This window comes from Triticum aestivum, chromosome 7A, assembly GCF_018294505.1.
Source record: "Triticum aestivum cultivar Chinese Spring chromosome 7A, IWGSC CS RefSeq v2.1, whole genome shotgun sequence".
In the NCBI taxonomy this organism is placed as follows: domain Eukaryota; kingdom Viridiplantae; phylum Streptophyta; class Magnoliopsida; order Poales; family Poaceae; genus Triticum; species Triticum aestivum.
In genome coordinates this window covers 129,058,631-129,130,719 of record NC_057812.1, presented here as the reverse complement: position 1 = coordinate 129,130,719, position 72,089 = coordinate 129,058,631, and the positions used below count along the sequence as shown (strand labels likewise).

Sequence of the window (72,089 nt, the reverse complement as noted above, 5' to 3'; positions counted from 1 at the left end):
GAAGAAGCGATGGTGAGCCCAGATTCCGCAAAATGGCTTGAAGCCATGAAATCTGAGATGGGATCCATGTATGAAAACAAAGTATGGACTTTGGTTGACTTGCCCGTTGATCAGCAAGCAATTGAAAATAAATGGATCTTCAAGAGGAAGACGGACGCTGATAGTAGTGTTACTATCTACAAAGCTAGAATTGTCGCAAAAAGGTTTTCGACAAGTACACGATGTTGACTACGATGAGAGTTTCTCACTCGTATCTATGCTTAAGTCTATCCAAATCATGTTAGCAATTGCTGCATTTTATGAAATCTGGCAAATGGATAAACAAAGCTGCATTCCTTAATGGATTTCTTAAAGAAGAGTTGTATATGATGCAACCAGAAGGTTTTGTCAATCCTAAAGGTGCTAACAAAATGTGCAAGCTCCAGCGATCCATCTATGGACCGGTGCAAGCATCTCGGAGTTGGAATATGCGCTTTGATGAGATGATCAAAGCATATAGTTTTATACAGACTTGCCGTGAAGGCTATATTTACAAGAAAGTGAGTGGGAGCACTACAACATTTCTGATAAGTATATGTGAATGACATATTGTTGATCGGAAATAATGTAGAATTATTCTGCAAAGCATAAAGGAGTGTTTTGAAAGAAGTTTTTCAAAGAAAGACCTCAGTGAAGCTGCTTACATATAAGCATCAAGATCTATAGAGATAGATCAAGACGCTTGATAAGTTTTTTTCAATGAGTACATACCTTGACAATATTTTCAAGTAGTTCAAAAATTGGAACGGTCAAAGAAAGAGTTCTTGGCTGTGTTACAAGGTGTGAAATTGAGTAAGACTCAAAGCCCGACCACGGCAGAAGATAGAAAGAGAATGAAAGTCATTCCCTATGCCTCAGCCATAGGTTCTATAAAGTATGTCGTGTTGTGTACCAGATCTATTGTATACCCGACACTGTGTTAAGCAAGGGAGTACAATAGTGATCTAAGAGTAGATCACTGGACAGCGGTCAAAATTATCCTTAGTGGAATAAGGAAATATTTTTCAATTATGGAGGTGACAAAAAGGTTCGTCATAAAAAGTTACGTTGATGCAAGTTTTGACACAGATCTGGATGACTCTAAGTCTCAATCTAGATACATATTGAAAGTGGGAGCAATTAGCTAGAGCAGCTCCGTGTAGAGCATTGTAGACATAGAATTCTAAAAATACTTACGGATCTGTATGTGACAGACCCGTTGACTAAAATTATCTCACAAGCAAAACATGATCACACCTTAGTACTCTTTGGGTGTTAATCACATAAACGATGTGAACTAGATTACTGACTCTAGTAAACCCTTTGGGTATAGGTCACATGACAATGTGAACTATGGGTGTTAGTCACATGGTGATGTGAACTATTAGTGTTGAATCACATGGCGATGTGAACTAGATTATTGACTCTAGTGCAAGTGGGAGACTGAAGGAAATATGCCCTAGAGGCAATAATAAAGTTATTATTTATTTCCTTATATCATGATAAATGTTTATTATTCATGCTAGAATTGTATTAACCGGAAACATAATACATGTGTGAATACATAGACAAACAGAGTGTCACTAGTATGCCTCTACTTGACTAGCTCGTTAATTAAAGATGGTTATGTTTCCTAACCACAGACAAAGAGTTGTAATTTGATTAACGGGATCACATCATTAGGAGAATGATGTGATTGACTTGACCCATTCGATTAGCTTAGCACTCGATCGTTTAGTATGTTGCTATTGCTTTCTTCATGACTTATACATGTTCCTATGACTATGAGATTATGCAACTCCCGTTTACCGGAGGAACACTTTGTGTGCTACCAAACGTCACAACGTAACTGGGTGATTATAAAGGAACTCTACAGGTGTCTCCAAAGGTACATGTTGGGTTGGCGTATTTCGAGATTAGGATTTGTCACTCCGATTGTCGGAGAGGTATCTCTGGGCCCTCTCGGTAATGCACATCACCTAAGCCTTGCAAGCAATGCAACTAAATGAGTTAGTTGTGAGATGATGTATTACGGAACGAGTAAAGAGACTTGCCGGTAATGAGATTGAACTAGGTATTGATATACCGACGTTCGAATCTCGGGCAAGTAACATACCGATGACAAAGGGAACAACGTATGTTGTTATGCGGTCTGACCGATAAAGATCTTCGTAGAATATGTGGGAGCCAATATGAGCATCCAGGTTCCGCTATTGGTTATTGACCGGAGACATGTCTCGGTCATGTCTACATTGTTCTCGAACCCCTAGGGTCCGCACGCTTAAGGTTTTGATGACAGTTATATTATGAGTTTATGAGTTTATGAGTTTTGATGTACCGAAGTTGGTTCGGAGTCCCGGATATGATCGCGGACATAACGAGGAGTCTCGAAATGGTCGAGACATAAAGATTGATATATTGGCGGCTATATTCGGACACCGGAAGTGTTCCGGGGAAGTTTTGGATAAAACCGGAGTACCGGGGGGTTACCGGACCCCCCCGGGGGTTTAATGGGCCTCATGGGCCTAAAGTGGAGAAGAGGAGGGGCTGCCAGGGCAGGCCGTGCGCCCCCTCTCCCCCTAGTCCTAATTGGACAAGGAGGGAGGGGCGGCGCCCCCCCTTTCCTTCCTCTCCTCTCTCCCTTCCTCCCCCCTCTCCTACCTGGACAAGGAAAGGGAGGGGAGTCCTACTCCCGGTAGGAGTAGGACTCCTCCTGTGCACCTCCTACTAGGGCCGGCCGCACCCTCCCCTTGGTTCCTTTATATACAGAGGCAGGGGCACCCCTAGACACACAAGTTGATCCACGTGATCGTTTTCTTAGCCGTGTGCGGTGCCCCCTTCCACCATAATCCTCGATAATATTGTAGTGGTGCTTAGGCGAAGCCCTACGACAGTTGAACATCAAGATCGTCACCACGCCGTCGTGCTGACGGAACTCTTCCCCGACACTTTGCTGGATCGGAGTCCGGGGATCATCATCGAGCTGAACGTGTGCTGAAACTCGGAGGTGCCGTAGTTTCGGTGCTTGGATCGGTCGGATCGTGAAGACGTACGACTACATCAACCGCGTTGATATAATGCTTCCACTGTCGGTCTACAAGGGTACGTAGATCATACTCTCCCCTCGTTGCTATGCATCACCATGATCTTGCGTGTGTGTAGGAAAATTTTGAAATTACTACGTTCCCCAGCAGGCCCACCTCCCCGCGCGCGCCGTCTCCCACTTGGATACCGCGCCCGCCGCCGCCGCACGCCGTGGCCAAGTCCACGCGCCCCGCCCCCTTCCCCAAGCCACCACCCCCCTCTTATAAGCCGACCCGGGGCCCCCCTGGAGCCCCAAAGCCGCCGCCCCGCCGCCTGCGCCGCTTGCCGCCTGCCGCTGCTCACCGCCTGCGCCGCACGCCGCTGCCGCACACCATTGCCTCCGCCCCGCTGCCGCACACCGCATCTCGCTGCCCCGCCGCGGAAGCCGCTGGAGGTACACGCCGCCGCCGCCGGTTTTCTCTAGAAAACCGATACGTTTTTTTAGAAACCCTAGTTCATTTTTTGGTTTAAATCGGTTCGGCGTTTTTTCTCGATTTAGTTACTTTGCGGACGTTCGTCCGTATGTTCGTTCTAACGAACTGTGTTCACTCGTTAGCCACAGACAATGAACATTCATTCGTTAGCCTGTTCGTCAATTTTCTTTTTCTCGGATTTTCCACGATTATTTTTCAATCGCTATTTCTGATCCGATTTTCGTTCAGTTTATCTTTTCGCTCGTTTATCGGAATCAGGCGATTCAAGCGCCTAGATCTTCGTCTCGAAACCCTCTTTCCGTTTAACCAACTTGAACATGATTTTGGTACTATAAAATTTGACCTTAGTCCAGATTAGTAAACGAATCTTGTTTCTTTCGCAGTTTGAGTTTCGTTGCTCCGTTTGATTTGATTCTTTTCGCAAATCGGAGTTCTTAAGTTGAACTTTCTGGTTAGATCTTCTTATTTGAGATTTACCCATATTTCTTTGCTTAATTTCTTATGTATGCTATTGTTTGTTTGCGATAGAACACCCGGAGTGCGAAGCGTGCTACTACGAGTCCCTAGGTTTTGCGGATCATCAGCAAGGCAAATAACACTTTGATCATACCCCTTTATCACCCAGTTTTTATGCATTAGTTCCAATCCTCAAACATTGCATGGTTATGATGTGATTAACATGTGGGTTGGGAAGTAGTTGATGAGGTAGAACCTATTGCCCTGTTATATTCAAACCTTGGGAGTTACTTCTACGTGTTGCTTATATTGCTATGTTATGCTCGTAGACGTGGTTTGGGTGAGTGAATCCATGACAGATGTGAGATTGTTAATTAATGGTTCAACTTAAGGTGGCAACTTGAATACACATCTGGGTGGATTGTTTGTTGGGCACCTGGGGAATCCAGTGTTATCCTAGGATATCCCGGAGTACCCGTGTGATAATCCTACGATCCGCCATCCAGGCTCAAAGGGAACTGAGATATTTTCATGCTAGAAACTTCTGTGTGCAGCCACAAGCTATTATGGGCTCTAGCATAGTTGAGTAAGTTGCGTGAAGCTCCCGAAGAGGTGGATCAGCAGGTAGAGGGATGTAGGTTGGTATGGTCTGCCCGTAGTAAGGGGTTAATGCTTCTGAAATATTGTGTCTCGGTCATCCGCTTCTCAAACACAATGAAGTGTGAGAAATCCAACGGAGGAGATCGAGTCTTGTGGGGAAAAGTGCACAAACCTCTGCAGAGTGTATAAACTAATCATGGTTAGCCGTGTCCCCGGTTATGGACATCTTGAGTATCTAGTAGTTGGAGTATCATAAGTATCTCATCACTATTAAATAATATTGTTGGGTTGCTAATTACTTTAATTGGGATTGAGTTGGAGGAACCTTCTCAATGATGTTTCAACTACCATGATAGTTAAATAAAATATATTCCTTTGTTGTAGGAAAAAATTGGCTTTTCGCAAAAACTATAACCGTATAGCTTTCCACCAGCCAAATATGCATGTAGTGATAGCATTATTCTGTCTTGCTCTACTGTGTTATTTTGCCAGCATATTCCATGTGCTGACCCGTTTTTGGGCTGCAGCGTATTATGTTGCAGACTTTTCAGACGAGGAGTAAGGCTCGTTAGGTCGTTACCGTGTAGCTCAGCTATGCCGTTGGAGTTGATGGACTCACTTTATCTTCCAAGCCTTCCGCTGTTATTGTATTAGATGGCCTTAAGCCATATTTATTGTAATAAGTTCTCTCTTGAGACATTTGATGTAATAAGTGTGCGATTGCTACTCTGTTATAAATCCTTCGAGTACTGTGTGTGTCAGCATTACTGATCCAGGGATGGCACTGAAGCACAGAGACTTGACCGTTTGAGGTCGGGTCGCTACAAGATGGTATCAGAGCACACGCTGAGTGTAGGAAACGACCACTAAGCTAAAGCCCTAGATCACTATTCTCTTCTCATTTCTGACTCCTCTCCATTTTCTATTCTTTAGGGTGGCGGACGCAAGGAACAAGTTTGCACACCATAATCCACCTCGATCATATCGTAGCGGTGCTTAGGCGAAGCCTTGCGTCGGTAGCATCATCAACACCGTCATCACTCCGTTGTGCTGATGGAACTCTCCCTCAAAGCTCTGTTGGATCGGAGTTCGTGGGACGTCACTGAGCTGAATGTGTGCTGAACTCATAGGTGCAGTATGTTCGGTACTTGGATCGATCGGATCGTGAAGACGTACGACTACATCAACCGCGTTCTCATAACGCTTCCGCTTACGATCTACGAGGGTACGTGGACGACACTCTCCCCTCTTGTTGCTATGCATCAGCATGATCTTGTGTGTGCGTAGGAAATCTTTTGAAATTACTGTGTTCCCCAACATGTCCAACCGTGCCCTCACATTGTTCTTTCCACTTTGTTTATTATTGTATCTCCAGGCAGTGCCCTTGTAGCCTAGGTCCTGGAGGTTGCAATCACCCAAAACTCTTCTGAAATCTGCCATGTTCTTTTCTGACCTTTTTGCTCTTGAGAAATGCTCACTTTGCCACATAGTCTCATTAAAATCCCCAATCATAAGCCACGATTCAGTTCTATTGTTTCTAATCCTTTTGGTCATTACAGATAAAAGGGGGAGAAGCATATAAGTTGATAGTCTTCAAGCGGGTCATTATGGGTGGTTGCATTGTTTTTTGCTAAGTCTTTACAACTCTCATCTTTTGAACAATTTGGTTTTTGAGTTGTAACACTTAAACTCGATGGTCGTCTGCTACTTTTTTCTGCTATCTTGTGATGCAATGATAAATTCCACATGAAGTCATTCTGGAGACGCCCATTTTTAATTGTGCATGTCATTATGTTTGTTATCTGTTTATATGCACGATGAATTGTCTTCATAAGTTGAAGAGGATCTCCACAAAGTAAAACCTGCCATGTGCGTTTGCATTCAAAAGCAAATTGCTTATATGCACATCTTCAGGGGGGCCTTTTGCTACATATGAAGACAATGTCTTATTCCTTAACTTTCACATACTTTTATCCTCGTTGAAAACTTCAACCAGTTTGTTATCAATCACCAAAAAAGGGGAGATTGTAAGTGCATCTAGTGCCACCCCTAGTTGGTTTTGGAGTATTGACGACAAACTTGGTTGAGGGACTAATGTGTTTGTGAGAATTGCAGGATAACAAAGGTAGTAGTCCCTTATTGATTCGGTTTACCTACTAGAGATGACCCCTAAAAATGTGTGAAGACATTGAAGACAATGGTGGTCTGTGAAGATATTCACTGTGAAGACTATGACATGAGAAGACATTCACATGAAGACTATGGAATGCGAAGACATAATTGTTTCATAGTTTCCTTTTCTTCTTTGTTGAGTCATAGGAACCACCGTACTGTTAAGTGGGTCCAAGTGAACAAAGTTAGAGTGACTGATGTGATGCTCAACCAAATCCTATGTCTTCGAGCGAAGACAATGAAAGCAAATCTTATCCAGAGCTGGATGAGTCAGCTTTGCTTGTAGCCCAAGTCAAGCTGTCGCGTGTGTTTGAAATCCGACCGTTGGACACATGTCAGTTCCTTCGTGACCCAGGGTCATTTCGGACAAATCAGGTCGGGTTGCCTCCTGGCTATAAATAGCTCACCCCCTACACCATAAATTGGTGGCTGCTCAGAGTTAGTGCATGACTTTTGTGAAGGAAATATGCCCTAGAGGCAATAATAAAGTTATTATTTATTTCCTTATATCATGATAAATGTTTATTATTCATGCTAGAATTGTATTAACCGGAAACATAATACATGTGTGAATACATAGACAAATAGAGTGTCACTAGTATGCCTCTACTTGACTAGCTCGTTAATCAAAGATGGTTATGTTTCCTAACCATAGACAAAGAGTTGTTATTTGATTAACGGGATCACATCATTAGGAGAATGATGTGATTGACTTGACCCATTCCGTTAGCTTAGCACTTGATCGTTTAGTATGTTGCTATTGCTTTCTTCATGACTTATACATGTTCCTATGACTATGAGATTATGCAACTCCCGTTTACCGGAGGAACACTTTGTGTGCTACCAAACGTCACAACGTAACTGGGTGATTATAAAGGAGCTCTATAGGTGTCTCCAAAGGTAAATGTTGGGCTGGCGTATTTCGAGATTAGGAATTGTCACTCCGATTGTCGGAGAGGTATCTCTGGGCCCTCTCGGTAATGCACATCACCTAAGCCTTGCAAGCAATGCAACTAAATGAGTTAGTTGTGAGATGATGTATTACGAACGAGTAAAGAGACTTGCCGGTAACGAGATTGAACTAGGTATTGATATACCGACGATCGAATCTCGGGCAAGTAACATACCGATGACAAAGGGAATAACGTATGTTGTTATGCGGTCTGACCGATAAAGATCTTCGTAGAATATGTAGGAGCCAATATGAGCGTCCAGGTTCCGCTATTGCTTATTGACCGGAGACATGTCTCGGTCATGTATACATTGTTCTCGAACCCCTAGGGTCCGCACGCTTAAGGTTTTGATGATAGTTATATTATGAGTTTATGAGTTTTGATGTACCGAAGTTGGTTCGGAGCCCCGGATATGATCGCGGACATAACGAGGAGTCTCGAAATGGTCGAGACATAAAGATTGATATATTGGACGGCTATATTCGGACACCGGAAGTGTTCCAGGGAAGTTTCGGATAAAATCGGAGTCCCGGGGGGTTACCGAAACCCCCTGGGGGGTTAATGGGCCTCATGGGCCTAAAGTGGAGAAGAGGAGGGGCTGCCATGGCAGGCCACGCCCCCCCTCTCCCCCTAGTCCGAATTGGACAAGGAGGGAGGGGCGGCGCCCCCCCTTTCCTTCCTCTCCTCTCTCCCTTCCTTCCCCCTCTCCTACTTGGACAAGGAAAGGGAGGGGAGTCCTACTCCCGGTAGGAGTAGGACTCCTCCTGCGCGCCTCCTACTAGGGCCGGCCACACCCTCCCTTGGCTCCTTTATATACGGAGGCAGGGGCACCCCTAGACACACAAGTTGATCCACGTGATCGTTTTCTTAGCCGTGTGCGGTGCCCCCTTCCACCATAATCCTCGATAATATTGTAGTGGTACTTAGGCGAAGCCCTACGATAGTTGAACATCAAGATCGTCACCACGCTGTCGTGCTGACGGAACTCTTCCCCGACACTTTGCTGGATCGGAGTCCGGGGATCGTCATCGAGCTGAACGTGTGCTGAAACTCGAAGGTGTCGTAGTTTCGGTGCTTGGATCGGTCGGATCGTGAAGACATACGACTACATCAACCGCGTTGATATAACGCTTCCACTGTCGGTCTACAAGGGTACATAGATCACACTCTCCCCTTGTTGCTATGCATCACCATGATCTTGCGTGTGCGTAGGAAAATTTTGAAATTACTACGTTCCCCAACAGTGGTATCAGAGCCCAGGTTTTATGTGTTGATGTTATATGCATGAGTAGAACACAAGTGAGTTGTGGGCGATATAAGTCATACTGCTTACCAGCATGTCATACTTTGGTTCGGCGGTATTGTTGGACGAAGCGGCCCGGACCGACATTACGCGTACACTTACGCGAGACCGGTTCTCCCGACGTGCTTTGCACAAATGTGGCTAGTGGGTGTCAGTTTCTCCAACTTTAGTTGAACCTAGTGTGTCTACGCCCGGTCCTTGCGAAGGTTAAAACAACACCAACTTGACAAACTATCGTTATGGTTTTGATGCGTAGGTAAGATTGGTTCTTGCTTAAGCCCGTAGCAGCCACGTAAAACTTGCAACAACAAAGTAAAGGACGTCTAACTTGTTTTTGCAGGGCATGTTGTGATGTGATATGGTCAAGACATGATACTAAATTTTATTGTATGAGATGATCATGTTTTGTAACCGAGCTATCGGTAACTAGCAGGAGCCATATGGTTGTCGCTTTATTGTATGCAATGCAACTGCGCTGTAATGCTTTACTTTATCACTAAGCGGTAGCGATAGTCGTGGAAGCATAAGATTGGAGAGACGACAATGATGCTACGATGGTGATCAAGGTGTCACGCCGGTGACGATGGTGATCATGACGGTACTTCGGAGATGGAGATCACAAGTACAATAAGATGATGGCCATATCATATCACTTATATTGATTGCATGTGATGTTTATCTTTTATGCATCTTATCTTGGTTTGATTGACGGTAGCATTATAAGATGATCTCTCACTAAATTTCAAGATAAAAGTGTTCTCCCTGAGTATGCACCGTTGCCAAAGTTCGTCGTGCCCAGACACCACGTGATGATCGGGTGTGATAAGCTCTACGTCCATCTACAACGGGTGCAAGCCAATTTTGCACACGCAGAATACTCAGGTTAAACTTGACGAGCCTAGCATATGCAGATATGGCCTCGGAACACTTAGACCGAAAGGTCGAACGTGAATCATATAGTAGATATGATCAACATAGCGATGTTCACCATTGAAAACTACTCCATTTCACGTGATGATCGGTTATGGTTTAGTTGATTTGGATCATGTAATCACTTAGAAGATTAGAGGGATGTCTTTCTAAGTGGGAGTTTTTAAGTAATATGATTAATTGAACTTAAATTTATCATGAACTTAGTCCTGGTAGTATTTTGCAAATCATGTTGTAGATCAATAGCTCGCGTTGTTGCTTCCCTGTGTTTATTTTGATATGTTCCTAGAGAAAATTGTGTTGAAAGATGTTAGTAGCAATGATGCGGATTGGATCCGTGATCTGAGGTTTATCCTCATTGCTGCACAGAAGAATTATGTCCTTGATGCACCGCTAGGTGACAGACCTATTGCAGGAGCAGATGCATATGTTATGAACGTTCGACTAGCTCGATATGATGACTACTTGATAGTTTAGTGCACCATGCTTAACAGCTTAGAATCGGGACTTCAAAGACGTTTTGAACGTCAAGGACCATATGAGATGTTCCAGGAGTTGAAGTTAATATTTCAAGCAAATACCCGAGTTGAGAAATATGAAGTCTCCAAGAAGTTCTATAGCTAAAAGATGAAGGAGAATCGCTCAACCAGTGAGCATGTGCTCAGATTGTCTGGGTACTACAATCGCTTGAATCAAGTGGGAGTTAATCTTCCAGATAAGATAGTGATTGACAGAATTCTCTAGCCACCATCACCAAGTTAGTAGAACTTCGTGATGAACTATAATATGCAAGGCATAACAGAAACGATTCCCAAGCTTTTTCGTGATGCTGAAATCGACGAAGGTAGAAATCAAGAAAAACATCAAAGTGTTGATGGTTGACGAAACCACTAGTTTCATGAAAAGGGCAAAGGGAAGAAGGGGAACTTCAAGAAGAACAGCAAGCAAGTTGTTGCTCAAGTGAAGAAGCCCAAGTCTGCTCCTAAGCCTGAGACTAAGTGCTTCTACTACAAAGGGACTGGTCACTGGAAGCGGAACTACCCCAAGTGATTGGCGGATAAGAAAGGATGGCAAAGTGAACATAAGTATATTTGATATACATGTTATTGATGTGTACTTTACTAGTGTTTATAGCAACCCCTCAGTATTAGATACTAGTTCAGTTGCTAAGATTAGTAACTCAAAACGGGAGTTGCAGAATAAACAGAGACTAGTTAAGGGTTAAGTGACGATGTGTGTTGGAAGTGGTTCCAAAATTGATATGATCATCATCGCACACTCCCTATACTTTCGGGATTGGTGTTGAACCTAAATAAGTGTTATTTGGTGTTTGCGTTGAGCATGAATATGATTTGATCATGTTTATTGTAATATGGCTATTCATTTAAGTAAGAGAATAAATTGTTGTTCTGTTTACATGAATAAAACCTTATATGGTTACACACCCAATGAAAATGGTTCATTGGATCTCGATCGTGGTGATACACATATTCATAATATTGAAGCCAAAAGATGCAAAGTTAATAATGATAGTGCAACTTATTTGTGGCACTGTTGTTTAGGTCATATTGGTGTAAAAGCGCATGAAGAAACTCCATGCTGATGGGATTTTGGAATCACTTGATTATGAATCAGTTGATGCTTGCGAACCATGCCTTATGGGCAAGATGACTAAAGACTCCATTCTTCGGAACAATGGAGCAAGCAACAGATTTGTTGGAAATCATACATACTGATGTATGTGGTCCGATGAATATTAAAGCTCGCGACATGTATCATTATATTCTGACCTTCACAGATGATTTAAGCAGATATGAGTATATCTACTTGATGAAACATAAGTCTGAAAAGTTCAAAGTATTTCATAGTGAAGTGGAAAATCATCGTGACAAGAAAATAAAGTTTCTACGATCTGATCGCAGAGATGAATATTTGAGTTACGAGTTTGGTCTTCAATTAAAACAATGTGGAATAGTTTCACAAACTCATGCCACCTGGAACACCACAACATAGTGGTGTGTCCGAAGGTCATAACCGTACCTTATTGGAAAGTAGTTCATCACAGAAAACGATTTCTGTGACACCTACACCAATTAGTGAGGAAGTTAATGATGATGATCATGAAACTTTAGATCAAGTTATTACTGAACCTCGTACATCAACCAGAGTAAGATCCGCACCAGAGTGGTACGGTAATCCTGTTCTGGAAATCATGCTACTAGATCATGATGAACCTACGAACTATGAAGAAGCGATGGTGAGCCCAGATTCCGCAAAATGGCTTGAAGCCATGAAATCTGAGATGGGATCCATGTATGAACACAAAGTATGGACTTTGGTTGACTTGCCCGTTGATCGGCAAGCAATTGAAAAAAAATGGATCTTCAAGAGGAAGACGGACGCTGATAGTAGTGTTACTATCTACAAAGCTAGAATTGTCGCAAAAAGGTTTTCGACAAGTACAAGATGTTGACTACGATGAGAGTTTCTCACTCGTATCTATGCTTAAGTCTGTCCGAATCATGTTAGCAATTGCCGCATTTTATGAAATCTGGCAAATGGATAAACAAAGCTGTTGGGGAACGTAGTAATTTCAAAAAAATTCCTACGCACACACAAGATCATGGTGATGCATAGCAACGAGAGGGGAGAGTGTGATCTACGTACCCTTGTAGACCAAAAGCGGAAGCGTTATATCAACGCGGTTGATGTAGTCGTATGTCTTCACGATCCGACCGATCCAAGCACCGAAACTACGGCACCTCCGAGTTCTAGCACACGTTTAGCTCGATGATGATCCCCAGACTCCGATCCAGCAAAGTGTTGGGGAAGAGTTCCGTCAGCATGACGGCGTGGTAACGATCTTGATGTTCTACCGTCGCAGGGCTTCGCCTAAGCACCACTACAATATTATCGAGGAGTATGGTGGAAGGGGGCACCGCACACGGCTAAGAAAACGATCACGAGGATCAACTTGTGTGTCTAGAGGTGCCCCCTGCCCCCGTATATAAAGGAGCAAGGGGGAGGAGGCCGGCCCTAGGAGGGGCGCGCCAGGGAGTAGGATTCCTACTCCTAGTTGGAGTAGGTTTCCTCCTTTCCTAGTCCAACTAGGAGAAGGGGGGAAAGGGGGGAAGAGGGGAAGGAAGGGAGAGAGGGGCCGCGCTGAGGGTCATGTACCTAGGGTAGGGTCACAGACCTGATCTAAGTACCCTGCCCAAGGACACCCTTAGAAGAGGTCACCTTCCAGTCGACCAACGAGGAATTCACTCGACTGACTTGAAGGACTCGACCACGAAGACTCACTCGACTACCAGGAGGTCAAAAGGCACTCTGCACTGCAATGGCCTATAGTTAAGTAGACTTTATGATAGTTAAGACACTTTATGTGGGACGTTACCAGTAACGCCCCGGACTAAATACACCTTAAACCCTTCATTACGTGGGCTGGCTGGGGTCCTGGCGCACTCTATATAAGCCTACCCCCTCCACAGGCAGAAGGGTTCGGCACCCTGTAACTCATATACATACAATCCACTCGACCGCCTCCGGGCTCCGAGACGTAGGGCTTTTACTTCCTCCGAGAAGGGCCTGAACTCGTACATCCCTTGTGTTTACAACCTCTCCGTAGCTAGGACCTTGCCTCTCTATACCTACCCCCCACTCTACTGTCAGACTTAGAACCACGACACGCGCCCCAAACCCCTTGTCCAATTCGGACTGGGCTTGGGAGGGGCGCGCGCCACCTCCTGGTCCTTCCCACTAAGGCCCATTAAGGCCCATTGCTTCTTCCTCGTATTCCCGTAACTCCCTGGTACCTCCGAAAATACCCGAATCACTCGGAACCTTTCCGATGTCCAAATATAGTCGTCCAATATATCGATCTTTACGTCTCGACCATTTCGAGACTCCTCGTCATGTCCCCAATCTCATCCGGGACTCCGAACTCCTTCGGTACATCAAAACTCATAAACTCATAATATAACTGTCATCGAAACCTTAAGCGTACGGACCCTATGGGTTCGAGAACAATGTAGACATGACCGAGACACGTCTCCGGTCAATAACCAATAGCGGAACCTGGATGCTCATATTGGCTCCCACATATTTTACGAAGATCTTTATCGGTCAGACCGCATAACAACATACGTTGTTCCCTTTGTCATCGGTATATTACTTGCCCGAGATTCGATCATCGGTATCTCAATACCTAGTTCAATCTCGTTACCGGCAAGTCTCTTTACTCGTTTCGTAATACATCATCTCGCAACTAACTCATTAGTTGCAATGCTTGCAAGGCTTATGTGATGTGCATTACCGAGAGGGCCCAGAGATACCTCTTCGACAATCGAAGTGACAAATCCTAATCTCGAAATACGCCAACCTAACATGTACCTTTGGAGACACCTGTAGAGCTCCTTTATAATCACCCAGTTACGTTGTGACGTTTGGTAGCACACAAAGTGTTCCTCCGGCAAACGGGAGTTGCATAATCTCATAGTCATAGGAACATGTATAAGTAATGAAGAAAGCAATAGCAACATACTAAACGATCGGGTGCTAAGCTAATGGAATGGGTCATGTCAATCACATCATTCTCCTAATGATGTGATCCCGTCAATCAAATGACAACACATGTCTATGGTTAGGAAACATAACCATCTTCGATTAACGAGTTAGTTAAATTGAGGCATACTAGTGACACTCTGTTTGTCTATGTATTCACACATGTATTATGTTTCCGGTTAATACAATTCTAGCATGAATAATAAACATTTATCATGATATAAGGAAATAAATAATAACTTTATTATTGCCTCTAGGGCATATTTCCTTCAAACGCTGCATTCCTTAATGGATTTCTTAAAGAAGAGTTGTATATGATGCAACCAGAAGGTTTTGTCAATCCTAAAGGTGCTAACAAAATGTGCAAGCTCCAGCGATCTATCTATGGACTGGTGCAAGCATCTCGGAGTTGGAATATGCGCTTTGATGAGATGATCAAAGCATATAGTTTTATACAAACTTGCGGTGAAGGCTGTATTTACAAGAAAGTGAGTGGGAGCACTACAACATTTCTGATAAGTATATGTGAATGACATATTGTTGATCGGAAATAATGTAGAATTATTCTGCAAAGCATAAAGGAGTGTTTTGAAAGAAGTTTTTCAAAGAAAGACCTCAGTGAAGCTGCTTACATATTAAGCATCAAGATCTATAGAGATAGATCAAGACGCTTGATAAGTTTTTTTCAATGAGTACATACCTTGACAATATTTTCAAGTAGTTCAAAAATTGGAACGGTCAAAGAAAGAGTTCTTGGCTGTGTTACAAGGTGTGAAATTGAGTAAGACTCAAAGCCCGACCACGGTAGAAGATAGAAAGAGAATGAAAGTCATTCCCTATGCCTCAGTCATAGGTTCTATAAAGTATGCCATGTTGTATACCAGATCTATTGTATACCCGACACTGTGTTAAGCAAGGGAGTACAATAATGATCTAAGAGTAGATCACTGGACAGCGGTCAAAATTATCCTTAGTGGAATAAGGAAATATTTCTCAATTATGGAGGTGACAAAAAGGTTCATTGTAAAAAGTTACGTCAATGCAAGTTTTGACACAGATCTGGATGACTCTAAGTCTCGATCTAGATACATATTGAAAGTGGGAGCAATTAGCTAGAGTAGCTCCGTGCAGAGCATTGTAGACATAGAATTCTAAAAATACTTACGGATCTGTATGTGACAGACCCGTTGACTAAAATTATCTCACAAGCAAAACATGATCACACCTTAGTACTCTTTGGGTGTTAATCACATAAACGATGTGAACTAGATTACTGACTCTAGTAAACCCTTTGGGTATAGGTCACATGACAATGTGAACTATGGGTGTTAGTCACATGGTGATGTGAACTATTAGTGTTGAATCACATGGCGATGTGAACTAGATTATTGACTCTAGTGCAAGTGGGAGACTGAAGGAAATATGCCCTAGAGGCAATAATAAAGTTATTGTTTATTTCCTTATATCATGATAAATGTTTATTATTCATGCTAGAATTGTATTAACCGGAAACATAATACATGTGTGAATACATAGACAAACAGAGTGTCACTAGTATGCCTCTACTTGACTAGCTCATTAATCAAAGATGGTTATGTTTCCTAACCATAGACAAAGAGTTGTTATTTGATTAACGGGATCACATCATTAGGAGAACGATGTAATTGACTTGACCCATTCCGTTAGCTTAGCACTCGATCGTTTAGTATGTTGCCATTGCTTTCTTCATGACTTATACATGTTCCTATGACTATGAGATTATGCAACTCCCGTTTACCGGAGGAACATTTTGTGTGCTACCAAACATCACAACGTAACTGGGTGATTATAAAGGAGCTCTACAGGTGTCTCCAAAGGTACATGTTGGGTTGGCGTATTTCAAGATTAGGATTTGTCACTCCGATTGTCGGAGAGGTATCTCTGGGCCCTCTCGGTAATGCACATCACCTAAGCCTTGCAAACAATGCAACTAAATGAGTTAGTTGCGAGATGATGTATTACGGAACGAGTAAAGAGACTTGCCGGTAACGAGATTGAACTAGGTATTGATATACCGGCGATCGAATCTCGGGCAAGTAACATACCGATGACAAAGGGAACAACGTATGTTGTTATGCGGTCTGACCGATAAAGATCTTCGTAGAATATGTGGGAGCCAATATGAGCATCCAGGTTCCACTATTGGTTATTGACCGGAGACATGTCTCGGTCATGTCTACATTGTTCTCGAACCCGTAGGGTCCGCATGCTTAAGGTTTCGATGACAGTTATATTATGAGTTTATGAGTTTTGATGTATCGAAGTTGGTTCGGAGTCCCGGATATGATCGCGGACATAATGAGGAGTCTCGAAATGGTCGAGACATAAAGATTGATATATTGGACGGCTATATTCGGACACCGAAAGTGTTCCAGGGAAGTTTCGGATAAAACCGGAGTACCGGGGGGTTACCGGAACCCCCCGGGGGGTTAATGGGCCTCATGGGCCTAAAGTGGAGAAGAGGAGGGGCTGCCAGGGTAGGCCACGCGCCCCCTCTCCCCCTAGTCCGAATTGGACAAGGAGGGAGGGGCGGCGCCCCCCTTTCCTTCCCCTCCTCTCTCCCTTCCTTCCCCCTCTCCTACTTGGACAAGGAAAGGGAGGGGAGTCCTACTCCCGGTAGGAGTAGGAGTCCTACTCCCGGTAGGAGTAGGACTCCTCCTGCGCGCCTCCTACCAGGGCCGGCCGCACCCCCCCTTGGCTCCTTTATATACGGAGGCAGGGGGCACCCCTAGACACACAAGTTGATCCACATGATCGTTTTCTTAGTCGTGTGCGGTGCCCCCTTCCACCATAATCCTCGATAATATTGTAGTGGTGCTTAGGCGAAGCCCTACGACAGTTGAACATCAAGATCGTCACCACGCCATCGTGCTGATGGAACTCTTCCCCGACACTTTGCTGGATCGGAGTCCGGGGATCGTCATCGAGCTGAACGTGTGCTGAAACTCGGAGGTGCCGTAGTTTCGGTGCTTGGATCGGTCGGACCGTGAAGACGTACGACTACATCAACCGCGTTGATATAACGCTTCCGCTGTCGGTCTACAAGGGTACGTAGATCACACTCTCCCCTCGTTGCTATGCATCACCATGATCTTGCGTGTGCATAGGAAAATTTTGAAATTACTACGTTCCCCAACATTTTGTCGTTTGAGAGCAACTCACATCCGAAGCGTTTGAGAGAGAGATCCTTGCAAGGACAAAGCCCTAAACACCCAGAGCCAAAGAGTGCTAGGCATCACTGAAGTCTTTTTGTCTACGTGACCTAAAGACTTGTTACACTTGAGGACTATGAATCCTCCAGCCGGTTAGGTGTCGCATTATGAGCATCCAAGAGTCATTGTGGATCGCCGGTGAATGAAGTCTGTGAAGGTTTGGAAGTCTACCTTGAAGACTTTCCAGAGTGATTGGGCGAGGACTGGGTGTCCTCAGCTCAAGGGGAATAAGGTGAAGACACGGTCTTCTGAGTTAAATCTCAGCCTCACTAACCAGACGTACAGTTGTCACAGCAACTAGAAACTGGTATACCAAATCCTTGTCTTCACCAAGCAACTAGTTCTATCCATCCCTTCCCTTTACTTACAGTTTGTCTTCGTGAAGTCATTGCTTGCTTGCATGATCTGAATGTCTTCTCTGCTTGAAGACTGTTTACTGTTTGGCTTCATATTGTCTTCCATCTCGATCCTTCCTACCTAGTTGCTGATAGTCTTTGTGCTTTCACTTCATTGCAATCTTGACTATGGCTTGTCTAGTGTAGTCTACCTTCTGATGCGTATCAATAGGTTCATTTTTATTGTTTGTCTTCAAAGACCTCGTGTTTTGAAGACTTTTTATAAAAATCGCCTATTCACCCCCCTCTAGTCGATAACTAGCACTTTCACTTGGGCTCCCAAGCAGTTAGAGGTTCCTCCGAAACTTCCTTGTTTGTGGTGTGCTCTGAAGAAGTTTGTAAAGATGTGGCGGTCTCCTTCAAGACCACCCAAGAGTGATTTGAGGCTCATCCGTTGGGGGGGACTCAAAAGAGAATACAGTGAGCCTTCGTTGGCGTTCTACAAGCTTTGGCTCCGGCACCACTCTAAACGGAGAGTAGCTCTTCCCCAAGGAAGAGTGAACCTCAGGATAAAATCCGCGCCCTCGTCTCACTTGTGGTTAATCCTTTTCTGCTCTTTACTTTGCTTTGTATGCTCATGGGCTTGTTAATGAGTCTGTTGCCTAGAATATTTAGCTTTAAGCTTGCTTGCCATATAGGTTGTGTTCACCTAGTTGCATATCCAGTGAACCCTATTTATCCACTTAACCTTAAAATTGACAAGTAAGATTAAAATTCGTAATCATCTATTCACCCCCTCTAGTTGAACACATCGATCCTTCTAGATGCCCCCTCCTAGCTTATGTTGAGAGTCTCTTGAGTTAGTTCGGGCCCCGCCCGATCTTGGACCATCTCTACCAGCGGAGCTCGTCGGAGATGTGAATGGGAAGGTGCTCGGTGCACTCATGTATATAGTAGTGGTAAGTTCTGGTTCCCTTAGAGTGGTCTTGGTGTGACTTTTAGGACCGACGAGATGCCAATGAGGAGCATGCCGCTTGCGCGTGCGAGCAGTGTGTGGCGGCTTGTGGTGGTGCTTTGCCTGGCGGTGGTGGCGCGGTGCCATTCGTTGCTGCTTGGTTCATCACCGACGCGGCCTCCAATAAGCTCGATAGGTGCGCTCATTTAGAGGAGGATCCATCCTCTTTCTCTGCTACTTCAAGCTACCATGGATGTGGATGATTTGTTGGCAAAGTTGGGGGGATCTGGCTCCAGGAGATGGGTTTGGAGAAAATCAGCAGCGACAACTGCCCATTGGCTGCCAGTCTTCCACGACGAGCCACTACCCTTTCTAGCCGAATGGTGACAATCAATTGCCTCCCAGCCAAAAGTGCGATAGGGGAGGCAGGTGCATCTTCTACATGGAGTTCGAAGCGCTTGAGAGCTGCTGCAATGGTCTTATCGCCCCAAGTGGTGCGTCCCCGACGACGACGAGGCTTCATCTAGGAAGAAGATGTAATGGACCTGATTGCAATTTTTATTTCTAGTTTAGGGTCCTTCTTGTAAAAGTCAAGGGCTTAGGTGCTATTCACCTTTCATGTGAGTCCTTGTGTGGACTTTGTGTTGTAACCGCCTTACTTTTAATGAAGCTCTAGACCCTTTGTGGCTTTTCCTGTTCAAACAATAATAACACTCAAGCCTTATTATATTTATGAGAAAATTGCAACGCTCTAATAATCCTACAAAGCAAATAGATAACCCAGAAACAAAAATCATACTCCTTCCGTTCCGAATTACTTGTCGCAGGTATGGATGTATCTAAATGTATTTTAGTTCTAGACACATCAATTCTTACGACAAGTAATTTGAAACGGAGGGAGTATTTTTGAATATAAACCCTCTACATTTGTAATTGGTTTGACGAAGCCTTTACGGCCGTTTCGTCTTGTAGGCCGAGGTCCTCCACTTGGGGTGTGTTTGGTAGGGTGTATAAGGGTGCATGAGCCCAAGAGTTCCCTTCTCAACCCACTTTTAGGTGTTTGGTAGAGTGTATGAAGGATGCATGAATCCACACTAGTTTAGCACAAATACACTAGGAGCATGCATGAAAAGAATGTTGGGTTGAGCATGCATAAAGAGGAAACAACTATGCTAAGTTGAGAATGTAACCAAACACACCCTTGATGGGTTGGCGAAATGGGCCAGCCCCATTGTTGGTACTTTGTGCGTATCGAAGTAGAACCGCGCAGTCCAACGGCTCCCATAAAGACGGAGACCCGGGCCCCACCTGCCATCGACCCACATCACGTGAAAGGGAGGCCCCAACCGTTTCCAAATCTGTGGCCGTGCAGGCGTACGTGTGCGCAGTCGCCCGCCCAGCCCACCAAGTGGGCCCGCCTCGAGTCATAGGCAACCACGCGTCCCGTCACCTACCCGCCAACCCGGTAACCGAGCCGAGGATCCGAGGACACGTAACGGCAGCCGGGACCACACGTCAGTCATGCAACTAGAACCGAATCCCCGTGAGGAGACCACGCCAACACAGAGCCGCAGCCGGGTATCCCCTCGACGAAATCGCTCCGGCCACGCAAGCTCCCTCACTGACAACGCGGGACCGCCCCCGCAGCCAGGCTGCCCGCAGCCGCGCGAGTCGCCTCGGGGTGCCCGTGGCATTTACGGCGAGGGCACCTTTCACGAGGCACGAGCACGACGCCCCGAGGCCCAGCCCACTACGACGACACGGTGGGACGCGACAGACAAACGGGCGCCGCGATTTTTTTTTACACAGAGAAGGAAAAGCAACCGTCTCTCTCTCCCCTCTTTCTCCCTCCCTCCCGCTGGCGGATCTGAACTCCCCCCAAAATCGTGACCCGTGAGAAACCCTAGCCCCCAGAGGTTTTCCGCCCCCACGACCGCCGTGGCGCCTCGCCGGAGAGCTCGGCCCGCCGCCGACGCCGGCGCCGGCCCGTCCTCCCCGGACGCCGGCGAAGATGCGCCGCTCGCCGGCGACGACGACGCGGCCGCCGGGGCCTCGCCGGAGGCTTGCGGCGTCGGCACGTCCGAGCAGGCCAGGAAGGCGCTGTCGCTGCGCTCGCCGTTCGACGGCGAGGAGGCGGCCGCCCGGAACTCTCTGCTGCCCGCGCGGGTCGCCAGATGGGCGGTGGTCGGCGACATGCGGAGGAAGCACAAGAAGGCTCAGCCGCCGGACCCGGCAGCTGCTGCGGAGCAGCCCAAATCGAGATCCAATGCTTTCTGGGACAGGATGGAGCCTTATTTCCGGGATATGACGCTGCAGGATTTGGAGATGGCAGAGCCCAAGCCTCTCTCCAGTTCCAACTGGCTCGATCCATGCCTTCTTGTGCCCTTTGTGGGCAGTGGCAAGGAAGTGTTGCGGAGACATGTTGATCCGTCTGATGTGGCCGTGGTCGCCGAAAACTCGGGTTCGAACTCGATAGAGGTGGAGAACGGCATGGTGCATAGCAAACATGATCCACATGAGAGCTCAGATTTTGTTTGGAACAGTGCGGAGCTAGTCAATAGCAATGGGGCCAGCGGAGATCACTGTGAACGGGATATGCAGGAGGTGATTTTGCACCAAGACGAGCAACCGGTGGTAATTGAACTAGATCCAGGCAAGAGAGATGGTGTTGTTTTACCAGGCCTCAGCCAGAATCCGGACTCCTCATTGAGTTGGCTCCTGGGAGCAAGAGGACGGGCTGTGCTCACTTCGGAGCGCCCAAACAAGAAGAGGAAGCTGCTGGGTGCAGATGCTGGGCTTGAGCAGCTTGTGGTCCTGCCACCCTTAGAAGGTGACTCTTGTTCAAAGTGTGATGTATGTTGTTTGGGAGAGAGTGATGCTGCCTCCAATAGGATGCTCCAGTGCAATCGCTGCAAGGTGTCGGTGCACCAGAAGTGTTATGGTGTGCAGGTCGAGCCAGATGGCTATTGGATGTGTGCCTTGTGTGAACGGAGGTTGACACAGAGTGATGCAGGCAGGATTGCGTTTATGCCTTGTGTGCTTTGCTCAACGGAGAAAGGTGCTTTGAAACCTGTAAAATGTGAGCCTGGTGGAATTGCAAATGGGGGCAACCTGAATTTTGCACACTTGTTCTGTAGTCTATGGTCACCGGAGGTTTTTGTAGAGGACATGGACTCAATGGAACCTATCACAAATATCGAAGACATCCCAGAGAAGCGGACAAAAATGGTCTGCACTATTTGCAAGATTATGCGTGGTGCATGTGTTCGATGTAGCCATGGTATGTATTTCTACTCTGTCATGTAGAAGTGTGGTCCTTGTGTATACCAGAAAGCCTCTAATTTATGGGATACATTGCACCTCATGGTATCGCTCTATAGTGAAATTCTACTAAATATTTCACCTAGTTTTCTGTCTTCTTATGCTGCTTTGTCGCACTGAAATGGTACCTTTTTCCCCTAGTCCCTTCCTTGCTTTCTTGTGGTAAGGTCTATCATAAACTTACCACGTGTTGTCTGAAATGATTTATTATAGCTAATAACTGGCAAATTCACAGGGATCGAGCAGAATCAGAATTAGACCAGAGTATTGTTTGATTTGCTGGTTTGTTGCGATTACTTCTTAGGAGACAGAAGTAGAACCGGTTCAGAGACTAACAGCAGAAGCAAATTTATAATTCCTGCAAAATAGCTGTTTCATGTTGAACTATTAATCACTCTAATCTGCTGGCAGAAGGCTTTGCAAGGTTGCATAATACTTGCCAATATTGGTCATAGGCAGGCTTTGCATCTTGAGGATGGTGTTCCAACTAAGAATTTAGCTGCTTGAACTGCGGTATTTGATGATTAGACTTTTACTGCTTTTCGGGACATTGCAATCTGTATCTATACCATTGTTGACGATGGAATGTAACACAACCCTACAAATTTTAATTTAAGAACATATAGATTGTGTAGGACAAGAAACATGATGTTTGATGAGATTAAATTGCCTTCCGTTCAATATTCTTGGAAAATTAGTGACCTGCTTTATTTGACAAGCATACTTAATATGGTACTTTGGTTGTACATGGCCGTAAAAACATTCAGTTTTTCTGGAATGATACAATCATGGAAACTGTTAATGGCAAAAGGCTTACGGGTTCCCCTAGGTTTGTTCTGCTCTTTGTGCATATCTTGTTGCCTAAAATGGCTCTTATCTAGTTGAGGTGATCTGATCTGAATTTTGAAATGTGTGTGTTTTTTTTGGTTGATTCTGTGAAAAGTGTAATGTGTGCTGATATTAACTTCATTAAGCTTAAAAACTCGAAGACTTAAAGCACTTGAGAAATACATGCTTCTAAAATTTCTAATCCCCCCATCCTGGGAGCCAACCTAAGCAACACGCTTCTTCAAAATGATTTTTAGGGAGGGGAGATCCATGCACAGGCATATATGTAAACTAGCCAACAGTTTAAATTGTTTTGCATGGGTGCATGAGTAGTAACACTTGAGTATATGCAATATTTTAGCTGTGATGGTAGTATGCCCTAATAACATCATAAATAACTAGAAATAGCACCAAGCGCTTCGACGGAAGTAACTTGGTGAAAAATCAAGAGCATAAGAAGTACGCAATCAGTTATGGTCTGCTACCCTACTGCCATTATAAGAAGATTCGTTTTCTGATTGAAATCTCAGAAACTTGAGAGCATGCATAGTGAATACTAGCCCTCTGGGATGTCATATGATAGCTATTCCATGATTTAAGTTAGCATGTCAAGTGGATTTTATTTCTTCAGGCTAGTCATTGTTCTCTAACTTTGTCTCATTCCTGTGGTGATAGGAATTGCCAGTGTAAGAGTTTTTATTTTCAACTATGGGGGTTTTAGGGGTTTCTGATGTTGCGCTTCATGAAAAAAACCTTTTGCCTTGGTATGAAGAATAAACATATTTTCTGGAGAATATAGTTCGTATAACATGGAAAAATTAGCTTATTAGATTATAGTTGTTGGTGTGAATACTAAGAAGACGCATAATTTGCTCTAGGCAGCTCCTTGTAAGCTGAACGGGTAACTATGGGCTCTGCTGTTCTTGTTGGTATTCTTATATCAAGATGACAGAACAGTCCCAAATTGCTGAACTCTTTGGAGCAATTGCTTTGAGTAGATAATGTGGGCCATTAATTTTTTTTTGTGTGTGTGGATAGACATTGTTTTTGTTTTGTTGCTACTTTTAAAATTTGTAAGCCATGTTTAAAGGCATTTTCTTTTGGTTTTAGATATATTATGTCCGTATCACAAATAAGACAGTTTGGACACTGACACCGCCAGGTGTTCTCTTGAGCGTTACTAGGCGTTAGGTGACAAGCAGAATACCTATCATTAACCACTGCTATGCATGCTTTTAGGCAAGATAATTGCTAGGCAGAGACAAAACTAGGAATTTACACCTAACACTTTCTTTAACCTTGTTGATACATGTTCCTTTTTGGTTACTAACTACTTATTTTTTCCAGGGACATGCCGGGCTTGCTTTCATCCTATATGCGCAAGAGAGAAGAAGCATCAGATGGAGATATGGGGAAAATCTGGGCTTAAGAATGTTAGGCTATTTCTTCTCGTATATGCTGTTTGCCTTGGTTGTTTATGCTTGCTAATAGTTTTCTTGTATATCTGTTTGTAGGTTGAGTTGCGTATATTTTGCTCGAAGCATTCTAGAGTCAGAGGAATCAGCTCCGTACACCATGTCAATGGTTTTGCTGAACAGGATACCGCACAAGTTGGGCTGGATGATGAAAACTTTGCTCAAATAAGATCTAAACGCAAGAGTAAGGACAAATTCATGAACTTCACATCCATGAGCTCTAGTTTGTCCAGCCAAAATAAAGCGCAGACAACAGAGCTGGTTACGTCAACATGTGCTGTTAGAGGCACGGAAAGTCAACAAGTTCAATGCACAAATATGGTTGTTGATCAGCCTACAGGAGCTGGGAATCTTGTGAGCAGTTCTGGTGATGTTTCTACATTTCTGAGAAAGGTACCTGCTAATCTTACAGAGCAAGATTTTTGTACAGATGTTTGGTTTTATTACTTAAGTGGGTTTTATGCTTGTACTTCGCAGCTAATTGACCAAGGAAAAGTTAGTGTTGGTGATATACAATCAGAACTGGGTCTCTCATCTGAATCGTTGGAAGCTGCTCTTGTGGTAATTTATATTGGATTTATGTACTTTATATAAACTGTTTCTCTAGGTTGCATGTACATAACTTCTCCTAAACATGATTGGGTCCATTTCTCAATGTGCACTATTTGTTTTTTTCTGATAAACATGGTTGGTAAAATTTGATAGTCTTGTATGAAAGACATAATGCTAGAGATAGAGTTAACTGTAATTTATGATTTTGACATATTCTGTAGTTGTAAGTTATAACAAACTTTATGTCGACTGAATCTTAGCATAGGCATGTAACTAGGTAGGATAACAGTTACACGTGTTTATATCTTATCTTCTAAAAGTATGTATAGCTGCGTCTATGTAGTGATGTCATAATAATATTTTACATGCTACGTTGTCTAGGCCTTAAATCCTACTACCTCTGTTATTTTATATGGGTTTTTATTCCTTGGCAGCCTGAAACATCCACCTTCTCCCCTGGTCTAAAGTTGAAAATCATCAAGTTGCTGCAAAACTCTATTCATGTGCCTTCTGTTCAAGTGAAATCTCTAAAAGAGGGTTCTGTGGCACCGGAAGGTAACAAACTAGATGCATTTGTGCGTACAACTAAGTGTGTGAACAGTATGCTTGTTAATTTTGCTGATTCTTCACCCGGTTGTTCCTCAAGATGTACCTCTGCTCTTCTCTGTCCATTGCGAATAATGATTTATGGAAATACTTATTCTTGGCAATATTACTAGCCATGGCAATGCTGTGTTGTTATCTTAGCTTTATCTGGATATAAGGTATGGATGTGTGGTATTGAAGATTGCTATGCATTTTCTGGCCCTTGATCTGGGAATGCGACGTGTTTTTAAAATACAAGGCATATTTTGAGCATGCACAAAGGATTTTTGAAGAGTGTAAAACCAAGAGAAAAACAAAAAGCACTGACCCTGATATCCTTCTTTAAGTTCCTTGGGAATTGAAGAGAGACTAATTAGCTAGTTGAGTCTTAGAAACGAAGAGAGAAAATGCGTCTTAGATGAGGCAAACAAGTGAAAAACTCAATAAAGTCACACGTGTGCATTATTTCTGGAACTAAACGTGGAAAACCGCTAGCCTTACAAACAGAAACACAGCGTTTGTTAGAAAAAGAAAGGAGTTCCTCTATTCAATCAGTTGAAATCAGTATGGTGTGTTAAATAATTACACCAGTGTGCTAGTAGTCTGTTACTACTTACAGTTACTATGACCATTCTATTAGCTTTAACTTTTGACTGTTTGAAATACTCACTTATTATGATGTTCCTTGAGAGTTGAGTACTTGAGTGTAGGGTAGCCTGGTAGTCATAGGATTAAATCTCAAATTATAAGGAATCTGTTCGAGTATTTGATTTTCGGTATTGTAGACTCACTTCTTTCGATATTGTGGACAGGTCCATTGGATAGAAGTGAAATTAAGAACGTAACTGATTCACAACTTGAGGAAGGCATCTCTTCATTTGATCATTGTTTTCCGGATGGTGATGAAGCTAATAAAGACACTGATTCAGTTGAAAATTGCGTGCACACTTGTCATGATGGTGGTGACGACCATATTTCGCGCCATCCTTTTCTTACGTAGGGTTCATCAACCATTTTATGCTTGTGTCTTTCTTGCCCACTCTGCACAGAGGCAATTTGATCTGTTGAACAATCTAATCTCGTATTTGCTTCATGCAGCATTGATGGTCATGGCTACTATATTCATCCATCTATTGAGACAATGTTGCAGAATTTGTGCGACCATATTCCGAATCAAAATAAAGAGGCTGAACATTATCATGGTATTCGTTTTAACATCTCGCCATCAATTAAATCACATCAGTTACCATAATGATATTTACATCTCGTGCTTATAATCTACTTTCTTTTGTCCAATTTAAGTAGGAGAATTATCCTACCCTCCTCATGACCAAAACCTTGGTGGTTCACCAACAAAACTTGAGCAATTAACAGATATAGTTGCAGTTGATCAGGCTTCTAAGGCAGATTCATTAGGTATTTTGGAGCATTCACCCCATGACGAAATAGAAGGAGAAATAGTTTATTTACAATCCAGGCTACTCAATGATGTTGCTGCTGTGAACCAGAGATATGGTAAGGGCGCATTCTTTATATTTGCTAAGTTTATTTGTAATTTTTATGGTATTTATTTTTACATAAGTATCGAATCATTTTGGTTGCTGTCCTGTTATATTTATTTACAGATATATCAACTGATTGGTCTTGAGAGTGCAAACTTAACTGGATAGTTGAGTAATTTCTTCTGCTTTCTGAATCGATGTTTCAGTTCTCATTATATCTTGCAGAAGATCTTATGCCTAAGGTTGTCCAGAGTCTTCCTCAAGAAATGGATTCTTCCAATAAAAGAAAATGGGACCATATCATTGTGAATCAGTTCCTTCGTGATATAAGGGAAGCTAAGAAACGCGGGAGCACAGAGAGGAGGCACAAAGAAGCTCAGGCTATCCTAGCTGCAACTGCACCTATTGCTGCACCCACCTCAAAAGATGTAAACATTCGGAAAGAGACAGAAAATGATGCTGTGCCTGTCAAACAAGAGGTTTATACTGTTCTTGTGCTTGTTTCACTGATCTTGTGCTATGGATATTCATATTTTTCTTTTCGTTGTTGCAGAGTATTACCAAAGTCCATGCTGGATCTTTAAGAATCAGCCAATTGACTTCGTTGCCACAAACAAAGGATCCATCATTTTCTAACAGTAAAGTCTCAGCTGATACTAATTTTGGCATTTTCGATCTGGCAAAATTTTCCAAGAAAAATGGTCTTCCATGTGATGTGTGCATGCGACGTGAGACTGTATTGAACCGAGTATTTCTCTGCTCAAGCTGCAAGGTGGATTTGCATCCCCCTTCTTGTACTTTTCTAATGTTGCAGTTCAATAAATCATTAACCCACACGTTTTGCAGGCTGCTGTCCACTTGGACTGTTACCAGAGTCGAACGAATCCCACCGGCCCCTGGAAGTGTGAACGTTGCCAAGAGATGCTATCAGATGCTGTCGTGTCGGATAGTCAATCAGACTGCAGTGGTTCAAAATCCTGGTTGGTGCAGTGCGGTTTGTGCCATGGTACATCAGGATCTCTTCGGAAGACTACAAACGGGCAATGGGTTCATGCTTTTTGTGCCGAGGTACTTCGTCTGACATCTTTATTTTTCATATTGTGGCCTTTGCTTAACTTATTGACATTGTTGACTTCGTCAAATTTCTGTAGTGGCTCCTGGAGAACTCATTCAAAAGGGGACAATGCAATCCAGTAGATGGAATGGTACTAACCTCTTTCCAGCATCACACATGCTCATAATTTTAATATTGAGAAATAAATACTTAAATAGGTCATCTTCCATAATTTTATTTCATTGTTTATATATTGATACCATCTGAAGACATCTATTATAAGTTCCTGCTAATTATCTTATTGTAATATTCTGACTATTTGGATCTATCTAAGGTGGGTCTTCTTAAGGGGAAAGAGACATGCTCGATCTGCCAACACAATGTTGGCACATGCTTGAAGGTCTGAACTTGTAATTATTCGTTGGACCTAATCTCTAATGATAAGACAAACCAATTCATTTTTGCTATGTTTTTCCTCTTTCAACCATGCAGTGCAGCACCGTAGGCTGTCAAGTTACTTTCCACCCTGCATGTGCTAGAGATGCTGGTCTTTACATGAACACAAAAAAGTTTGGGAGCTTGTGGCAACACAAAGCATATTGTAGCAATCACAGTATTGAGCAAAAAAAGGTAAGTGTTGCTTTAAGATGTTTAGTTGGATATCTTTGATCTGCAACAGAAAACTGGTTTCCCTCAAAATCTGCCTTTTGTGGATCTGCTAGTACAATAGAAATGTAGTACTATAACATTCTTCTATAGCAGTCTTATGTTAACAATACTCTTATTTTCTTATTATTCTTCTATAGCAGTCTTATGTTAACAATACTCTTGTTTTCTTATTTGTAAACTTTCACAGGTTGACTCTCAACAATATGGTCCCGCAGAAGTCAAGATCATGAAACAAATGAGGGTAAATGTGTCCATTGCATGCTTTATGTAGTTCTGCTTTGTAGGTATTAGCTGGAAACCTGAAAGTAGCACTATGTAAGAACCTTAGAATTTGAATTTATATGCTAATATCTGTGGTATGTGCCATGCGGGCAATTTTAATAGTTACTAACGAGCAGCTTTAGTTTACTGCTAAACTGTGTATCCCAAGCTGACCAGATTAATGTATGTGGCTATCAGATAACTAGTTGTCGTAGGGTTTACAAAAATAAGAACTAAGAGCGTGTTTGGTTAGTGGCCTGGCCGCTGCACGCCTGGCCCGGGCTCTGCCTGAAACCTGCCTGGTATTTGTTTGGATTGTATCCTGAAAAACAAGATGTCTGCCTGGCCTGGGACTCCTATCAATATGATTAGCCTGGCCCTAGACTAAAAAATAGAAGAAAGTAAAATATTACTGCCCAGGCAACATGATTAGCCTGGCCGAGGCGTACTTTTTCCTCCGACTGGCCATCTGCCTGGAAGCAACGACCAGCCATGAGCGGTACTGTTCATTGAGTAAAATATCTTTAAGCACTAAATGACAAAATGACCATCCAGGAAAGGAACCAAACACATGAGCCCTGGCAAACCTGGTCAGGCAGAAAAAGCTCACCATCCCAGGCTCAATTCAGGCAGCCGTTTTTACCAGGCACGATGTCCAGGAAAGGAACCAAACAGCCCCTAAATTGCTTTTGCCTTTAGCTTTTTGCAAGCTGTAGATGCTTTTTAGGCTATTTATCTGGAAGTTGAGAAAAATATTTTTGGAAAGTATTATCTCTGGACCAGTTTGAAGCAATTATGCTGAAGAAATATGAACTCCTAATTTATTTGGATTTTGGTAATGTGTACTCAACGCTAGCTTGAAGCCAGTGTTTCTATTGCTGGTGGTGGCATCCGTGTTTTAAGTGTTATAAACAAGGTTGTTTCCATAGGTTAGTATTCGATGAAGCCTTAAACGCTCTCTGTCCTTAGGTTAGTATTCGAAACGCTCTGTCCTGAGTTGGCTTATCTTTAGTGTAGATCATTATAAGTGGCACTAATGACTCTGCATATATCACTAACACAAGGCTTGTGCAGTAAAAGAGCACCTTCTGCTTACGAACTCTTTAGGGTTAAACGTGCTTTATGCTAACGTAATATTACCTCTCACGTGGCAGGTTGAATTGGAAAGATTACGTCTTCTTTGCGAGAGGGTTGTTAAAAGAGAAAAGGAGAAGGTACTGTATCTGTGATATGCATTTACTTTTTGTGCCTTTTGGTTGCCCAGAAAACTAGACTTCATCAGGCACTAGTATGATCTCTTCGAGAATTACTGGCATTGTTCCTTTGTGCTAGTAGTGATAGTGCTGATTGACCTGCATCATTTGATTTCATAATTATTGTATTATATCTGATTTTCCTATCAACGCCTTAGTTGTGGATATTTTTCTACTGAACTATCCCTTCAGTCTCAAGATCTGAGTACCCCACATATTATATCAAGAGTAAGTTGAACTTAGTATACTTTGGTGAGCAATTGATGCATGAACATAGCGAGTATAAATTTGACCACACATACTCAGACACTTAGATATATTGAACATTCTAGTACTTAAAAAAGTTCCCCAGATACCCGTCCCACAGCAACATGTGACTTGTATCTTGAAACAGAGTGGGTTGCAGCAGAAGAATTGAGGACTGGTCCCTTCTCCTTTTCCATAGATTTTTATGTTTGCAGATATGTTCTTTTTTACTTACCAATGTTGGGCTTTAATGACCCAGTTACTCTGTTGTGGTGGGTCGGCATATTGTTTCAAGGTGATGAACGGCGGATACTTAAGATTTATCATTCAGGGAACTGGGTTGCAGGTTAAAAATTACTATGAACCAGGTTCTAGTTTAGACTTCTTGACAGGCGATCCAAATATATACTGTACTGTTTTTCCTGTCCAGGTGATTTGGTACATATCATGTGGTTGTGAGACATTTAGAAATGGGGAATTCAGAAATAATATAAGATTCTGGGTAGTTAATTTCAAAGTGAGTGGGTGTGATGGTGGCTACACAGAGATATGCTATTAAACAAAACGTATTAATTATTAAATACTCATCTGAGATGCAGTAAAGAGTATACTTCAAAACATCAATTGTATACAAGGTTTGTTGATGCCAGTTTATATGATACTTTGTCATACGTTAGTTGTCTAGCTGCAATAGTTATGGAGTTTTTACATGCCAACTTTTTTTTTATATCAGAAAGAGTTGCTTGTATGTGAACATGATATACTTGCTGTGAAGAGGGACTATGTTGCCTTCTCGATGCGGGCTTCATGTTATACGCCTGCACCTGGAGCAAGTTCAGAATCTGCCACTACTTCCGTTAATAACAATTCATATGGTGGAAAAAGGCAAAGGTCGGATGATATCACAGTGAGATCAGATGATGTGACAGTGGATAGTACTATTCCCAGGAAACACACTATCAGGTTCCCAGTGCATAGCAAGGACACTGATAGGAATACAGCTGACAGTTCGACATCAACAATATCATATAAGCGTAAGTTGGATGATGTGGAATCACTCGCTCTTAAGAATCTTCAAGAAAGAGCAGCTACTGCCATGCAGAAATCAGAAGACGGAGAAACAAAGTCAACAGATAATGCCATGCAGAAATCAGAAGACGGAGAAACAAAGTCAACAGATAATGCCTTGCAGAAATCAGAAGACGGAGAAACAAAGTCAACAGATAATGCCTTGCAGAAATCAGAAGACGGAGAAACAAAGTCAGCAGATAAAAAGGTTCAGTATTTTTTTTTCCGCAGTTGATTTATATTCTGTTACATCCCCTCATTGCTGATATTTGAACTATATGACGTTGCAGCATGAGGAAACAGCTAAAAAGGAGCCCGCTATCACATCTGACCAAGCTGTGTCGCAGAAACAACACCCTCCAAAGAGACTTGTTTATACTCGCCGTGGCTCCTCCAAAAAGAAGCAACGGAGTCAGGATGTTGTAGTACAAGGGCCTGTTGGTGGATAGCAGCAGCGTATCGAAGTGGCTCCTTCCTCCATGGCCAGGGAACATGGTTTCTTGCCCAGCGTCCGAGAAGCAGATTGCAGCAAGCGGGGCTGGCCAGTGTTACCATCTCATCACACAGCCAATGGGGCACGGACGGGCGGAGGTTATAAAATGGTGTGCACCGAGCCCTGCAGTGTGATTTGAGCTTCCAGCCAGAAGGTTTTACCCCCTGAGCTGATGCCACTCAGATGACGTGGCGGCATGGGTGAATTCATCCACTAATTAAGTTATCCGAGGGCAGATTTTGTGGAATATGCTCTGTACGTTTGTCATCTCTGCAGTCATTAGTTTAGTCTTGTAACAGAGAACAAGTAGCTACATCTGGTGGATGATGAAAGAAGAGGGAGGGGGTAGTAGGGGGGTTGTCACTGACTGACATCTGTAGTTGACAAATTGACTTGTAGTTAACGTAGGCCATCCATCTGCACATGAATTATCTCTGTACAACAGCAGCAGCATATGTAGGCCCGAATGTACACAGAATTTGACTGCTCGGTTGATGAGTATGCGTGTGGGTGTGCTTACCTTAGCCTGTGACCTTTGAGACGAAACGTTGCCGGTTTCATGAATCCTGGTAGAGCATAGCAACTTGATGTTTAAATTGTTTGCAGTTTCAGCTTCCTTCCATATGGCACTTGTTTTTCTGAGAAAACCGAGCTGCCATGCGGTGATGTCCTACTATTATGCGTTGAAAACGTGATGGATTCCATTTTAATGCCACATCCATCTATATGTTTGTTCCAAATGTCATGATTGAGAATTGCACCGTGCAGCCATGCCACTGGCAGCATCTCCAGGCCTGGCGTGGACTTCGATGCCCGCATCTGGACTGACCATACGCAGGCATGTCAACGTCCCCAACCTCCCAGTCTCCTATAGATTACGATCCCATATTCCTAATGTCGTCGATCCCAAGGCCCTTGCACCCACACCTGCGATTTGGCACCGGCAGGGACTTTGATGCCATATGTCATCGACTCGCCATTGTTTTGGCATGTCAACGTCTCCGACCTCCTAGATTATCATCCCAAATGGCATAGATTATGAGGTCCCAAACGGCAGATGTGCGGAATGAAAACGCCGGATTCCCGGGACGTTGGGCTTGTAGCAGTGGACATAAGTTAGGTCGCGGATTTTGACCCTTTTGCACCTCAAAGTAGGCCTCGTATTGACCTGCCGACAAAGCGCCGAAAGCTATATGCATCTTCACTGAGCCTTTTGGCGCATGGCGACTTGGACGTACCTGCGGTGATTTTTGACCGACGACTTATAGTTAAGCTACAGAAACAGTAGATGTTTGTTACTAGTAGGAAGTTTTTGGTTGCAGATCGGTAACGCAAACGCAAATGTAATTGGGTTACACCGTTAATGTAAACGGTATGGGCAAAAATCATATCACTTTGTAAGACACTTATTTTGAGACGAAGGGAGTACTTTGTTTGACTACCTACGTTGTAACGTTAATGAATACCTTGGACAACATCGTTCGTGTCTAGGGCCTGAGAGCGAACAACGACAGTGACGGCGGCGCCGACAGCGGTTGCAACGACGGCGACTGGTTGCGGCGACGGCATGGATGGCTGGTAGCGGCAGCAACGCTTTAGCCAGAGAAAATCACAGAGGATATAGCGAGGAGGGAGACGGGCTGTAGCGGCTTTCGTTACGTACAATTCGACCGGTAACAGATTTGTACTAGGCTGGGATCTAATACCATGTTATGGGATTACGGAGCAACCAAAACAAACAAGATTTGGGGGTATCCGTTAACACTGTAATCAGGTTATGATACAAAAGCACGAACCAAACACCTACGTAATGTTCATAAAATCTTTGCGTATTAATAAACCGGCACGGCCACATGTCCCTCCTCCTCCGCCTGCCGCTTCGGCGGCGAGATTGCATGGGAACCCTAGATCTGTGGTGCGGCATTGTAGTTAGGTCGTTTAAGGTTAGAGTTTGGTTCCTTAGCGACAGTGTTGTGGTGGCGATAGTGGTGCAGTTTGGATCAGGAATAAAGTTTCCCCGAGTCATGGTCATCTAACTAGGGACATAGGTGAGGCTACTGGATCGTCTGGTCGTTGCTCTTATGAAGTGATGGACCCGGTTATGTCTTGATGCTATACATGTGGTCTTTGAAGGCGTCTTATGACGGGGTACACAATGATACTTCGTATCTTGGTCCTGTGGCTCCTTCTCCGACGTGTGATGTTCCTCCAGTTTACGCGTCATAGGGGAGCTTGTGAGGTTAGGTCCCCTGAACCCGTCTGACTGGATGGGTGGTCTTCTAGTCTTCTTCTCCGGGGCGACGGTTTATTTTTCAAATCACTATCACCGCCATCTTCTGGCTGGACCGACGACTTCCTAGCCGTTACGTCAACATTTTCCTGATAATGTTTGGAGGAGCAGAGATGACATCGAGCTTCGCTCATGGCGCGTCGTCCATGAGTGTAGGAGGAAAGATGGCATCGTTCCTCCAGTAATGACACGCATGTAATTTTTAATTTCTGTAAGGACGACCTTGTAAGGGTTGATCAACTTTAATATATGGCCGTTTGCACTTTTGCAAAACAAAAAGAAAAGAAAAGTTATGTACAAGCTTAAAGAAGAGCAACACCTCATACCAGGCACCGGCGGGAGCAATATCTTGAGACCGTGGCATATGAATACAGATGCCTCATAATAAAAAATAATTTGAAGCATATGTGTTAATTTTTTCTCCCCAATGCAAGCAATACTAGTGAACCTCATCAAAGAATAAAAAATGACTCTAATTACACATGCATCACTCCTCTCCATTTCAACTTTATGCATCGGACCATACTTTTTGTCTGTAAGCACCCGTCTTTTGAAGAGGATCCCGTTTCTCCATTCGAACCTATTTTTTTTGTTATCCGATCCTACATGACATGTAAGGCATCACACTGGGGCTACGCATTGGCCATGCCCTAAGAGCAACTCCAACGGGCCGACCCAAACGGACGGCGATTTCATCCGCCTTTTGTCCGTTTGGGTCGACCGTCCGCCCGGCGTCCGCCCTGTTTTTCACATGGGTCGGTAGCGCGCCCAACGCGCTGACCCATATGTGCAGGCGTGGCCGGCTGGCCGCCCAATTTTGCATTGCATTCAACATATTGTGAAATGAAAATTTAACAAACAAAATAGTACGTCGAAATAAATAGTATAGTTTACAGGCTAAATAGAAAAAATTCACATAGTTTTACAAATGAATAAAAGAAGATACATTTATTGGTTGCCAACATGAGTCCACATATACTCAATCAAATCATTTTGCAGTTGCAAGTGAGTTTCCCAATCACACATGTCTTCATGAAACTGAATGAACTGCTCAAATGTTGCCGCTACTCCATGCTCAGGCACAACATTCTCACCCTGAAACTGAAAGCCTTGATCGTACAGACGTTCCGGGCGCTCGTCTTCTACGATCATATTGTGCATGATCACGCAAGCAGTCATCACCTCTCATAGTTTCTGCGTGCTCCAAGTATTAGCAGGATACCGAACGATACCCCATCGAGATTGCAAAACACCAAAGGCACGCTCGACATCCTTTCTAGCACTCTCTTGCTCTTGGGCAAATCTTTTCCTTTTCTCTCCAACATGGTTGGGTATTGTCTTTACAATAGTGGTCCACTGAGGATAGATACCGTCACTCAAATAGTACCCTTTGAGTTGTGGCCGTTGACAGTAAAGTTCACCGGTGGGCTGTTGCCTTCGGCCTAGCAAACATCGGCGAGCGCTGAAGCACGTTATATCATTGTGTGATCCAGCCATGCCAAAGAAAAAAATGCCAGATCCAGAGATCTTGAGACGCAACGACCTCTAGTATGACAGTGCAAGCCCTGACATGTCCCTTATACTGCCCTTGCCAAGCAGAAGGGCAATTCTTCCACTCCCAGTGCATGCAGTCTATGATGTCAAGCATCCCCGGGAAGCCCCTGCTAGCATTCATCGCCAACAAACGGGCTGTATCTGCAGCTGTCGGCTCTCTCAAGAACTCAAGGTCAAACACAACAATCACAGCCTTGCAGAACTTATACAGGGACTCTAGGCATGTAGACTCGCTCATACGGACGTACTCGTCAATGAGATCATAGGGCACTCCGTATGCAAGCATTCGGATGGCGGCAGTGCATTTCTGATAAGAGGAGAAACCAATCTTGCCGACGGCATCCTCTTTGCACTCGAAGTAGTCATCATAGCCAACCACTCCCTCTTTAATACGGTTGAAAACATGCCTACTCATACGGAACCGGCGGCGGAATTTGTGATGTTTGAACAACGGGTTTGTTGTATCAAAGTAGTCCTTCCAGAGAAGGAAATGCCCGCTCTCTCAGTTACGATTCAACGCCGGAAGGTGACCTCGAATGGAGCCACGGAACAACGGCCGCTGGTTGTTGAGGTGGTGATTGACCAACACGGCAGCCAATATCACCTCTTCGTCGTCGGACGACGAATCGTCGGAGTCGCAAATGAAATTGTGGAAAAAGAACTCGTCGGCGGAGTCCATTTTTGTACCTTGGCAAACTGTCGAACAGCTTGCGGGCGTCGAAGAAGGAGACAGCCGGCGAGGGGAGACGCGGCACCCACAGACCAGCTAGCTGCCCTGCCGGCGTCCGACGAGCGTGCCGGTCGTATGTGGCGGGGGCGGCGAGGCGTCTTCTTGGTCGCGGACGGCTGTGCGGTGGGGGAAGCGACGGCGGGCGACTGGGGACAGGGACGGCGTTGCTGGGCGGATGTGGAGGCGGCGGCAGCTGGAAGAGTCGCCGCAAAAATGGGTGACGACATCGGTGACAGAGGAGGCGGGGGGAGGGGGGGTTGCTTGTTAGCCGGGAAGGAAGGCCAATGTGCCACAGACCAGCGGACCCGGGGACAGGAGTAAGCGACCGCGCGCGCGTCCGTCGCGTGTCCGCGCCGACACAAATCAGGCTAAAAAATGTGCCGGGAATGGGTCGCCCGCGGACGAATAACGGACGCGCGTCCGTTTGGATCGACGCGTTGGGCCGCCTTTTCTATCCGCGCCGACCCAAACGAACGGCCGCGGACAAAATGAATCGCCCCATTAAAGTTGCTCTAAGTGCCCAGCCTTAGCTTTGGAATTTTCCAAACTCTGTACAAGTAGTACAACCGAAGCGCCCGGCCTTCCATTGGAAAGGCTCATGCGTGTGCGCCGTCAGATCAGCTACATGGACGGCCCAGTTTACACGGCCGCACAAAACGTACTCTACCGCCGCCACGTCGGCGCGCTTCACCCGATCAGTGCTACGAGTTCTACTACTCCTCTGTACAATTTCACCATTACAGCGATGCTACGAGCTTGTCGCACTGCGCCGGCGCGAAGGACAGCAGGTCCCTGTGGAGGTCGTAGACGACGTGCGTGTTCTGCTGCTGGTAGTTGCCGATGACGGTCTGCTCCCCGGCCGCCGCGTCCAGCACCAGGCACATGACCCGCGCGCCGTGGTCCTCGAACACGTAGTTGCCGCGCGGCAGCTCCCAGTCGGCGCCGTCCAGGTGGAGCGTCAGCGACGGCACGGCCACGGCCCGCCGCCCCCGCCGCCCCCAGAACGGCGCCGTCGCCGGCAGCGCGAAGCAGAGGTCCAGCGCCGCGCCGGCCTCCGCGCCGATCACCGGCAGCCCGACCTGCGCCACGAACTCCGCCTTCACCGCCTCGTACACGTCCTCCGGCAGCGTCGTGATCGACGCGCCCGAGTCGATGATCGTCGACCTCAGCCGCCGCTCCGGCACCGGCAGCCGCTTCGAGCCGACGCTGATGCCCTTCAGCGAGAGGAAGTAGAGCGACGGCTGCGAGGGGTCCTTGAGCAGCGGGGTGGACTGGAAGGCGGCGCCGCTCCGGAGCTCGGCCGCCGCGCCGAGCGTCACCAGGCTGCTCTTGGACTCGAACATGGATGTGAAGCAGTAGGAGAAGCTGGTGACGCCGAGCTGCGACGGCAGCGACCACCGGCCCCGCCCGAAGCCGGCAATGCCGGTCTCGTTCGCCTGGAAGATGCCCTTGTTGAAGTGGCCGCAGCCGAACGTCAGCCGCCGCTCGGAGCGGCCGTCGGCATTGCCGAAGGTGAAGCGGTCGGCGGCGAGCTGGCCGACGGTGAGCGACTTGTCGCCGTAGTGGTAGACGTAGACGCAGCTCCGCTCGCCCCAGCTCCCTCCGCCGCCGCCGCACGACGTGAACGGGAGCGCGCGGCACAGCGGCGCGTCGCAGGGGAGCGCGGCGTAGGTGGAGGACCGGGCGGGGTCCAGGAGCGGCACCCCCTGATCGAAGCAGTCGAGGCAGGGCGCGCACTGCGTCCAGACGAGGTCGCTGCCGGTGTCGAGCGTGAGCGCCACGGGCCGCGGCGGCGTGCCCACGGACAGGTGCACCAGGTACTCGTTCGTCACGATGCTGCCGCCGGCGCCGGCGCCGAGGCCGGCGCGCACCGGCCGGTCCGCCCCCGCCTCCGTCTCCCGCGACGACAGCAGCCGCCGCCGGCGCGCCCTGGACCGGTGCGCCATCCGGCGCACGAGCTCGGGCCTCGCGAGCCCGAGGCCGGCGTCGGCGTGCGTAAGCAGCGCCGCGATCCCGGCGCCCGGAGCGGACGCGGCGAACGCCGGCAGCGCGAGCAGGACCAGCAGCGTGGCCACAAGCTGCCGCTTCATGGCTGGTAGGTGGCTGAAGGCAGTGACAAAGATCGCCGGGAGCTAGTCGCGGGATTACGCTGCTTATTTATGTTCCATTTAGCAAGCTGCGTAGTCGTGATTGGATTAGTCATTGGATAATTCAGGGGAGCAGTAGTTGGGTGATGTGCCACTGCCTACTGGATGGCTACTTCTCGGCGGAAGCCAGTAACAGCAATCTTAAAATAAGATTGCTTGATAACCAAAAAATCAACAGCACTTTTGTTGCTCTTGCACTTGTCAGGGATCGATCCATGCCCTCGTTTGTGTGGTGGTTTGCATAGGTGCAACTGAATTCATGTTTTTGATGACTCACAAGTTCCATGTTTTGGTGACATTTGTACGAAAGGTGTAATAATTTGGCTCTGTACATCTCACGATGCTAAGACGGAGGGGGACATCTCTTACCTTTATGGAGTAGTATATTTTTGTCCTACTTCATGTGCACATGTTTTTTTTGGTAAAAATTCTAAAAATGCAGAAATTCGTAGAAAAACAGTTCAAAAGTTTTCTACACTACATTTCAGAAGTTTTTTTATCCGGTTGAATTTCATAGAAAAACATTTCTTTTTTGCTTGTTGCGACCAAACAAAATTTATTTCAAATGAATCATGTAATATTTGAGTGATATGAGACCAATGTCTTGAATGGGTTCTAAATGTTTTAAAGGGTATAAAGTAAAATTCATTGTACAAATATTTCATAAATGTGAGTATGTGACGGATATATGTACGGCTGACCACACATTGGACTTAGAAATATTGTTGTATTGCAGTAGAGTACTCGAAAGACATGTGTATACGATGCAAATAGTGTTAGATCGAGTTGAGTTGAGTGCTTGTATTTTTGGCCTCTTAAACGAGGAGGTGACACACATGTTGTAATCGCACGCGGGAGGATAATTTGATTAGCAAAGGGCCATATTAAGGCATCTCCAATGCTGACCCATAAATTTACTCTAGCATCCGTTCGCGGACAGGGAGACCAGTCGACGGATACGGATGCAGGAGGCGGCCATCCAACGCTGCCCGTATATATTTCAACCAATGTTTGATCTGAATTTAGAAAAAAAATGTTGTGTGAACTAACCATTCGAAACTCTTGCAAACACGACGGATTTCATCGAAGTTCGGATAGAAAATACTACAAATCATCCATACATAGCATGCAAGTAAGTCTAGTACAATAATATTTCAAATTCAATGATATTAACCGGATGTTCAATTAGTTTTTCATGAACGGATCATGTCGTCCCACACATACCGCCCCTTCAATTTCATCCAACAATGTATGTACCTAAATGACCGTCCTTCTATCCTATAGTACATTATGACAACACGTACGGGTTACACACTATGTAGAGCACATCAAATGAGTGAATGAATCAATTAACAAGTTGAGAAAGAAGAAATAAAACTTACGATCTCTTTGGATGCCGTGCACGATACCGCGCCACATAACTTGGCGACGCTGGTCGACGACGTACCATCGAAACAATAACGACCTCACATTGCAATCATGGATGATGTGCATGTCGTAGGGCACAATGTGCTTTCGCGCGTGGAACGCATGCACGCGCTGCCAGAACGACCCCCCTCTGCTCCTGCCTACGAAATCCACAGATACGGCCAACCACACATCACACAACAACTCATTCTCCGTGGTTGAGTAAGCCGCCATCCTTTGTACTCTAAAAAAATGACATGCCGTTCGAAAATAAGCTTAACGGCATTTGAGCGAACACCTATCGGGCGTGGTGGTCGCCATGGACGAATTTGACCCCCGGGGCGGGGGGGGGGGGGGGGGGGGAGTGTACCTGGCTACGGACGGGACCTGGGTGGACTACGCTAAGGCAAGCAGACGCGTTGGTGCTGGTTGCAGAGAGGTACCGCGGCGGTTTCGGAGGAGAAGGGTGCAAATGCAAAGTAAGGGGAAAAAGGAGCGGATTAAAAGAAAATGGGACCGGAAGGGGAAATTAGTGAACCGGGGTGTCGAGCCCTACATGGCTGTTGTCCAGACTCCAACAAAAATACGTCTGAACCGCTCGGCGGCCGATGTAGCCCTGCGTTGGATGGCACAACACGTCCGGACCATACAGTTCGTACGTATAAGGGTGATCTGAGGGTCAGCATTGAAGATGCCCTTAAAGATCATGTACCCAAAAGATGTCTCTATGGTTAGCATATTTTAACAGTATAGGCGCCAAAGGTTCAGAGAAGGGTTCTCAAAGATGTAGCTAGCCTGTGTAATGAACCATTAACAAATATCGGTGTCCTTGTGCTGTGATTGCTTATCCTAAAAATCTCCTTCTGATCCTAAAAAAAAAATATCTCCTCGGATCTATCTTTCGATCATAATAGTGTTTCTTTTCTTTCATTTTACTACATATTTTTTGAAATGATCTTTTTACATATTATTTTTCTTTGTGAGGAACCTTTTTACATATTTACATTTGAAAATTCCGTCTCTGTCTCAACATCATACACGCTGAAATGGAGCACATGAATTTGGCTGTCAAACATAGGTCGGTGCACGGACTGGAACAGCATGTATAGTTTGACCTTGACGCCTCGTCGGCTACCTATGCATGTGGCTGGGCTGGATGAACGCGTGAGAAATCGAAGTATAGCAACGTGATGGTGAGTGAGAGCGTAAGAATTTTGCGTTTACTGCATCTGTGGACATCGACTTGTGATTAAACCAGTCGACATGTTATGTTCTTCCGTAGGTGATGAGTAACATATCTCTTCTCTCCTACTTAGGCCTGTTTGTTTCAGCCTTTGCTTCTGCTTTTGCAGCTTTTTCACTTTATCCAAAAAATCATAAAACCTTCTAAATAGGTCCTTTTGGAGCTTTTATGATTTTTGACGAGTCAATATAACAATATTTGGCTTCCGAAACCATAAAAACTTCAAAAGCATCTGTTTAGAAGCTTTTATGGCTTTTTGGTCAAAGTGAAAAAGCTGCAAAATCAGAAGCAAAAACCCAAACAAATAGGGCCTAAAAAGCGTGGAAGCCTAACGTTCCGTCGTTTGCTCGTTCTTCATCCAATCTTATGTAGGGCTCCATTCTCTTTTCATTTTGATTTTCCTCTTATTTCTTAATAAGTCAATACACTTTTACTAAATAAAATTCTAGTTTTTACACAATCATACTAATATGGACAAATAAATCATGTGCTAAGTTAATAAAATATTTATGCTCTCATTGTAACGTACATGCAGTTATCCAGTCTATTTTTAAAAAGTATAAGGTTGTGTGGTCGATCGGCTCGTCCTTGGTCCAACTTAAGTACATCCTTCCTGCCTTTTCCCTCCCTCTCTTCTTTCTATTTTTCCTCCCATCTTTGTTTATTTTAGCATTTTTAGAAAACCGCATTAAATGCACATTATTCATTAACTTACCAAATAAAGCTATTTTGTCTTTGGTAAGGCAATAAATGTTTACCTAATAAAATCCTTCTTTTTTTACGCAATCACACACACATCCTATAAATCACAGATTAATTAACCTGGAAGATTATTTATGCCCTGTTGCAATACACGATCAATTATCTACTCCCTCTATTCCGATTTACTCGTCGTGGTTTTAGTTCAAGATTTACTCGTCGTGGTTTTAGTTCAAATTTGAACTCAAACCACGACGAGTAAATCGGAACGGAGGAAGTAGTAACTAATGGTGCGCTAAGTGCGGTATAGTAGTAACCCGCACGAGAGTATGAAGGTAACTTAGATGATTAGATTCCTTATGGTGAAAGCAGCCTATTTAGATTTAGGACCTAGACTAGGCACATGTGTTTGCATATCTTTTGAATTTATTTCAGCCTTTCCGGTGCGAAAAAAAGAAGAAAAAAATAGCACCGGAAAGGCACATGTGTTTGTGCAATAGTATGGCATGCCCGTCGACTAGATGGTGCTTGCGACGACTTCATCAGTCTCAAGACCCGCTGATTCAGTCTTTCAAAAGTGCGCGTATGGTAGGATGTGAGCGTGAAGACTTCATTTTGTTAACCGATCAACCTTTTAGCCCCGTCAATCTTGACATGACATGACCCGCAAAAAAGCGTCTTGACATACCAGTACTTTTGTTGCAATAAGATTTCCAGTAACACGTAGTTTTCATCAACTACCAGGGGGCGGAAGCGTCCTAATCCGCACCGGAAACCGCAGAGTCAAACAACGGTGGTTAGCTCCAGAACAAAGAAGCCAAAAGCGTGCAGCGGCTACATATATTCTCAATTGGTAGCTAACCGTAGGCGATCTGTTGCTTTGGCCTCTTATAAATCGGGACGAGACGTCATACCGATCGATAAAAGGCTAATTATTTCTCCGCGAAGAAACCTTTACCCGTCCCTTTTTAGGGTCATCGCCGTCGCGGATCAGGGCTATCTTTCTTGGTCTGTTCGTTTCGGCCAAGTTGTCTCTGTCGCCCGCTTGGATCTTAGTAGCAAGCAATCAAGCACGGTGGGGTTGCATTTGTGGCGTTGCTTTGAGTGATTAGCACTCAAGGCGCCGTAGAGCGATCTTGGACAGTGTTGGCGACGTATGTGTAGCAGCCGAGCATGGCATGGCCCGGGCTGAGAAACGGACGATTTCCTTCCTTCCTTCCTATCCATCGCGGGCTGGCGTGCACCGACCGAATATGCGCGCATGCTTAAGATCGCTAGTAGAAAGATACACGGAGGAAGGCTGAAATAGCATGATTAGCAAGTACTATCTAGGACTGATGATAGCGTACACCTCCAAAAATCTTGCTAAGTTTGACTGGCTACAGCTGGATACAACATTTGCTACTAATATTGTCGTGGTTTCTCACTGTTAGTCTTACGAGGTCAAGGCCAAATACACGAGTGTCTGGAAATGGTGCAATCTTTTCTGTTTTTTTAGCATGAGTTTACACTTCCAAGGAATGTTTTGCTAATAAAGGTGGAAGCGTCCGCCTTGCTATGGCCGATTTGCCTATTTAGAAATAATACGTTTAATCTTTTCATGAAACTCTTGTTTTTAATGGTAAAATCTCTTCTTCATGTAGATAATCTGCCGTTGTACGCATTGGCTTCATATGCGGTCTATGCTACACCGAGCGGAGTACAAGTCGTTGTTCCTGATTGCGTGTATGCGGTTGGAGTGAGTGATCAGACATATTTTTACCCAACAAGGGTGACAACATAATCTTCGCTTGGGTCACACCCTCCTTCGACATGTGCATAGTTTCGGTTTCATATGATTTTGTTGTTGTCACTGTGCCACTCCTTTTACTTTGTCAGACTCTGTTTTAATGGCGTGCATTCTAGCTATGTAGAGACCGATTGTCATATTACGCTTTGTATTCACTTGATGCCACATTAGAAATGGATAAAAGCATCATTTATCAAAAGAAAAGGAAATGGTTTTGCAAAGACAAATATTGGGATCTCGAGCTTCCAAGCGCTGTAACCGACTCCTGTTAGGAAGAAGGGCCCAACCACTGCCACTAGCGACGTACGGCATGTCACGCCAGGCTCTGGCGGCAGCTAGTAGCATCTAGCGGCATTCACAATGACTAAACGTGTCACCGCCGAGCAGGACAAGATGGGTGGATGGGTCAAGCACTGCAGAATAGGCGCTTGCTTGCGTGGCGGCGATGCGTTTTTCAGTAGTTAACTGTGGATGATTCGCTCGTGTGTGCTCAGCAGTCCAAAGAAATGGGTGTGCAGAAATGAGCCTCGAGCTCGATGGCGTACCGAACTATGGATGGATCGCTGGACTGCGCAGGTCCGTCTTTCTTATTTCCTCACGACTCGCTGGATGTCATAGCAGTTGTTGCTTTGTGCTCTGACACAAAAGCAGGGCCGGAGCAAAATGGGAAGAAGAAGGAGGAGTGAATTCCAGTATTTTATGTAGGGTGTAGGGTGTACCCGGCACGTCCACGCCCGGCGTGCGTATTGGCCGGACAGTCGCCGTAGCGTGAGTGTTGACCTCCCACTCCAAACACGACGGAAAGGTTAACTTATTAACCAGCAGCGCAAGTCTCCATGCAGATGTGGTTGTGCAGTACCGAACGCACGCTCTCGATCGTTTGGACGGGTTCGGTTTGGACGTTGGGGATTCCGCCGGTGAAAGTGAAGAGAGATTTTAAGCCATTTTGCTTTGCTATTGGTGGCCTACCGCCCACTCGATTTTGGGTAGTTTCGTGGAAATTGTTTCGCCTAATAACTACTCCCTCCGTTTCTAAATACTTGTCTTTCTAGTCATTTCAATAAGTGACTACATACGGAGTAAAATGAGTGAATCTACACTTTAAAATATGTCTACATACATTCGTATGTAGTAGTCATTTGAAATGTTTAGAAAGACAAATATTTAGGAACGGAGGGAGTAGTTATAAAGACTTGACTGTCACGTCCGTGGTGGGCACGACCAGCGCGCCAGGCAAGAAGGGAAATCCTGTTTCGCGCTCAAGGCGTCAAACATAGCGCGCGGCTATACCCCGCTTGGCAACCCCTAGTGGGCCGGCCTAGCAACAGGTTTCTTCATTTCTCCACCCAGTTTTGCTTTTATCTATTCAAAAAATAATCTGAAATGCATATATTTCACAAAAAAATACTTAATTTCTGAAATATATGTTTGTACAGTGTTAAAAATAATAATGCTGATAGCATTAAAAATGTTTGCAACAAAAACAAACTTCACGTGTTTCCAAATAAAATGTACTTGTCATTAAAATAATATTGGAAAAAAGTGAGCCATGTATTTTAAAAATATATTAAACATGTATAAAAAATGTTCCTAATATATACAAAAATGTATAACGTACATGAAAAAAGTAGTCAATTTTTTATTTGGATAAAATATACTACCTCCATTCCATAATGTAGTGCACACACGCTTTTTGAGATTTAAATTTGACCATAAATTAGACCAATAACACATAAATTAATTTACTGAAAAATCATACCATTGAAAACTTCATTTGAATACGGATTTAAATTATACTACCATTGAAAACTTCATTTGAATTTAAATTATACCATCTCCTATGGCCATATCGGTTGCAAAGGGTAGGCACTTCAAGGGGGAGCATGGTGGATAGCAACGACATCGATACTAATCATTGGGAGGTAGTCCAAGTACAACAATGCCAACATCAATGTAGGAAGCGGAGAGGTTGTGTTGAACTGACCAGCACTAGGGCGCCGTTTCACCTAGTGCAGGGGATGGATAATTAGAGAGGGGCGTTGTGCCGGTGTTGTGCAAGTCACAGGTGAATCGGAGAAAGGGAGGCACACGGGGGATGAAGGTGGGGTGGCCCGTCTCACTTGGGCCTTGAACATTGCTGATGACATGCATACCTATTGTACACAGTGGATGTTTTAACACTATTTTTTCGTTGCCTTCTCCCATTTGAAGCCCATTTTGAGTTACTATTGATGTTTGGTTTTGACTAGCACACATGTTACTGAGTGTATAAATTATAATCCAAGTTGTCGATGGTGCTATAGGTACATCAACCAGGTTTAAATAATTCCAATATCAAATACATAACCATAAAATTTCAATATTGATACATAACCATCAGGTTTCCGTATCAGATACATAACCACCAACCCCGCAAAGAAAAAAGAATACATAACTACCAGGTTTCAGAAATGAAACCATTAAATTTGAGCTCCAACTCAAGCACCATCTCATCAAAGGAATGATGGAAATGAGGAAATAAAGTAATGCAGCTAAATGCAAGCTTGAGAACATACGATCTTTCACGGTGTGAACACCGTAAGATTCAGAATCACTGTGAGGTATTTAACTGCGGCAATTCAGAAATTAGCTCTTGAAATTCAAAGACGGTCCAGTCAGCTTTGGCTGCAACTGCTTCTCTCATCTGGACACCGGCGTAACAGATGAACAAGTCTGCTCCACCAGGTTGCCAAGCCTGCAAGGACACATGTATATAAATTAAGCTGCACATATTTTTGTCCATTCCTCATAGAGATAGCTCCTTCAACGCAATAAAAATTAATAACACTAAGAATCGGTTAAATAGCTGCGTACACATCATTCATAAAAATATCATATGTTGGCCTTTGACGAGAATTAAATGCCATGTATCAACATTTAACATGTCGTTAGGAAGTCACAGCAGTTTTATCCCCCGCACCCCCTACTCCTAAGTACTACCTCCGTCTCAAAATATAAGATGTTTCTGTAGGCTAAACGTCTTACATTTTGAGACGGTGGTAGTAGTAAGTGATGTCATTGTCTCACAAGATTTAGGATCTGTAAAAAGATGGACTAGTGCAGTCTGCACTTATAACCCTTCTTGCCACCTCATTTTATTGAAGAAATTCACTATCTTGTTATTTACATCTCTAGTCACATAAAGAAGAGAACAACATGCAGCAACCTGATGTGAGATGAAAAACACAAACAGCGAGAAAGGAGTTGCAAATAAACAAATCAAGCTACATCAACTGGCCAATTCCACATCTTTCCCCCATCAGATAAATGAATCGTGTCAATACATGCTGTTTACAAAAAGAAACATATTTATTTTCAAAGGAATTATCCAGAGATGTACCTCAAGATCAGTTGCACCATCTCCAATCATAACCAGCGTCTTGTAACCACGATCCTGAACACATGGAACAAGGTCACTTATGGGGCTAGAAATTAAGAACATAAATGCAACATCGGAAGTTACAGTTACACTAAACCTGTCTTATTTGTTGCACTGCTACTGCTTTACCCCCACTTCGAGAAGTGGGTTCTGTGGTATCAAATCCAGCATACTCTCCGGATGTACCAAATAGCAGTCTGTTCGCTATGATGTTTTCAGTAGGAATGCCAAGCTCAAATGCCACAGGCTGGAAGCAAGACAAATAGAAAACTAAGGGCTGCTTTACACATGCATGTGAAAATTCAGTTGCAAAACTATATTTACAATTTTCTCAAGAGAAGAAAAAAGGAATTATAGTTTTTAGATCGGGAGAAGAAACATATCCTTGTTTAATGTTCCAACAAATAATATAGATGGGAATTTTAGCATTAATGTCTGTATTCAAACTATAGATATGTTAAAAGTAAAGCTTGGTGTGACATCCAAATATAACAATTATCAAAGTTTGAAGATTTTTTAAGGACAGGCAAATTTGACCATGTTCTGATATTCCAAAAGTACCAATAGTGCAGCCAATTAGTGAAGATATACCTCAATCATTTGTCTGAAACCTCCTGACACAAGGAACACTTCAGTATTATTAGCTATTAACGTTTTAATCAAATCAGCGATTCCAGGAGAAATCCTGCAGATACAAACATATTGCTTTTGATAAACATGTGGATGAACCAAGAAAATGAACAATGTGTGTACATAACATGAAAATTACATCTGTTTTAGTGCTGAATAAATGACTAACGAATACCATATTAGTAGCATTATTCTGTAGTCAGAGATATTAGGAAATCTCTTATTAAGACACACAGCGAATAAGTCGGAAGGGTTATGTTGTGGTTGCAGGGCACGCAACGGCCTAACGGTGGAGACTCAAGTGGTATAAGCAGGTACTCCCTCCGCCCCGTAATATAAGAGCGTTGTTGACACTAGTGTAGCGTTTTTGACACTAGTGTAGTGTCAAAAACACTCTTATATTATGGGACAGAGGGAGTAGTATTTTGTATCTCATTTAGTGGTATTAAAAAGAACTTAGACTTATTATCCTGAAATGTTGTTTTTCTCGTGGTACCAGACCAATTTTGCATATAGGTCTAGCTAATATTTTTCATATTGCCGTACAAAGAGAAGCCGAGTGAAATCAGCTAGGAATTCCTAAGATCGTTCTGTTATGTTCAGTGGCACATATCTTATCATTCCAAATTAAGACTAACAAAGCTGTGGAATCTCAAAAGATCCATCTAAGAAGCAAATACGGCAGCTAAATAGTGATTAACTTCTTGAATCAACTTGAAGTTGGGACTTGGATAAGGTTACCTGGGTGGCCTCTTCTCCAAACAGTCCTGAACTTGGGACAGAGATGGCTTGATTAACGAAATCCGGGCAGCAAGAGCCTCTTCAAATGGAACGGTCCCTGTCATTGCCCTGAGAACATTAGACCAAGATTAGTTCTTCCAAAGATATTACTCCGTCCAATCCAAAATAAGCGTCGCAGTTTTGAACTGGGGTAGTATATGACTGAAAACTGCGAAAATTATTATGATCGGAGGTAGTATATGCTAAGCACTAACATACTATGGAAAATGTGACATTTACTTTGTCGTCCACTCAGCTACTGCCTGCCCAGCCCCACAGAAATCAGCAAGCTCATCAATACCCTCATCCAAGCATACAGTGCTATCCACATCGAAGCACACCGCATCGGCACTGCGCCATGTCTCAAGAACCTCTGGGCATAAGCAGGAAAATCATCACATAAGCTAACCTAGATGCTTCTTGGGAGACGCACGTCACTTAACTAATTAGAGGAATTCTGAGTAAATACCACTAACCTTTTGAAGGCTGGCGGTTGGCTAAACAAGAAGAGGAAGGGTGCTTGGAGACCTTCATTGGTGCTGCCACCACGGCACGAGCTTGAGAGAGTTTGGCACAAGGGAAGAGTGGGTTTGCAGCTCTTATCGCTAACTGTGAAGTCTGTGCTGATCGAACTGAAGATAATGGAGAAACCGACAGAGTATGCCGTGCGCTGGTGCGTGCACTGATTGAACTGGCCATACCATGCACACCTGCTTACAAATCAGAAGGAAACACCATTAGGCCAAAAACACAACCACCAAGATCATGTTACTCCAGCCAGCTCCAAGAGAAGGCAACATTTACTGCAGCGCGACTGGCACAAGGAAAAAGCCCCTGCCCCTAGGCCTGCTCGAACTCGTTGATGCAAAGCATCAAACAGCTCATGGGCATGCGCCCGGCGGTGCAAAGAGCGGCAAACACCGACGCCGGGCTAAAATTAAGCTCCAAGCAAGTGGAGGCAGAGCAGGAAGAAACTCGTACGCACGGCCGGCGACAGCATTGCGGCGTGGCCTATGATGTCTTGTCTGCCGAGACCCGATTGCTGACTGACCGACTGCCACCGGGGCCGACGTCCGCGCCCTCCTCACGCTGAGCCGCGCGCCTCGCCCTGCTCGCTGCGGGCCGCGACGGTGTCGGAGGGACGGCGCGGCGCATCACCTCCGACGGCGGCAGTACAGGCCAGAGCAGGGGTGGTTCCACGGCGGCCCGCCCTGCCCTGCTTGTATGGTGGGTCCGCTTGCCGCTGGCCAACGGCCATGGCGGATAGAGAATCTAGGAGAGGGCGGCATGGCTGAAATCTAGTACTAGCAAGGAACCAAAAAAAAAAAAGAAAGATCGGATCGTGATCCGGGAACTCACACTTGCAGAACAGGAGAATATTCTTCGTCCGGTCGAATGGCGCGCCCAGGCGATACGAAGGATTTGCAGAACGAAGGTTGGTGACGGGCGGAGTGGCGTTCCTCCACCTACCACGTACCTGAACTATGTTGCCATCCTCCGATGACAAGTGGGCCTACTGATTGGCTCTTGTTACCATCCACGAATGTAGGAAAATACAACTATTGCCCGTCCAATATCGGAAAATACCTGATAAAAAGTTTCTGGGAATTTTTAGTAATACAGAACAAAGTCAACAATCTTCGAAACTATTTTACGAACAAACTTGACTTACTGGCGTACTCAGTATTAAAATTTCGACAAAGAAAAACTCAAGTAAAAAATCTAAGCGAAAAAACAAAATTTCTAGGAAAATATATTGTGAATACGTAACTCTAATGTAGTGCCGATTTTTTTCCGCCAACAATACCACGAAAGTCGTTTCTTCCCAAAAAGTTATACCCGAGTCTAACACTTGAGCAAGTTTGTTGTAAAAAAAATCTTGAATTTTCGACATTGTTGCAATTACTATTTTTCACTACTTTGACTCTTTCAAAACACTTTCGCACAAAATGAACTTCACACAAAACTATTTCACGATCTGACCCTTTTGATAATACCACAAGCCATGACGTTTCTTCTCTATTTGGAAACGCCGGACTAACCACCGTTGCTCCCCTTCATAAATAAAATGGCAATATGAACAAGCTAGTTGAAACGCCAACACCCTTGGCGTTCCATGCTTGGGCAGCAATGCCAACCACCCTTGGCGTTTCCAGCAACGCGATATACTTGGACGTTTCTGCCTTGCCACGTAGCGTCTCGACCAGGCCAGCAACGTTGGCTACCTCGGCGTTTCTAAATAGAGAAGAAACGTCACGGCTTGTGGCGTTACCAAAAGGGTCAGAACATGAAATAGTTTTATGTGAAAGTTTTCTAAAAGAGTCAAAATAGTGAAAAGAGCCTGAGTCCCTATGTTCAATATCTCTCTTTGATGACTCGAAAAAGATTTCGCTTTGCAATAGGCATGTACCATCTCGGTTCTTTTGGGGGGAAATCGAAAGAAGAGAAAGAACAACCTAGTCAAGTGGACAAGAGGAATGCAGCCGCACATGGAAAAGGCAATTGTGCCATTTGATGATGCAGCTCCAACAGAGGCGATAGTGGAGGGGGTGACAGGGGTAGGTGGTGGGGAAGCGAATACTTTCTCCGTCCGGAAATACTTGTCATCAAAATAAACAAAAGGAGATGTATCTAAATGTATTTTAGTTCTAGACACGTCTTTTTTTATCCATTTTGATGACAAGTATTTTCGGACGGAGGGAGTATGAGCATGCAAGCGGAAGTAACTGGTCCAGAGACCGCCAGTAACCTGACAGTGCCGAGTGTGGCGCCCCATCAAGTACAATGAGTTCTATAAGATGGACCCGTCGGTGGTGTGGCCAACAAATCGACAATTCATGATTTGGCATGCCTTGTTCAGAACACCAATGAAAAATTAGTTTTTTTATCTGAAACTAGACATAAAGCAAATAAAGTTTGTTGTTTATGTAATATGTTTGGTTTGAGTGGTTTTGCTGGCATTTAAAGTAATGATCTTAGCGGTGGTTTAACTCTTTTATGGTGTGATCAAGTTGATGTAGAAGTCAAAAAAGTTAATGAAAGATTTATTGATGCTTGCATCCGTGTGTCTCCAAATACCCCCCTTTGGCGTCTGACTTGTGTGTATGGCGAACCCTGAGTGGATAACCGGCATCACATGTGATCCTTAATGCAAGAGCTGAAAACGAAGTTCAATCTGTCGTGGCGTGTGATGGGCGATTCTAATGTAGCCATGTGGTCATTCGAGCACTTCTTTGTGACACCAAGAAATGAAAACCCGATTCTTGCATTCCGAGACGTGCTTCAAGTTTGTGAACTATCAGGTCTGGTTTCTCTGGTATTGCTCACACATATTGTACAATAATAAGAGGAAAGGTAGGCGCAATGTTAAGGTGAGTGTCGGCGGAATGGAGGATGGGGTTTCCCGAGGCTACTATGATCTGTTGGTCGTCTAAGGAGCAAGGAATCACGAGGGGGCTTGGATAGGCGGAGCCCGAGGTCCATTGACAGTCCCCCATATCCTCGAGAAGAACCTTGGATCCTGCCTACGTGTCCTCCTCCCTAGGCACGTGCTTGCTGGGTGGGCACTTCCGAGGTCATCGGCGCGTTTGAAGGGAAAGCATGTGCCCATGCTGCAGGAGGGCAGTGATGGTGAAGACGCATATTTTCCCATACCATGGCAGGTAGAGAGAGTTATTACTTGCCGGACACGATGGGAGCATCGACACCTGCTCCCCCTGTGGCTGGGTCAAAGGACGGTTCATCCCCATGATTGCTTATTCATCGACACCGGGATGCGATAGAGTAGTGGGTTGTAAGTCGACATATCTTTTCGGCGCGTCACCTCCAGTGGCCATTGGCTCGCCGACATCATCCCAATGTATGCCATGGGACCAGGCGCCAACCTCGGCAACGATTTCTTCTCCAGGGCGGCCCTTCTGGCCAAGCAGGGTGACTTCCCATCCACGTTGATGGCCGACTCAGAAGAAAAGCAGAAGAGCGGCAGTGGCGGCGCACCACCAGCAAGTTCTGGATGTTGAGGTCGTCGGGCTCCTAAGGGACTTGTGTGTAATTTTATATTTTGTTTGGGATGCCTTGTAATGCTGAGATTTTTATTATGAATTTGTATATCTTCGCAAAAAGGTGGATTTCGATCACGGGAAAGCTAAAAATCTAAGCCAGATTTGTAGGCATGGCAAATGGAACACTTTTCATGTTAATTTATGTTGGCGCGAGGATGACAAAATTAGTTGGTGAGTCCGACAATTTCCTGGCAAAATATAAATTGAGGCAGATTTGCCATGCTCACCAACTAAACTAACCAGCCTAGACAAACATAGTTTACCATGAAAAAAATTTGGTTTGCCATGCCAAAAAATCCAATGTCCGTTGTATATTCAGATCCTTCAATTAGGGAATAGCACCAACAAATTTTTTTTGCCATTTCCCTTGACTAGGACAACTCGGTTGCGCGTGTCCATGCAAAGCATGGCTGTGACAGTATCTCCATGCCGCTCGACGTATACCGAAGGAGGCGGGTAAATGTCCAGGGGGTAACACACTGCCCCGGGGGGTCGTCATCATCATTCGTAAAAGCATGCCATGGGCAACCATGCCACCATGATACAAGCTAGACTAGCATATTCCAATTTGTATTCGACCAATAGGGGCCTCCGGCAGGTCCTCCACCGATATTATAAATAGGGGAGCCCGAAGCCTAACCAAGGGTCGATCTTTTAATCTTGTAATAGACACACATTGTAGCTCTCTACCATTGGAATGAGAAACAAGGCATGAGTAGGGTATTACACCAAGAAGGAGGCCCGAACCTAGGTAGTTCTTTATGTCCATCTGTACTTCATCCTACCACCGTTCATCCATGACTTAGGATTGTTAGACGCATTCAGTCCCTGGCTGAACTCTGAAAGGGTTGTAGCAAACAACTAATATGTAGGTTCTTAGAAACCGACATATACTTTTGCTAGCAACATGGAGAATTTAGTTTTATGTAGGGGGGTGTTTCTATGACTTTAGTTTTGTCTCAACTTTATTTTGATCTATGAAACTGAATATTGATATATTGTATGTTAGTTCACTTAATTACATTTATATGACCACATTGTTTATATTTTCAGTGTTTTATTTGTGGTTCAGAAGTTTTGGTGCTATTTTATATGTTGTGTATTCGAACACCCGCTTCGATTTCCATATTAGACGCGTAGCCTCAAACTTGCCCAAGCTTCACCAAAATTCTGTCTCTGCCACTGCGGCTAGGTATAATTAAGACCTTTTTATCTTTTTATTTAGCACTGGATGTAGAAAAAGCATGTTTCTTTGCGCTCGTTTTCACCTAGAACTAGTGCGTACGTAGAAGAACTGTATAGACTTTCACAACAACATCTCAAGGTGGATCGAGGTCCGGTTCATAAATTGCAAGCCTTTGGGAGCTCTTGCTTGAAGAAATCCTAGAGAATACCCTCCTAAGCATTATATTTTCTCTGAAAATTTATGAAACTTTAGTCCCCAAAATAAAAGTGAATGAAACTTAACAAAATTGATAGCAACTACTCCTACAACTGTCTAGAGGCTATATCATCCATCAAAACTATTTTGAACCATACAAATTCAACATGCAAGCTCATATATATGGTCACCAGCAATAGCAAAATATGCAAAACATAAACCAATAAAACAAAAACTAATTGGACCATCAGAGGAGTCACATACCAAGGAGCGATTCCTCTGAACAATTTGAGAAATGGAGCTCCGAGCAAAGAGATAAAAAATTGCACAAAAATGAGCAAGAACATGGGATGAAGAGCAAGGGTGATTTTTTCTAGAGGTGGAAGAAGGCAATGGGCAAGTGCACTAAGTGAGGGGACCCCCATGGGACCCACGAGCTCACATGGTGTGCCTAGGGGGTGGGCACGGTGTGTGAGCTCGTGGCTCAGAGGTGCACCCCCCTAGGGTGTGTTCAGTGCCAAAAATTCTAATATATTTTAGAAAAAAATCATACTAAATTTTCAGGTCATTCCAAGGACTTCTATTTTCGAGCATTTCTTATTGCACAGATAATTCAGAAAATAGGATAATCATGACATTACTCTATATTAAACTAAAAATAACAAAGAGCAAACTATAGGTACAATAGGTTGTTCTTACTAAATTCATCGGCCGCATACCCCTAAAAAGGATCCATGAATAAGGTTGATCAAGTCTTATTAACAAACTATTTTCGAGTAACATGAAACCAAAGAAATTCCGTATAACACTAGGTTACCTCAATGATGTCTACCACACAACCTTCTTCTTGTAGACGTTGTTGGGCCTCCAAGTGCAGAGGTTTGTAGGACAGTAGCAAATTTCCCTCAAGTGGATGACCTAAGGTTTATCAATCTGTAGGAGGCGTAGGATGAAGATGGTCTCTCTCAAGCAACCCTGCAACCAAATAACAAAGAGTCTCTTGTGTCCCCAACACACCCAATACAATGGTAAATTGTATAGGTGCACTAGTTCAGCGAAGATATGGTGATACAAGTGGTATATGGATAGTAGATAAAGGTTTTTGTAATCTGAAAATATAAAAACTGCAAGGTAACTAATGATAAAAGTGAGCTTAAACGGTATTGCAATGCGTTGAAACAAGGCCTAGGGTTCATACTTTCACTAGTGCAAGTCCTCTCAACAATAATAACATAATTGGACCATATAACTATCCCTCAAATGCAACAAAGAGTCACTCCAAAGTCACTAATAGCGGAGAACGAACGAAGAGATTATGGTAGGGTACGAAACCACCTCAAAGTTATTCTTTCCAATCAATCTGTTGGGCTATTCCTATAAGTGTCACAAACATCCCTAGAGTTCGTACTAGAATAACACCTTAAGACACAAATAAACCAAAACCCTAATGTAACCTAGATACTCCAATGTCACCTTAAGTATCCGTGGGTATGATTATACGATATGCATCAAACAATCTCAGATTCATCTATTCAACCAACACATAGAACCTCAAAGAGTGCCCCAAAGTTTCTATCGGAGAATCACGACGAAAACGTGTGCCAACCCCTATGCATAGGTTCATGGGCGGAACCCGCAAGTTTATCACCAAAACATACATCAAGTGAATCACGTGGTACCCCATTGTCACCACAGATACGCACGGCAAGACATACATCAACTGTTCTCAAATCTTTAAAGACTCAATCCGATAAGATAACTTCAAAGGGAAAACTCAATCCGTTACAAGAGAGTAGAGGGGGGAGAAAACATCATAGGATCAAACTATAATAGCAAAGCTCGCGATACATCAAGATCGTATCACCTCAAGAACACGAGAGAGAGAGAGATCAAACACATAGCTACTGGTACATACCCTCAGCCCCGAGGGAGAACTACTCCCTCCTCGTCATGGAGAGCACCGGGATGATGAAGATGACCATCGGAGAGGGATTGCCCCCTCCGGCAGGGTGCTGGAACGGGTCTAGATTGGCTTTCGGTGGCTACGGAGGCTTCTAGCGGCGGAACTCCCGATCTATTGTGCTCCCTGATGTTTTTAGGGTATATGGAGATATATAGGCGGAAGAAGTATGTCAGGGGGGCCACGAGGGGCCCACGAGGGTGGAGGGCGCGCCCAGGGGGGGTGGGCGCGCCCCCTGCCTCGTGGCCTCCTCATAGATCCCCTGACGTGCACTCCAAGTCTTCTGGGCTTCTTCTGGACCAAAAATAAGTTTCGTGAAGTTTCAGGTCAATTGGACTCCGTTTGGTTTTCCTTTTCTGCGATATTCTAAAACAAGGTAAAAACAGAAACTGGCACTGGGCTCTGGGTTAATAGGTTAGTCCCAAAAATCATATAAAATATCATATAAATGCATATAAAACATCCAAGGTTGATAATATAATAGCATGGAACAATCAAAAATTATAGATACATTGGAGACGTATCACTCAACAAGGATATGCATTTCCCCAACAATAAGAGTTTGATATTTATTTTTGATAGCCGGAATATGAAATTGGAAACCTCCAATAGTAATTGCCATAATTATTTCAATAGAGTTGATACTATTCACTTGGAGTTGTTTCTTCGGAAGATATACCGTATGCTCATTAGCACTGACATGAAAAATGATCTTACTTTTGTTGCAATCAATAACAGCCCCTGCAGTATCCAAAAAGGGTCTACCAAGGATAATCAATATGTTGTCGTCTTTGGGCATATGAAGAATAACAAAGTCCGTTAAGATAGTAACATTAGCAACAACAACGAGAGCATCCTTACAAAAACCGAAAGGTATAGTAGTTGACTAATCAGCCATTTTCAAAGAGATTTCAGTAGGTGTCAACTTATTCATGTCAAGTCTTCTATATAAAGAGAAATACATAACACTAACACCGGTTCCTCAATTAAACAAAGTAGTTTTCACATAATTACCTTTGATGGATCATGGTATTGTAGGTATTCCTGGATCTCCTAATTTCAGAGGTATTTTTTTCCATTAAATGAATAGTTTGCAAGCATAGTGGAGATCTCAGCCTCCGGTATTTTCCTCTTATTTGTGACAATATCTTTCCTGTATTTAGCATATGGAGGCATTTTCATAATTTCAGTCAAATGTCTCCTCGGATACAAATGTCTAAGCATTTCGACAAAGCAATTAAAATCCTCCTCATCTCTATATTAACAGCCTTACTAGGAAATGGCATAGGTTTTTGAACCCATGGTTCTCTTTCTTTACCATGTTTTCTAGCAATGAAATCACTTCTCGAAATCAATGAACCCATACTAACAAAGCAATCATGTCTTCTCAAAATAACATGGCCAAAGGAAGCTATCCCTACAAATCATATAGTCTGGCTATGCTCTATCTTCACCACACAAAATATTTAAATCATGCACAACCCCGATGACAAGCCAAGCAATTGTTTCATACTTTTGATGTTCTCAAACTTTTTCGATCTTCACGCAATACATGAGCGTGAGCCATGGACATAACACTATAGGTGGAATAGAATGGTGGTTGTGGAGAAGACAAAAAGGAGAAGATAGTCTCACATCAACTAGGCGTATCACCGGGCTATGGAGATGCCCATCAATAGATATCAATGTGAGTAAGTAGGGATTGCCATGCAACGGATGCACTAGAGCTATACATGTATGAAAGCTCAACAAAAGAAACTAGTGGGTGTGCATCCAACTCGCTTGCTCACGAAGACCTAGGGCATTTTGAGGAAGCCCATCATTGGAATATACAAGCCAAGTTCTATAATGAAAGATTCCCACTAGTATATGAAAGTGACAACATAGGAGACTCTCTATCATGAAGATCATGGTGCTACTTTGAAGCACAAGTGTGGTAAAAGGATAGTAGCATTGCCCCTTCTCTCTTTGTCTCTCATTCATTTTTTATTTTTTTATTTGGGCCTTTTTTTGTGGCCTCTTTTCTCTTTTTTTATTTGGGCTTCTTTGGCCTCTTTTATTTATTTATTTATTTTCGTCCGGAGTCTCATCCCGACTTGTGGGGGAATCATAGTCTTCATCATCCTTTCCTCACTGGGACAATGCTCTAATAATGATGATCATCACACTTTTATTTACTTACAACTCAAGAATTACAACTCGATACTTAGAACAAGATATGACTCTATATGAATGCCTTCGGCGGTGTACCGGGATGTGCAATGACTCGTGAGTGACATGTATGGAAGAATTATGAACGGTGGCTTTGCCACAAATACAATGTCAACTACATGATCATGCAAAGCAATATGACAATGATGAAGCGTGTCATAATAAACGGAACGGTGGAAAGTTGCATGGCAATATATCTCAGAACGGCTATGGAAATGCCATGATAGGTAGGTATGGTGGCTGTTTTGAGGAAGGTATATGGTGGGTACCGGCGAAAGTTGCGCGATACTAGAGAGGCTAGCAATGGTGGAAGGGTGAGAGTGCGTATAATCCATGGACTCAACATTAGTCATAAAGAACTCACATACTTATTGCAAAAATCTATTAGTTATCGAAACAAAGTATTACGCGCATGCTCCTAGGGGGATAGATTGGTAGGAAAAGACCATCGCTCGTCCCCGATCGCCACTCATAAGGAAGACAATCAATAAATAAATCATCCTCCGACTTTGTCACATAACGGTTCACCATACGTGCATGCTACGGGAATCACGAACTTCAACACTAGTATTCCTCAAATTCACAACTACTCAACTAGCATGACTCTAATATCACCATCTCCATATCTCAAAACAATTATCAAGTATCAAACTTCTCTTAGTATTTAATGCACTCTATATGAAAGTTTTTATTATATCCCTCTTGGATGCCCATCATATTAGGACTAGTTTCATAACCAAAGCAAACTACCATGCTGTTCTAAAGACCCTCAAAATAATATAAGTGAAGCATGATAGTTCATCTATTTCTAAAAAATAAAACCACCACCGTGCTCTAAAAAGATATAAGTGAAGCATTAGAGCAACAACAAACTACTTCGAAAGATATAAGTGAAGATCAATGAGTAGTCGAATAATTATGCAACTATGTGAAGACTCTCTAACATTTAAGAATTTCAGATCTTGGTATTTCATTCAAACAGCAAGCAAATCAAAAGAAAATGACATTCTAAGAATAGCAAACATCATGTGAAGAAGCAAAAACTTAGGATCAACCGATACTAACCGATAGTTGTTGAAGAAGAAAGGTGGGATGCCAACCAGGGCATCCCCAAGCTTAGACGCTTGAGACTTCTTGAAATATTATCTTGGGATGCCTTGGGCATCCCCAAGCTTGAGCTTTTGTGTCTCCTTAATTCCTCTCATATCACGGTCTCCCTAAATCTCAAAAGCTTCATCCACACAAAACTCAACAAGGACTCGTGAGATAAGTTAGTATAAACCATTGCCAAAACCTTATCATACTCTACTGTAGCAAATCACTAAAATTATTATTCAACATTGCATACTAAATGTCTCTGCATATTTAATAGTCCTATCCTCAAATAGAATCATTAAAGAAGCAAACATATGCAAACAATGCAAACATAACAGCAATCTGCCTAAACAGGATAGTCTGTAAAGAATGCAGAAACATCCATACTTCCCTAGCTCCAAAAATTATGAAGGAAAATTCCCACTGTAGTAAATTTATCAGATATTAATATGCAAAAGGTTTCAACATTTTATCACATTCTGACTTTTCTAGGGAATTATTGCAACAGCGGTAAACTTTCTGTTTTCAAACAGCAACATGAAGACTTGTAACATAGGCATAGTAAAGACTATCAATGCCACTTTTATTGGAATAAAAGATTCAAAACATTGTTCTAAATAACACCAAGAAAATCATAACAAAATAAATTGACGCTCCAAGCAAAACACATATCATGTGGTGAATAAAAATATAGCTCAAAGTAAAGTTACCGATGGGAGTAGACGAAAGAGGGGAAGCCTTCCGGGGCATCCCCAAGCTTAGGCTCTTGGTTGTCCTTGAATATTACCTTGGGGTGCCTTGGGCATCCCCAAGCTTAGGTTCTTTCCACTCCTTATTCCATAGTCCAACGAATCTTTACCCAAAACTTGAAAACTTCACAACACAAAACTTACAAGAAAACTCGTAAGCTCCGTTAGCGAAAGAAAACAAATCACCATCATAAGGTACTGTAATGAACTCATTTATTATTTATATTGGTGTTAAACCTACTGTATTCCAACATCTATATGGTTCATACCCTCCGATACTACTCATAGATTCATCAAAATAAGCAAACAACAGGATGAAAACAGAATCTGTCAAAAACAGAACAGTCTGTAGTAATCTGGATCAAACGTATACTTCTGGAACTCATAAAATTCTCAAATAAATTTCTGGACGTGAGGAATTTATATATTAATCATCTTCAAAAAGAATTAACTAAATATCACTCTCCAAATAAAAATGGCAGCAATTCTCGTGAGCGCTAAAGTTTTTGTTTTTTACAGCAAGATCAACAAGACTTTCCCCAAGTCTTCCCAACGGTTCTACTTGGCACAAACACTAATTAAACACAAAAAACACAACCATAACAGAGGCTAGATAAATTATTTATTACTAAACAGGAGCAAAAAGCAAGGAACAAAAATAAAGTTGGGTTGCCTCCCAACAAGCGCTATCGTTTAACGCCCCTAGCTAGGCATGATGATTTCAATGATGCTCACATAAAGGATAAGAATTGGAACATAAAGATAGCATCATGAAGAATATGACTAACACATTTAAGTCTAACCCACTTCCTATGCATACGGATTTTGTGAGCAAACAACTTGTGGGAACAAGAATCAACTTGCATAGGAAGGTAAAACAAGCATAACTTCAAAATTTTAAGCACATAGAGCGGAAACTTGGTATTATTGCAATTTCTACAAGCATATATTCCTCCCTCATAATATTTTTCAGTAGCATCATGAATGAATTCAACAATATAACCATAACATAGAGCATTCTTTTCATGATCTACAAGCATAGAAAATTTACTACTCTCCACATAAGCAAAATTCTTCTCATGAATAGTAGTGGGAGAAAACTCAACAAAGTAACTATCATGGGATTGAAAATTGAAATCAAGATGACAAGTTTCATAGTTATCATTATTCTTTAAAGCATATGTGTCATCATAATAGTCATCATAGATAGGAGGCATGCTTTCATCATAATAAATTTGCTCATCAAAACTTGGGGGACAAAAAATATCATCTTCATCAAACATAGCTTCCCCAAGCTTGTGGCTTTGCATATCATTAGCATCATAGATATCTAAGGAATTCATACTAACAACATTGCAATCATGCTCATCATTCAAATATTTAGTGCCAAACATTCTAATGCATTATTCTTCTAGCACTTGAGCACAATTATCGGAATCCTTATTTTCATGATAGATATTAAAAAGATGAAGCATATGAGGTACCCTTAATTCCATTTTTTGTAATTTTCTTTTATAGACTAAACTAGTGATAAAACAATAAACTAAAAGACTTGATTGCAAGATCTAAAGATATACCTTCAAGCACTAACCTCCCCGGCAACGGCACCAGAAAAGAGTTTGATGTCTACTACACAACCTTCTTCTTGTAGACGTTGTTGGGCCTCCAAGTGCAGAGGTTTGTAGGACAGTAGAAAATTTCCCTCAAGTGGATGACCTAAGGTTTCTCAATCCGTAGGAGGCATAGGATGAAGATGGTCTCTCTCAATCAACCCTGCAACCAAATGACAAAGAGTCTCTTGTGTCCCCAACACACCCAATACAATGGTAAATTGTATAGGTGCACTAGTTCGGCGAAGAGATGGTGATACAAGTGGTATATGGATAGTAGATAAAGGTTTTTGTAATCTGAAAATATAAAAACTGCAAGGTAACTAATGATAAAAGTGAGCGTAAACGGTATTGCAATGCGTTGAAACAAGGCCTAGGGTTCATACTTTCACTAGTGCAAGTCCTCTCAACAATAATAACATAATTGGATCATATAACTATCCCTCAACATGCAACAAAGAGTCACTCCGAAGTCACTAATAGCGGAGAACGTTCGAAGAGATTATGGTAGGGTACGAAACCACCTCAAAGTTATTCTTTCCAATCAATCCGTTGGGCTATCCCTATAAGTGTCACAAACAGCCCTAGAGTTCATACTAGAATAACACATTAAGACACAAATCAACCAAAACCCTAATGTCACCTAGATACTCCAATGTCACCTCAAGTATCCGTGGGTATGATTATACGATATGCATCACACAATCTCAGATTCATCTATTCAACCAACACATAGAACCTCAAAGAGTGCCCCAAAGTTTCTACCGGAGAATCACAACAAAAATGTGTGCCAACCCCTATGCATAGGTTCATGGGTGGAACCCGCAAGTTTATCAGCAAAACATACATCAAGTGAATCACGTGGTACCCCATTGTCACCATAGATACGCACGGCAAGACATACATCAAGTGTTCTCAAATCTTTAAAGACTCAATCCGATAAGATAACTTCAAAGGGAAAACTCAATCCATTACAAGAGAGTAGAGGGGGGGGGACATCATAGGATCCAACTATAATAGCAAAGCTCGTGATACATCAAGATTGTATCACCTCAAGAACACGAGAGAGAGAGAGATCAAACATATAGCTACTGGTACATAGCCTCAGCCCCGAGGGAGAACTACTCCCTCCTCGTCACGGAGAGCACCGGGGTGATGAAGATGACCACTGGAGAGGGATTGCCCCCTCCGGCAGGGTGCCGGAACGGGTCTAGATTGGCTTTCGGTGGCTATAGAGGCTTCTGGCGGCGGAACTCTCGATCTATTGTGCTCCCCAATGTTTTTAGGGTATATGGAGACATATAGGCGGAAGAAGTACGTCAGAGGGGCCACGAGGGGCCCACAAGGGTGGAGGGCGCGCCCCCCTGCCTCGTGGCCTCCTTGTAGATCCCCTGACGTGCACTCCAAGTCTTCTGGGCTTCTTCTGGTCCAAAAATAAGTTCCATGAAGTTTCAGGTCAATTGGACTCCGTTTGGTTTTCCTTTTCTGCGATATTCTAAAACAAGGTAAAAACAGAAACTGGCACTGGGCTCTAGGTTATAGGTTAGTCCCAAAAATCATATAAAATAGCATATAAAACATCCAAGGTTGATAATATAATAGCATGGAACAATAAAAAATTATAGATACGTTGGAGACGTATCACTCAACGAGGATATGCATTTCCCCAACAATAAGAGTTTGATATTTATTTTTGATAGCCGGAATAGGAAATTCGAAACCTCCAATAGTAATTGCCATAATTCTTTCAATAGAGTTGATACTATTCACTTGGAGTTGTTTCTTTGGAAGATATACCGTATGCTCATTAGCACCGACATGAAGAATGATCTTACTTCTGTTGCAATCAATAATAGCCCTTGCAGTATCCAAAAAGGGTCTACCAAGGATAATCAATATGCTGTCGTCTTTGGGCATATGAAGAATAACAAAGTCCATTAAGATAGTAACATTAGCAACAACAATGAGAGCATCCTTACAAATACCGAAAGGTATAGCAGTTGACTTATCATCCATTTTCAAAGAGATTTCAGTAGGTGTCAACTTATTCATGTCAATTCTTCTATATAAAGAGAAATACATAACACTAACACCGGCTCATCAATTAAACAAAGTAGTTTTCACATAATTACCTTTGATGGATCATGGTATAGTAGGTATTCCTGGATCTCCTAATTTCAGAGGTATTTTTTCCATTAAATGAATAGTTTGCAAGCATAGTGGAGATCTTAGCCTCCGGTATTTTCCTCTTATTTGTGACAATATCTTTCCTGTATTTAGCATATGGAGGCATTTTCATAATCTCAGTCGTACGTGGGTTATCAAGATGAACTACATGTTCTATTTCCACATCATTATCAGATTCTTTATCATTGCCTGGCTGAGCATCAACATGATCATTATTAGCATCATCATTATCATTATCACTAGGTGGATGTTCATTAACATACTATGTATCGGCATGAGAAATAGAAACATTATTAGGATTCTCAGAAGGGTTTTCTATAGCAGGTTCACTAGAAGCATGCAAAGTTATATCCTTCTTCTTCATCATCTTCTTCTTCCACTTAGGTGAACTAGGTACATCATTATTAATTCTCTGAGAATCTTGTTCAATTATTTTAGGACGACCTTCAGGATATAGAGGATCTTGAGTCATCTTACCTCCTCTAGTCACTACTCTAATAGAATGATCATTTTTATTATTCATCTCATTAAGAAAATCATTTTGTGACTTAGAGACTTGTTCTAACTGGCTATGAACCATAGATGAGTGTTTACTTAGGCCTCTAACATCATTAGCAATTCTAAACATCAAATCACTTAAATGTTCAATCATGATGGCATTATGTTTTAGTTGATTGCTTACATATCTATTAAAGTTTTCTTGCTTAATGACAAAGTTATCACATTCATCCAGGCATTGACTAGGAGATTTATTATAGGGAATATCACCTTCATAAAATCTATAAAGAGAATTTCCCTCTACTACCAGTGTCAGAATGTCTAGCCCATGCATTTCTTCAATAGGTGGTAGATTCTTAACATCTTCAGATTTAATACCTTTCTCTTTCATAAATTTCTTAGCTTCTTGAATATCATCTGGACTGAGGAATAGAATACCTCTTTTCTTTGGAGTTGTCTTAGGTGGTGGTTCAGGGAGTGTCCAATCATTGGCATTCCTCAGTATATTATCCAATAATTCTTGAGCATGTGATAACCCACAAGTATAGGGGATCGCAACAGTTTTCGAGGGTAGAGTATTCAACCCAAATTTATAAATTCGACACAAGGGGAGCCAAAGAATATTTGTAAGTATTAGAAGCTAAGTTGTCAATTAAACCACACCTGGAGATTAATTATCTGCAACAAAGTGATCAGTAGCAAAGTAGTATGATAGTTTTGATAATAGTAGCAGCAGCAATAGTAACGGTAACAGTGATAGCATTAATTTTGTAGCAAGTGCAACAGTAACGATAGCAGTGGTAACTTAGCAAGAACAATATAAGAGACATTCGTAGGCATTGGATCGATGATCTGTTGGATGATATTCATCACGTGACAGCTATAACCTAGGGCGATACTATTGGGGAACGTAGCATGCAATTTCAAAAAAAATTGTACGCTCACGCGAGATCTATCTAAGAGATGCATAGCAATGAGAGGGGGAGAATGTGTCCATGTACCCTCATAGACCGAAAGCGAAAGCGTTTGGCAACACGCTTGTTGTAGTCGAACTACTTCTCGTTCTGACCGATCAAGCACCGAACATATGAAACCTCTGAGTTCTGCACACGTTTAGCTCGAGGACGTCCCTCGAACTCTTGATCCAGCAAAGTGTCGAGGGAGAGTTCCGTTAGCACGATGGCGTGGTGACGGTGACGGTGAAGTGATCCATGCAGGGCTTCGCCTAAGCACTACGTGAATATGACCGGAGGCATAAACTGTGGAGGGGGGCACCGCACACGGATAGGAATCAATGTTGTGTGTCCTAGCGGTGCCCCCCACATATATATAGGTGGGAGAGGGAGAGGGGCAGCAAGGGGCACCCCAAGTAGGAGGGATCCTACTTGGGTGCCTCCTACAAGTCGTCCTCCCCCCTTCCATAAGTGTCAGAGGGGGAAGGAAAGAGAGGGGGGAAGGGAAGGAAAGGGGGAGGCAGAATCCTCCCCTATCCTTCTCCCTTTCGTCCTTTCCTTTCCCCCTTATTTCGGCCTATAGGGGGCGCACCAGACCGTTAGGGGCTGGTCTGTCCAACTCTTGGCCCATTAGGCCCATATAGCTTGTCGGGGGTTGCCCGGAACCCCTTCCGGTGGCCCGATACGTACCCGGTACCCCTAGAACACTTCCGGTGTCCGAATACTATCGTCCTATATATGAATATTTACCTCTTGACCATTTCGAAACTCCTAGTCATGTCCGTGATCTCATCCGGGACTCCGAACAATATTCGGCCACCAAATCACATAACTCATATAATACAAAAATCTGTCATCGAACGTTAAGCGTGCGGACCCTACGGGTTCAAGAACTATGTAGACATGTGATACATCTCCAATGTATCTACAATTTTTTATTGTTCCATGTTGTTATATTATCAATCTTGGATATTTTATAATCATTTTATAGTCATTTTATATCATTTTTGGTACTAACCTATTGACATAGTGCCAAGTGCCAGCTGTTGTTTTCTGCATGTTTTTTACATCACAGGAAATCAAAACCAAACGGAGTCCAAATGCAACGGAACTTTACAGAGATTTTTTTGGGACCAGAAGACACATAATGGGCCCTGGCTGCGCCTTGGGGTGCTCTGAGGAGAGCACAACCCACCAGGGCGCGCCAGAAGGCCCAAGTGCACCCTGGTGGGTTGTGCCCACCTCGGGTGCCCCCCAGACTGCCTCTTTTCTCTATAAATACCGCAATATTCCAGAAACCCTAAAGGCATCAACGAAAATCAATTCCAGTCACCACAAAGTCTAGAACCACTAGAACCAATCTAGACACCATCTTAGATGGGGTTCACCACCTCCATTGGTGCCTCTCCAATGATGTGTGAGTAGTTCTTTGTAGACCTTCGGGTCCGTAGTTAGTAGCTAGATGGCTTCCTCTCTCTTGTTTGATTCTCAATACAATGGTCTCTTGGAGATCCATATGATGTAACTCTTTTTGCGGTGTGTTGTTGGGATCGATGAACTTTGAGTTTATGGTCAGATCTATCTCTTTATATCCCTGAAAGTATTTGAGTTTCTTTGATCTCTTTTATGCATGATTGCTTATAGCCTCGTATTTCTTCTCCGATATTTGGGTTTTGTTTGGCCAACTTGATCTATTTATCTTGCAATGGGAAGATGTGCTTTGTAGTGGGTTCGATCTTACGGTGCTTGATCCCAGTGACAGAAAGGGAACCGACACGTATGTATCATTGTTACTAAGGATAAAACGATGGGGTCTATCTCTACATAGATAGATCTTGTCTACATCATGTCATCATTCTTATTGCATTACTCCGTTTATGCATGAACTTAATACACTAGATGCATGCTGGATAGCGGTCGGTGTGTGGAGTAATAGTAGTAGATGCAGGCAGGAGTCGGTTTACTAATCTTGGACGTGATGCCTATGTAATAATCATTGCCCGGATATCGTCATGAGTATTTGAAGTTCTATCAATTTCCCAACAGTAATTTGTCCATCCACCGTTTGCTATTTTTCTCGAGAGAAGCCACTAGTGAAACCTACGGCCCCCGGGTCTCTTTCTCATATTATTTGCCTTTGCGATCTATTTTCCTTTGCTTTTATTTTCAGATCTATTAATACAAAAATACAAGAATACCTTGCTGAAATTTATTTTATTTGGCGTTCGATCTATCAATCTACTATAATTTTATCTCATGTCCGTTTGTCCATCTTGGGGCGCCACTACCCGAAAGGGATTGACAACCCCTTTTACACGTCGGGTTGCGAGTAGTTGTTATTTGTGTGCAGGTGTTGTTTACGTTGTGTTGCTTGGTTCTCCTACTGGTTCGATAACCTTGGTTTCACATCTGAGGGAAATACCTACTGCCGCTGTGCTACATCACCCCTTCCTCTTTGGGGAAATACCGATGTAGCTTCAAGCGACATCAAAAGGAATTTCTGGCGCCGTTGCCGGGGAGGATCAAGTCAAGATAGTTTCCCGTCAACGCACCATTTCTGGCGCTGTTGCCGGGGAGGATCTTCAAAATATACCAGGTTCCTAATCACAAATCTCATCTCCTCGCAATTTACATTATTTGCCATTTGCCTCTCGTTTTCCTCTCCCCCACTTCACAAAAAATTGCCGTTTTATTCGCCCCTCTTTTTCGTTCGTCGTTTTCTTGCCGGATCTGTTTTTGTGTGCAATCTTGTTTGCCGTATTTATTGTCATGGATAGTTCTTCCTCTATTGCGTGCACTCCTGAGAATGAAGTTCTCAACTTTAAACAAAGGGGAGGAGAAAATCTAAAAGATGCTTGGTATAGAATTTGCAATGCTCATAATAGATCTATCCGTAAGCAATCTACCGTTGTTCTTCTTCGTTGTTTTTATGTGGGCATCACCACTTGGTATAGATTCGTCCTTGCTACGATTACCGGTGGAAATTTCTTGATGTGTCCCTCTCTTGACACTTTTAATGCTATGGGAAATTTAGTGGGTTCACCACCTCTTGTGATTAATGAAACAACTTTGACTCTTGAGCATGTCATGGAAAGATTAGATGCTATTGAAAATAAAATGCTTACTGGAGAACATATTGAAAACTTGGATAAAAAGATGCATAATTTTGCTACTAAAATTGGGTCAAAAGCGGGAGAAGTTTTTAAGTTGTTAAAAGAAAAGGGAACCGTAATTCAGGAAAGAATTGAAGAAAGTTTTTCTCAGATTGATAAACTAGAAGAAATTTTTAGTAATTTGAGCATGACTTTTGCTTTTGCTAAAACTATTGAAAAACTCCCTTAAAGATTGGCAAGACTACTCAAGTTATTAAGAACAAGGGTGGAACTTCTAGTAATGATAAAGAAGATCTTAAAATGATTAGTATCCACCCGGATTGTGTTGAAGTTATAAGAGATCCCTTTGGCAAGAATGAATTCTTTAAAATTGTTCCTAGAAGTATTGTCATTGAAAATCTTTATGCTAAATCTTTGAAGAATTCTAAGTGTTTGATTGAAGAGTTAAACAAGGATGACAAAACTTAGATCCTTGCTTTATGCCTAGCTATGGGTGTAAAACTATAGCGCTTGTTGGGAGGCAAGCCAATGAATAAAATTTATTTTTGCTTTTTGCTTCCTGTTCTTGAGTGTTTGCACAATTATGCCAATCTTATGATTGTGTTTTAATTAGTGTTTGTGCCAAGTAAAGCCTTTAGGATCTTCTTCGGTGATAGTTGTTTGGTCTTGCTGAAAAAACAGAAACTTTTGCGCTCACGAAAACAATTCTCATTTTAACAAAAGAGCGATAAAATACCAATTTCTTTTTTGGTAGATTTATATACAAATTTCTCAGGTCTCCCTAATTTTTCAGAATTTTTGGAGTTACAGAAGTATTCTAAATAGTCAGATTGCTACAGACTGTTCTGTTTTGGCAGATTCTATTATCTTTGCGTTGTGTGCTTGTTTTAATGGCTCTATGGTTTTCTTTGATGAGTTTTTGCCATAGAAAAGTTGGAATACAGTAGATATAATGCAAAAACAAAATATGAATTGGTTTACTAAAGTACTTATAGTAGTGATTTATTTTTCTTATACTAACGGATCTCACGAAGGTTTCGTTGAGTTTTGTGTGATTGAAGTTTTCAAGTTTTGGGTTATCTTACGATGGATGAAGGAATAAGTAGTAAGAAGAGACTAAGCTTGAGGATGCCTCGGCATCCCAAGCTATTATCCAAAATGAGCAAGCAACTAAGCTTGGGGATGCCCCCGAGTGGCATCCCCTCTTTCTTCTAACAACCATCTGTATTTTACTCGAAGCTATATTTTTATTCGTCACATACTATGTGTTTTGCTTGGAGCGTCTTGTATGATATGAGCCTTTGCTTGTTTTATTTTGTGTTTTAAGTCTTCATCCCTTGCTGGACACACTTAATTAAGAGCCAAAATTATGCTATGACTTGTTAAAATTGCTCTCTATGCTTCACTTAAATTTTTATGAGCTATGGACTTGCTCTAGTGCTTCACTTCTATCTTTTTGAGCACGGTGTGCTTTAGTATTTTTGAAGAATGCTCTCTTGCTTCACTTAGATTTATTTGAGAGTTAGTAAAATTTTCTAGAAATTCTCTCTTGCTTCACTTAAATTAATTTGAGAGAATGAAATATTATGCTCATGACCTTCACTTATATTTGTTTGAGATTGTCAGAAGCAACACATGAAAATTAGTTCCGAAGTGATAGATATCCAAGAAGGATATAATAAAAAACTTTCATGAAGATCATTAGACTAAATAAACTTGATTATTAGTAATAATTTTGAGATATGATGATGTGATATGTGAGTTATGTTGATGAGTAATTATGCTTTAGTAAGAATATTGGTGTTAAGGTTTGTGATTCCCTATGCAAGCACGAAAGTCAATAGTTATGCAATGAAATTATATCCTACTTGTGGTGTATTATTCGGTGTTAATTATGCTTAATGCTCGCTTATGTGATTATTCATTTCTTGGTTGGTCACTTCCCAATCTTTTGCTAGCCTTCATTTTGCACTAAGTATGATCTCTACTTGTGCATCCAAAAACCTTTAAACCAGTTTTGCCACATGAGTCCACTATATCTACCCACATGAGGTATTCTTTTGCCGTTCTAAGCAAATTTGTATCTGCCATCTCTGATTTTCAAAATAAACGTCTCTTTTGTGTGTTTGTTTCGCTCGTGGAGCGGTGAGGGGTGGCTAATATTTTCCATGCTAGATGTGTTATTCTCATGATGAGTGTTTATTCACTTGTCATTGCACGAGAGTAAGGCAAAGGTATTAGGGATGCCTAGTCCCGAAATGAAAAATGAATTTACTTTATGTTGTCAAATAATAAATTCCTTGGAAAATGTTGGTATGGAAGGCACCCGTGGATACGGTTAGCCATGGAAAGTGAAAGTATGGTGGAAAAAGGAATAAACTTTATTTTTTGTTTGGGAACCACCTATGATATATCTAGCATGGAAAGTGTTGGGAATTATAATCTTCTGCAAAAAGAATTGACATTATATCGTGCTATGGTTAAAAGTGAGAATTATTTTTGTGAGCGTGAAAGTTTCTATTTTTCAGCAAGATCAAACAACTATCACCCAAGATGATCCTAAAGGCTTTACTTGGCACAAACACTAATTAAAACACAAAAAACACAATCATAAAAGTAGAATAATTGTTCAAACACTCAAGAACAAAAAGAAAAAAGCAAAAATAAATTTTATTCATTGGGTTGCCTCCCAACAAGCGTTATCGTTTTACGCCCTTACCTAGGCATACAATTTCAATCATGCTCACACAAAAGATAATAATTAAAACACAAAGGGAGCATCATGAAACATGTGACAAACACATTCAAGTCTAACATACTTCCTATGCATATGAATTTTACAAGAAAACAAATTATCAAGACAAGCAATTTCTAGCATATGCAAATAGGAAGGAGGAAATAACAATCTCAACATAATGAGAGGTAATTTAGTAACATGAAAGTTTCTACAACCATATTTTCCTCTCTCATAATAATAACATGTAGGATCATACTCAAATTCAACAATATAGCTATCATATAAAATTTTCTTTTCATGATCCACATGCACAAATTTTTTATAATCTTCCAAGATAGTGGGATTAACATCAACTAAAGTCATGACCTCTCCAAACCCACTTTCATGAAAAATTTCATAAGGTCGAACACTCTCCAAATATGTGGGATTAGTTTTACCTAAAGTTGACTCTCTTCCAAACCCACTTTCAGTATTATTGCAAACATT

The 72,089-nt window shown here is 43.1% G+C and overlaps 2 protein-coding genes and 1 pseudogene across 6 annotated transcripts; 1 reads left to right on the top strand and 2 right to left on the bottom strand.

Moving 5' to 3' along the window:
• The first annotated feature begins 20,890 nt into the window (after window positions 1-20,890).
• Window positions 20,891-32,925, top strand: LOC123154035 (uncharacterized). Of its 2 annotated transcripts, none has more exons than XM_044572846.1 (18): window positions 20,891-22,334; window positions 24,551-24,636; window positions 24,718-25,071; window positions 25,156-25,239; window positions 25,665-25,785; window positions 26,628-26,811; window positions 26,914-27,017; window positions 27,121-27,330; window positions 27,543-27,796; window positions 27,871-28,089; window positions 28,164-28,385; window positions 28,469-28,522; window positions 28,706-28,771; window positions 28,864-29,001; window positions 29,228-29,281; window positions 30,456-30,515; window positions 31,534-32,076; window positions 32,159-32,925. In XM_044572846.1, the coding sequence occupies exons 1-18, from the start codon at window positions 21,248-21,250 to the stop codon at window positions 32,315-32,317; spliced, it is 3,999 nt and encodes a 1,332-aa protein (XP_044428781.1). In that variant the 5' UTR covers window positions 20,891-21,247; the 3' UTR covers window positions 32,318-32,925. The 2 variants fall into 2 exon arrangements, with proteins under 2 accessions (XP_044428781.1, XP_044428780.1); XM_044572845.1 differs by having other exon boundaries at window positions 27,118-27,330.
• A 4,522-nt stretch (window positions 32,926-37,447) lies between these two features.
• LOC123154036 (aspartic proteinase nepenthesin-1-like) lies at window positions 37,448-39,178 on the bottom strand (annotated as a pseudogene).
• Window positions 39,179-46,528: 7,350 nt separating this feature from the next.
• LOC123152050 (phosphoserine phosphatase, chloroplastic) lies at window positions 46,529-50,547 on the bottom strand. Of its 4 annotated transcripts, none has more exons than XM_044571661.1 (8): window positions 50,408-50,547; window positions 49,525-49,761; window positions 49,289-49,421; window positions 49,010-49,117; window positions 48,230-48,323; window positions 47,736-47,885; window positions 47,600-47,653; window positions 46,529-46,954 (listed from the first exon to the last, which is right to left on the bottom strand). In XM_044571661.1, exons 2-8 carry the CDS (start codon window positions 49,745-49,747, stop codon window positions 46,811-46,813), a joined length of 906 nt encoding a protein of 301 aa, XP_044427596.1. In that variant the 5' UTR covers window positions 49,748-49,761; window positions 50,408-50,547; the 3' UTR covers window positions 46,529-46,810. The 4 variants fall into 4 exon arrangements, with proteins under 4 accessions (XP_044427596.1, XP_044427595.1, XP_044427593.1 ...); XM_044571660.1 differs by having other exon boundaries at window positions 49,525-49,758; XM_044571658.1 differs by lacking the exon at window positions 50,408-50,547 and adding an exon at window positions 50,030-50,343.
• Window positions 50,548-72,089: the final 21,542 nt, after the last annotated feature.

Excerpts from the sequence above, each read along its gene's own strand:
- LOC123152050 (XM_044571658.1), bottom strand. Across the intron at positions 49,118-49,288 it reads GTAGCTGAGTGGACGACAAA|GGCAATGACAGGGACCGTTC; the intron begins GTAAATGTCACA and ends TAATGTTCTCAG. Across the intron at positions 47,886-48,229 it reads GTTTCAGACAAATGATTGAG|CCTGTGGCATTTGAGCTTGG; the intron begins GTATATCTTCAC and ends TCTTGCTTCCAG.
- LOC123154035 (XM_044572845.1), top strand. The coding sequence starts at position 21,248 with ATGCGGAGGAAGCACAAGAAGGCTCAGCCGCCGGACCCGGCAGCTGCT. Across the intron at positions 25,786-26,627 it reads GGGTTCTGTGGCACCGGAAG|GTCCATTGGATAGAAGTGAA; the intron begins GTAACAAACTAG and ends TATTGTGGACAG. Across the intron at positions 28,772-28,863 it reads ATGTTGGCACATGCTTGAAG|TGCAGCACCGTAGGCTGTCA; the intron begins GTCTGAACTTGT and ends TCAACCATGCAG.